The sequence below is a fragment of the Cyprinodon tularosa genome, unplaced genomic scaffold, assembly GCF_016077235.1.
Source record: "Cyprinodon tularosa strain WSP-4 unplaced genomic scaffold, ASM1607723v1 ctg922, whole genome shotgun sequence".
Taxonomy (NCBI): Eukaryota; Metazoa; Chordata; class Actinopteri; order Cyprinodontiformes; family Cyprinodontidae; genus Cyprinodon; species Cyprinodon tularosa.
This window is the reverse complement of record NW_024039699.1, coordinates 383481-446811: the sequence shown is the minus strand read 5'-3', so window position 1 is coordinate 446811 and position 63331 is coordinate 383481. Positions and strand designations below refer to the sequence as shown.

General features: G+C 48.8%; 2 protein-coding genes across 3 annotated transcripts in view; both read right to left on the bottom strand.

Annotated features, from left to right (window-relative positions):
* Positions 1-7022: 7022 nt before the first annotated feature.
* Positions 7023-39161, bottom strand: LOC119776311 (leucine-rich repeat-containing protein 24-like). 2 transcript variants are annotated; one of them, XM_038274632.1, is made up of 8 exons: positions 38855-39159; positions 31773-31946; positions 31607-31693; positions 29971-30162; positions 29113-29281; positions 28159-28421; positions 13324-13875; positions 7023-7572 (listed from the first exon to the last, which is right to left on the bottom strand). In XM_038274632.1, the coding sequence occupies exons 2-8, from the start codon at positions 31932-31934 to the stop codon at positions 7198-7200; spliced, it is 1800 nt and encodes a 599-aa protein (XP_038130560.1). In that variant the 5' UTR covers positions 31935-31946; positions 38855-39159; the 3' UTR covers positions 7023-7197. The 2 variants fall into 2 exon arrangements, with proteins under 2 accessions (XP_038130560.1, XP_038130561.1); XM_038274633.1 differs by having other exon boundaries at positions 7405-7572; positions 13332-13875; positions 38855-39161.
* Positions 39162-50587: 11426 nt separating this feature from the next.
* lonp1 (lon peptidase 1, mitochondrial) overlaps positions 50588-63331 on the bottom strand; it is a 33556-nt gene continuing 20812 nt past the window's right edge. The window contains exons 18-20 of the mRNA XM_038274623.1: positions 52248-52393; positions 51721-51885; positions 50588-51019 (exon numbers count right to left, since the gene is read on the bottom strand). Of these exons, the coding sequence (XP_038130551.1) occupies positions 50870-51019; positions 51721-51885; positions 52248-52393 (461 nt within the window). The 3' untranslated portion in view covers positions 50588-50869. The remainder of the gene's footprint in view (positions 51020-51720; positions 51886-52247; positions 52394-63331) is intronic.

Here is a 63331-nt window from a genome sequence, read left to right as displayed (position 1 = left end):
TAGAAAATATCTTATTTAATCAGATATTATTTCAGCTGTTATATACTGTTTATGACACACAGTCCTACTAACTGTGCGTTAGAACAATAGATGAAAGAGTGATTCGAGCACTAATCATGGTCAAACAGTTATTTCTGCACATTAATGGAATAAATTCACCACAACTTCTGTTCAAATATAAGATTTTATTACCAAAATTCATTCAGCTCCAAGTCAAACGTATTTCAGTTTAACACTCTCAACTAAGACTAGTAAAACTCAACTAAACTAAACTATTATGGACAGAGAGGAAGGGGAAACAAGGTTTAGATCAATGATGATCATTTCATCTCAGCAGAATACTTAGAACCTCTAAAGAGCCAAATTTGTGGGCACTAAGGTTTTTAGTGTGTATTTAAATAATTTTACAATTAATTTTTAATCATTTTACATACATTTTACTTCTTAACCATAATGTTTTTATGTAATTGGTATTGTAATTTAATCTTGTGATTTTATACTTGTGTTTATTTTTAAGGTTGGCTTTTTAATATCTGGCTGGGGGACTACCGATGAAAATTACACTCCTTAGCTAACTCGGGTATATTTACATTGTTTTAATGTTTATTAATGTACACTGTCCCCTTTCAAATAAACAATAAATGAAAAAAAAGATAAAACTGGTTTTAGTCAAGCTCACCAGGCAGCAGTGTTCTCCAGTGTTGGACATGTTACTTTAAAAAAGTAACTAGTTATAGTTACTAGTTAGAGCTGTGGGACTGCTGCAGGGATGGCAGCCTGGTACTGGGTGTGGAGAGGACGGGGGAGATCATCTTTGGCTTCGGTATGGGTCGGCCTGGTGGTCAGCAGCACCAAAACAAATTCAATTCTATTCAGTTTATTTCTATAGCTCCAATTCACATCATGTCATCTCAGGTCACTTTCCAGTTCACCAGATCATCCAGTCAGATTGATTCAAAGTTTTCTATCTAAGGAAAACCAGCTGATTGCATCGACTCATTGACTCTTCAGCAATCCCTCACACTAAGCATGCTTGTAGCGACAGTGGAGAGGAAAAACTCCCTTTGAACAGGAAGAAACCTCCAGCAGAACCAGGCTCAGTGTGAGCGGCCATCTGCTGAGGCCCACTGGGGTTCAAGGAGACAGAAGCAGACATAGAAAAAGAAGCATAGATACAAAAGGCAACTGTCAACCAGCTCCACAGGCGGCCCCGTCCAGGAAACACACAGCCAGGCAGACGAGCTCCGAGCCAGCTCCCATGTCAGAGGATGAAGAGAGCACATCCAGTTAGTCACAGTCAGAGAAACAGGACTACACTGGAAAACAGGCCAAGCTCCAACATCTAGAAACAAAGGTGTTGATGGCAGCAGCACAGCTGATATTTCTCTCCAGGATGGAGTCACAGCCAAACAGGAACAGACCAGATGAAGCTACTATGAGAAAAAGCAGAGAGAGCAGAACGTTAGAGATTGAACTAACAGATTCTGCAGAGTGGGAGAATAGAGATAGAATGAAGCAGAATGATGAAAAAGGGGTCCCTATGTCCTCCAGCAGTCTAAGCCTATAGCAGCAGAACTATAGAGATAGCTCAGGATAACACCTGAATTACACCTCCAGAATTCCTGGGGGGGCACATCACAGACACCCTCACCTGGACTGGAAACACCACCTCACTGGTCCAAAGGGCCCAGAAGCGCTTGGACTTCCTGCCCCCCCCATCCTCCCCACCTTCTCCAGAAGCTCCATAGAGAGCGTTCTGAGCAGCTGTCTCACTGTGTGGTGTGGAGGCTGCAGCGCCTCAAACTGGAAGAAGGTGAGAACAGCAGAGAGGATCATGGGGGCTCCTCTTCCCTCCATTAAAGACATTTCATCCCAGCGCTGCGTGTCCCGTGACATCATCAATGACCCCTCACCCCCCCACCATGGACTGTTCTCCCTGCTGCCCTCTGGGAAGAGGCTTCCCAGCATTCAATGCAGGACCAGCAGGTTCTGCAGCAGCTTCTTCCCCACCGCCATCACACTGATCAACTGATGGATAAACTCTGCATCACACTGATGAACTGATGAATAAAATGGGTTTTAGAACTGTAAATATACAGTAATTTGTATGTTTTTATGTTTTTATTACTGTTGTTTAAGGCTGCACTTTAAAAAAATGAAATTGTCAAGAGCTGTTTTAAATGAAATGTCATTTTGTATACACTTGTGTATACAAAATGACAAAATCTGTCTAAGTCTACCCAAGAATATACCACAAAATACTTCCACACAAATGACATGAACCCACTAGGGGTGTGTAGGTTATCTTTTTCCTCCACCATATCTGTATCGCCTACTGTTTATGCAGGTGTGTGTGTGCAACAAAGATGGTAGTGGTAGCGAGGTAGGAGAGCAAAATAGGTTTAGCGCCACCGCAGCATGGGAGTCAGAATTACGTCCAGGAGCGAATGGATAAAATGGAAAAAAACATGAATCGATAGTCTTGCACCTGATATTACAACTCTTCTAGATGACGTGACCCAAGAGAAGAACAAAAGCCTAATTTACAGAAGCAGACTGCCTCACTATCTGTTTGCAGATGTTTCTCTCCAAGACCTTTTAAATTATCTCAAAAATCCAAAACGTAGCAGAAAGCAGAGATAAAGTCTTTCAACCCTACAGCTCTAATCATGGTAGCTGAAACCGTCCAATCACAGACCAGATTCAGGGCCACATCAGATGATTGTAAAGTGAGCTTCTCTGGAGTGACAGCGGTGACAGCCAATCACACAAGAGAAGACAGAGGGCCAATCAGGAGCTTGCTCTAAACCAGGGGAAGCGGGCTTCATCTGCGGTTTTTCCTCTTGGTCCTAGTGCTCGACCATCGTGTACTGTAGCGTAACATTGGATGGTAAAAAGTGCAGGGGACATGTCTCCCATGCTCACCCCCCAGATCACGTCTGTGGTTCCAGGTACGGTAAACAGACAGGCAGAGATCCAGCAGGAGTCTGAGGAAAGGTCAGGCAAACAGATCAGACGGGAACAGGCAGGCTCAGAGATGGAGAGGCAGAACGGGTCAGGATGAGGCAGAACACAAGTACGACTGAGTAAGTCTCACAAAACAGCTTAAAGTGATCTGGCACTGATGACTGGTCTGAAGGCTGGTTAAATATAGACTAATGAAGGTGGATCAGATAAGCGGGTAATGAGAACTGGGCGGAGCTAAGCAGGTGTGCGAAATGAGTGATCAGACCAGACAGTGACCCCCACAGCCTCCGTAACCGTTCCGCTCCATTCCAGACCGCCTGCGCAAAGCGAAGCGTTCAGCCTCCGCAGTTCCTCCGCTCTTTCTCCGCTCTGACTTCCTTAGAGCTCAAGGAGAGCATGCTCTATATTATAGAATAATACTTTGACCCAGGGAAGAAGCTGCTTCCTGGTCTGTTGAAATACCAATAGTTTGCATCCAATAGTTTAATGAAGAGCTCTTAGTTTCTGGGATAATATAAGAATTATTAAAACTCAGGCTCTGGCACAGTCATGTCAATCAATGAGAACTGTCTATACATTTGAACTGATGTGATCTGGCGAACATGAAGTAGTGCATAACTGTGAAGTAAGAAGAAGAGGAGACAAAAATGGAACTGTTTTTTTATTATTATTTGGATAGGGAAACATGGTGGGGGCTGCATTGGCCTGTGGGAACTTTTCTTTGCTTTGAACTGAGGAGAGAAACTGTTCACTAAAGCTGAAGCTCCACATCCAGCAGGACCAGATGGAGCCAAGGCTACAGTGGCGTGCTCTAGTTTTTAATCTAATTGGCCTAGTCAAAGCCCGGAGCAGCTGAGCTCAAAGTTATTCATAGATATTGAAGATTAAGTTTAGAAATAATCTCTCAGTTTCATCTGCCTGTTTCCTTACGGAAGTTTGAAGTTTAGCTGGTGGGAATTTGATGTTAAATAGTGAGAGAATTGTTGGAGGCAACATTAGGGTGATGACACAGAGGGCTTCCAGCCTGACAGATAATCAACATTAATTGTTAAATGCTGGGGGGGACATGTTCAGCACACATAATTATTTTATGACATCTCTCTTTTTAATATAGATTTCTCAATAATTAGCTACAGTAGTGGGTCTGCCAATCCTGGCAGAGCATCTGCCCCCCAGCTCTGAGGCGGCAGTATGGCTCCACCACAACGGGTTGAACCATTTCATCCCATGAAGACGTCGTCAAACGTGTTTTCCAGACTCGGGGAGAGGAAACGCCCTCATTTCATCGCTGTAACCGCAGATCTATACACTATCTATGGAGCTGTCCACCATAGCGATGCAGCTTTGCATGAACAAATTATTAAGCTGTGAATATTCAACAGCAGCAGAAACCGGTGAAACACTATAAATCATAAAACCGGCTTTGATAGGAGAAAGGGGAAAAGATCAAGGTCTCAAAGCAGATCAGAGTCTTCTTAACAGGAAGGGAAGGTTTTCCATTTCCAAGGTGTTAGAAGAGAATAATCTTTGTTTAATAATCTTTTAAAGCTAACCCATTAGGCTAATGAGGTGTACATATTTAAGGCTTTAAAACCTAATGACTTTCTTTCTATTAATGCAAAAATTGTTAAATGACACATTTGCTCAGTAAGGTTGTCCTAAAACGCAGCAGACGGACGCAGCATTCAGGTGAGACAGACAGTGGGAAGTTTCAAAACATTTAATGGCAAAAGTTAAATATAACAGAACAGAAGGCGGGCTGCTGTGGATCAGCGGACCTGCAGCGGCTGCAGGGGGAAGGCGGGGCATCACCCATCACTGGCACTCTGGGTGTGGGAGAAACACAGGTAAGTGACCCCAGTAATCTGACAGAAGATGATTATCTGTGTGAGTCACTTACCTGGTCTAACAGTTCAGTCCTTCCTCCCAGACGATGGACCACCGATGAGATGCGGCGCACAGCCGTCCAGAGTGTCCCTGATGCAGCAAACCCAGAGAGAAGGCAGGAGACCGATCCAGGTCAGGGAAACCGTTCAGAACGGGACCGTTCTTAGATCCAGCAGTCAGAAGCCCGACCAGTGGTTCTGATCCAAACAGGAACAGACAGATCCAGGGTTACAGGAATCCTCAGAGCATTCAGGCAGGTTCAGAGTTCCATGAGTCCAGCAGCGAGTTCAGACAAACAAGCTCAGATGGAGACAGGTGAGCTCAGTGGAAAAGAGACAAGACATGGTACCAGGATAACTGCAGAACTTTAAACTGTCTCCATCCAGGAGCCACAGGAGTTAAAACTGGCTTTCCCTGCACGCCGAGCCAAAACCGAGAGGGCTCCACGGATAAGAGCCAGGACACGACCAGGAGACAAACACTAACTCCCTCTCTACACCCGTCCATCCGTCCGTCACCTCCACCTCGCCCTTAAATGCCACGTGGGCGTCATTTGATGTAGTGTTAAAAAAATAAAAAAAAACATAAAAGAAAACCTGTAAATAAGCAGCAGGTAAAACAATGTCTGCAGCTGTAAAATGCAGCGCCCCAAAGTCTGGGTTTGAAAAAGGAAGGACAGAGAGGAGAGAGAGAGAAGGTGTCCGATACAGGGAGCAGTTTATAAAGAAAGCTTCGTTACCTGAATAGTTTGAATTAACGATAGATTATTAATCTGTTGAATAAAATAAGATCTGCTGGATAAACTACTGAGTTAATCCTCCATGTCGGAGGGGAATCACATCATTAATGATGCAGACGGGCTGAAACCCAGCATGACTGCAACTTTTTATTATTATTTTGTTGTGTTTCATTTTTATTTCATGATTTTTTTCTACATAATGCTAACAATAAAATCAAATGGCCTCCGGTTGTTTCTGCTGTATCCTGGACAGCTGCAGGATACAGCTGCAGGTGGATTATAATCTGTGCCAAGATTAAAACAGTTAAATTAGATTTTTATATTCAGATTAAATGACAACCATTAAAATACATCTAAACATCTGGATCGTTCTCATGAGCAGCCTGAAGCAGAAACAAATATTTGCATGTTTTGTTGTCATTAAATGTATAGATTAATGAACAGTGACCTATCAGGGCATAAAAATATCTGTCCTTTAATAACGTTATTATTATTCATGTGTTCATAGATACAGCTGTTCTTTTTAAACAAGCTGTTATTGTTTTGATGTAAAGCAGCAGGTGAATGAAGCGACCAGGTGAATCAGCTAGCGGGGCTGCAGTCCTGGCAAAGGGAGGAAATTGGAAGTTTATACCTTGTAAAAAAGGGAAAATGTGTTTGGCGACGTTAGAATCATTTAATCATTAGAATAACTTTAAATTAGGTTTATTTTTATTTATAAAGACATTCAGGGTACTTTATGACATTTAAAACTAAATGTTTTTTCTTATTGATAATGTAAAAATAAATGAATTTGCTGTCAGTCGCCTTGTTCTTTACCCAGACCGATGATCTGAGGTCTTTATCAGATTCACGGCGCGGAGAAGCTGGAGGAGCAGGAATTGACCTGATGGCTGATCTAGCTCTGATTTCCTGGTACATCTATGGTCTGACTGTTGGCCTCAGGAACATCCGCTTTCCTTCAGTGTTTCTCAGAAAACCAGATGGGAACTCGGGACAATCTGCCAGACCTAAAGTCTGTCTGATGCCAGCTGTGGTGGTCTGTGTGTTTCTGCGCCTCATGGTGTTGCCCCTGGCAACATGATGCTGGTCAAAGGTCAGATGATGTTTAATGGTTCACTGATCTGAAGATAAAGAGATCCTTAAAGAGACGTAGTCAACTTTAGAGATTTTATTTTGAAAACCATTTATAACCCAACACACAAATGACACATTTTGAAGAAAGTTTTGAATCATAAAACCAGTAAATCCATTTCTTCACGCGTTCAGTCTGCCTCTGGTGCAGAAACCTTTTAAAACAGATGGAAGGAGAACTAAAGAAGTTTGTTTGTTCCTGAACGTCACATGGAGCTAAAACAATGGCGGCAACAGATTTAAAACCTTTCTGTCTTTTCTGTCCCAAAGCTGAACAAAGCTGCTGTGCAGCCGCCTGGACTCTGCTGCTGGAGCCTAGAAACCCTGTACAGGTATTAACATGGTAGAACCACCAGCTCGCCCTCTGAGCTCCTGGCTGATGGTCTTTGATGAACTCTGCGGTTTTGATCCGTTCAGGTGGACCAGCCTCAGTCCTGGTGAGTCCATGGAGTCTACGTCTCTGCAGCCGTTCAGCAGTGGATCTCATAAGCTATCTGCGATTCCATGAACGCTCCTGTGTGGTTGAGAAACCTTCCTTCAGCCTCGGATGTGACGATGGGCTCGGCTTCGCCTCCCTCCCCGGCCATTCTCCTCATGGTTCCCAGGTCGGCCTCCTGCTGCTCCTGTTTGATCTGCGGGGCGGGGGGGCTGACAGGCCCGGTCTGGCTGGAGGCGTCGGACGGAGAGCGGCTGGTGGAGGCGGCTGTAGGAGGAGCGGGTGGAAGCACGGGCTTGGCTCGGTTCAGGACGAACATCTCGTGGCCTCGCTCGTCGCGGTACTCCTCCAGCTGGGCGAAGGTGGTGGGGCCGTCAGAGTAGTCATTCACGTACAGGATGCTCTCCTCCTGCAGGTTAGAATTCATCTCCATCACTTCGGAATAAACACATGATGCAAATCTTCACACTTTTCAAACATTCCTGTTACATTTTTCACTTTAATTTACAAAAGCATCAGTTTGCACCAGATTTTAGATGATATAAGACATGTAAAAACAGGCATTTTGATCTGATGATCTGCTGCAAAAATGCATCTAGTTTTAGGCCCCGTCCACACGAAGACGAACCCTGGCCTAAACGCACAAATTTTTCACCAAACCAGCCTCTCATCCATACAAAGCCGGCGTTTCGGGGGTCTGTAAACGATCTTTTTTTATTCAGCCTTCAGAGTGGGAAGATTTCGAAACGCCGTTTTCGCGTTTCCATCTTTACGCTCTAACCGCATTTTTTTTTTACACGCATGCGTCATAGCGTCGCCTCTAAACACGCATGCGTGACCAGTATCACAACAACAATGGCGCCGTTGCTGCTAATGCTACTCACCCTGCTGTCGGGCTTACAACAGAATCTTCTTCTTCTGGAATATCTCCAGGAAGAACAGAGCAATATCGACCACATAGTTCAGCACCTGAATTTGACTGAACCATGAAAATGGACCCGCAGGGCAACCATGTATAAATATTAGTGCGCATGCCAAACATTTCGTCGCCTATTTTTGCTTTGGCACCACAGCGCCACTTACAGGCCTGGCATACATTTTGCAGCGTTTTCATGCATTCGTGTGGTCGATCACATTTATTTTACGTCTCCGTCTTTACGACAAACGTTTTGGAAAATATCAGCGTTTCGTGTTCGTTTTGACTTCGTGTGGACGGGGCCTTATGCTTCTTCTCATGTTCAGATAAATCAGATAAATCTTAAATCATTAGAATATCTTCAAAAAGGTCCATATTTTCATCACTCAATTTATACCGTTTGATTTCCTGTTTGTTTTTGCTTAAATTAACAGATTAAAATATTTAAGCCTTTAGTTTCGGTAAAGTTGATCATTATGGCTTAAAGGGGAAACCTTCAACCAAACTCATCTAATTCACCAGATTGTGTCTCACTATTATCAATATCTATATTAGAAATGTGAAATATTTTAAAGCAAAAGAAAAAATGATGCTTTGTTTTATAATTTTCTGGAAGGGGAGCAGGTTAGTCAGCACTAGCTGTAGCATTAATATACACCGGATATACCAGCGATATATGGCAACCAGCAAATAATCCAGGTCAACTGCTATATAGTCTTCCCTGAGCTCTTTGCTGCGCTGATATTTCTATATCTAACATCACAACGTTGTGCTATAGACACTCTGCTTATATTGTCTGTTGTAGTTTTATCATTAACTTGTTCCCATTAAGGCTGATTGTTTCCTCTGAGCCGCTGTCAGAAACTGTTTGTCAGTCTATAGAGTGTTAGTCGGTCAGTAGATTGTTGCTCGGTCTATAGACTGTTGGTTGGTCTATAGAGTGTTGGTCAGTCTTTAGAGTATCGGTCGGTCTATAGAGTGTTGGTCAGTCTTTAGAGTATCGGTCGGTCTATAGAGTGTTGCTCGGTCTATAGACTGTTGGTTGGTCTATAGACTGTTGGTTGGTCTATAGAGTGTTGGTCAGTCTTTAGAGTATCGGTCGGTCTATAGAGTGTTGGTCAGTCTTTAGAGTATCGGTCGGTCTATAGAGTGTTGCTCGGTCTATAGACTGTTGGTTGGTCTATAGACTGTTGGTCGGTCTATAGAGTGTCAGTCTGTCAGTAGATTGTTGCTTGGTCTATAGAGTGTTGGTCGGTCTATAGAGTGTTGGTCAGTCCATAGAGTATCGGTCGTTCTATAGAGTGTTGGTTGGTCAGTAGATTTTTGGTCGGTCTATAGAGCGTCGGTCAGTCTATAGAGCATTGGTCGGTCTATAGAGTGTTAGTCGGTCAGTAGATTGTTGCTTGGTCTATAGAGTGTTGGTCGGTCTATAGAGTGTCAGTCTGTCAGTAGATTGTTGCTTGGTCTATAGAGTGTTGGTCGGTCTATAGAGTGTTAGTCTGTCAGTAGATTGTTGCTTGGTCTATAGAGTGTTGGTTGGTCTTTAGAGTGTTGGTCAGTCCATAGAGTATCGGTCGTTCTATAGAGTGTTGGTTGGTCAGTAGATTTTTGGTCGGTCTTTAGAGCGTCGGTCAGTCTATAGAGCATTGGTCGGTCTATAGAGTGTTGGTCGGTCAGTAGATTTTTGGTCGGTCTATAGAGCGTTGGTCGGTCTATAGAGCATTGGTCAGTCAGTAGAGCCCTGGTTGGTCAGAGAGTGTTGGTCAGTCTATAGAGCATTGGTCGGTCTATAGAGCGTTGGTCGGTCTATAGAGCGTCGGTCGGTCTATAGAGCGCCGGTCGGTCTATAGAGCGTTGGTCAGTCAGTAGAGCCCTGGTTGTTCAGAGAGTGTTGGTCAGTCTATAGAGCGTTGATCGGTCTATAGAGCATTGGTCGGTCTATAGAGCGTTGGTCGGTCTATAGAGCATTGGTCAGTCTATAGAGCATTGGTCGGTCTATAGAGTGGTTGGTCAGTCAGTAGAGCCCTGGTTGGTCAGAGAATCTTGGTAGGTCCATAGAGCGTTGGTCGGTCTATAGAGCGTCGGTCGGTCTATAGAGCGTCGGTCGGTCTATAGAGCGTTGGTCAGTCAGTAGAGCCCTGGTTGTTCAGAGAGTGTTGGTCAGTCTATAGAGCGTTGATCGGTCTATAGAGCATTGGTCGGTCTATAGAGCGTTGGTCAGTCAGTAGAGCCCTGGTTGTTCAGAGAGTGTTGATCGGTCTATAGAGCATTGGTCAATCTATGGAGCTTTGGTCGGTCTATAGAGCGTTGGTCAGTCAGTAGAGCCCTGGTTGTTCAGAGAGTGTTGATCGGTCTATAGAGCGTTGGTCAATCTATGGAGCTTTGGTCGGTCTATAGAGCGTTGGTCAGTCAGTAGAGCCCTGGTTGTTCAGAGAGTGTTGGTCAGTCTATAGAGCGTTGATCGGTCTATAGAGCATTGGTCGGTCTATAGAGCGTTGGTCAGTCAGTAGAGCCCTGGTTGTTAAGAGAGTGTTGATCGGTCTATAGAGCGTTGGTCAATCTATGGTACTTTGGTCGGTCTATAGAGCGTTGGTCGGTCTATAGAGCGTTGGTCAGTCGGTAGAGCCCTGGTTGGTCAGAGAGTGTTGGTCAGTCTATAGAGCGTTGATCGGTCTATAGAGCGTTGGTCAGTCAGTAGAGCCCTGGTTGTTAAGAGAGTGTTGATCGGTCTATAGAGCGTTGGTCAATCTATGGAGCTTTGGTCGGTCTATAGAGCAGTTGGTCGGTCTATGGAGCGTTGGTTGGTCTATAGAGCGTTGGTCGGTCTATAGAGCATTGGTCAGTCTATAGAGCGTTGATCGGTCTATAGAGCATTGGTCGGTCTATAGAGCGTTGGTCGGTCTATAGAGCATTGGTCAGTCTATAGAGCATTGGTCGGTCTATAGAGTGGTTGGTCAGTCAGTAGAGCCCTGGTTGGTCAGAGAATCTTGGTCGGTCCATAGAGCGTTGGTCGGTCTATAGAGCGTCGGTCGGTCTATAGAGTGTCGGTCGGTCTATAGAGTGTCTGGTCAGTCAGTAGAGCCCTGGTTGTTCAGAGAGTGTTGGTCAGTCTATAGAGCGTTGATCGGTCTATAGAGCATTGGTCGGTCTATAGAGCGTTGGTCAGTCAGTAGAGCCCTGGTTGTTCAGAGAGTGTTGATCGGTCTATAGAGCGTTGGTCAATCTATGGAGCTTTGGTCGGTCTATAGAGCGTTGGTCAGTCAGTAGAGCCCTGGTTGTTCAGAGAGTGTTGGTCAGTCTATAGAGCGTTGATCGGTCTATAGAGCATTGGTCGGTCTATAGAGCGTTGGTCAGTCAGTAGAGCCCTGGTTGTTAAGAGAGTGTTGATCGGTCTATAGAGCGTTGGTCAATCTATGGTACTTTGGTCGGTCTATAGAGCGTTGGTCGGTCTATAGAGCGTTGGTCAGTCGGTAGAGCCCTGGTTGGTCAGAGAGTGTTGGTCAGTCTATAGAGCGTTGATCGGTCTATAGAGCGTTGGTCAGTCAGTAGAGCCCTGGTTGTTAAGAGAGTGTTGATCGGTCTATAGAGCGTTGGTCAATCTATGGAGCTTTGGTCGGTCTATAGAGCAGTTGGTCGGTCTATGGAGCGTTGGTTGGTCTATAGAGCGTTGGTCGGTCTATAGAGCGTTGGTCAGTCTATAGAGCGTTGGTCAGTCAGTAGAGCCCTGGTTGGTCAGAGAGTGTTGGTGGCTCATAAGAGCTCAGCTTCTAGGTGGTGAAATTAAAAACAGCGGTGAGCTCACCAGACTCAAAGTCTTTAACTTTAAATAATCTCCAGACTGGATGTTCTGTGAGGCAGCAGGCAGAATCAGAACCTCTAACTGCTTCTTCTCTCCTTCCTGTTGATGGAGTCACACGGTGAACGAGCTCCAAAGCAGAAGCTGTGAGATTTAGACGCTTCAGGGTCGTTTCAGCTTCCTCTTCCATTAAACCAAATAGGGTTGTCACGATACTAAACTTTTCAACTCGATACCGATACTAAAGAAAATATTCGATACTCGATACCATTTTCGATACAAAAAGGATAAAATTTCAACAGAAATATTTTGATTAATAATTAAAATACAATAAATAAATAAATACAATAAACAATAAGAACAACATTTTGAGGTTGTTTTCTGTGCACAGTATTTAGCAAGCTTGATAAAAAACTTACAAAATTAAAATTAAGTTTTCCTTACTTGGCTATGCTTTGCACTCATAACAGTGACACTAGCCAAACCGGTTAAGAAACAAAAATAATTCTCAGCAGCTGCAACTGTTACAAAAAAAGTCTGAAACTGAAAAGTGCGCAGAATTATTCAATCACACAGTGTTCAGAAAGTGCATTTTCCTCTATTCTGCACTTTAGATGAATGACTGTTTAGGTGCAACTGGTACTCGATACTTTTGAAAATGAGTATTGTATCCAGATACAACATTTCAGTATCAATACTTTTTTGAGTATCGATACTTTTGACAACCCTAAAACCAAATATGGCTGTTTTATGGCTGTGATCTATCTATCTGTATATCTATATCCAATATATACAGTATCTATGGCGAGCACTGACCAACCCTGTGATGTCACCATTTGAGGTACGCCCTTACCAAAGAAATGATAAAACAAAGCTTCATTTTTTCCTTTGCTTTTATATTTTTTTACTCTTCTATGATAGTTATTGAAAATAGTGAGACGCAATCTGGTGAATTAAGTTAGTTTGGTTGAATGTTTCATTTCCCTTTAATGACAATAGAAATCTCAGTTTCTCAGATATGTCCTCTATCCCAGCCTTTGATCTCTCTCATCCTTTAACTAAACCTTTAGATCATCAGGTTCACAAACCTTCACTAAATCATTTGGAACATTCCACCAGAAATATGAGATATATCCTAAATTTAGTTTCCATATACAGTCATCTCAAACTATTTATACTGTGGAATTTTAAAACTACGCCTCTTAAAAAAGTTACTTTAAATGGTAATTAGTTTAAACAGGAAACAGTGATTCTGTTAAATACAGAAACCTTTTCCTTCAAAGTTAAATTAACTTGAAGTTCAATTTCTGATGAGGAGGTCTGTACTAGGAGAGGTCTGGATTGGACTATACTATCTATCTATGTGTACACCAGTAGATCCTTGGACCTGCTGAGAAGGACATGAATGGAACAAAATGTGCTGTTTAATTTAGTCAGATAATTTGCACCTTTTCACCTCCATCAGCATCTTTGTCTCGCTGGTGACGGCTGTAGATCATGGCAACCAGGAGCAGAGCGGTCAAAGCCAGCAGGGAGATTCCCACAGCAATGGCAGTCTGCGTGGCAGCTCCCAGAGCGCTGAAGGCCATGCTGCCCAGAGCGTACAGAGGCTCCCGGCTGACATCGGATCCCAAGACTGGACCGTGGCTTCTCAGCCAGGGCCAAGCTGGGGAAAATGGAGAGGACACCTGAGACCACGAGGCCCAAATGGAGGAAGAGGAGGAAGAGTTGATGGCGAGCTGAAAAGTCACCCTGGCAACGCCTCCTGCGTTCCAGGCCTCGCATTCGTAAAAGCCTACATGTGCCACGGTCACATTACTGAGGAAAAGCATGCCGCTGCCGGTGTCGGGGTCAAAGTACTCGCCGGCCGCTTTCTGCAGGCTGACTCTGCTGTCAGATGTCTCCTCTGCTCCTGCGCCTCCAGCACCAGTACCCAGCTCCTGGACCAGAGCCCTGGGAGCGTCCACTACTTGACTCTGGGTCGCTTTCTTCCAGGTCACCTGCAGACATGGAGGCCTTTATGGAAGGAGCTCTTTCTGAGCAAACACATCAACAACATTTAAAAAACAACCTATTTAGCCTGAATGTTACGTTAGATGCACAATAAACTGGGATGAAGGATTCAGATCATTAAAATATAAAAAAAAAAGATAATTAAAAAATACAAATATGTATGAAATATTTAATAGCCATCCATAAGGGGAGCCATTTTGGGAAGTGGATCAACAAAAGAAAAGAATGAGAAACAGTTTATTAGTAACCGCAGCAACAGAAGACAGCGATCATTTCAAAGCCTATTAATAAACCTCAGACCTCACACAGCTTCAGACAGGGACTGGAGGACAGGGGACACATCCAACTGTCTCACTGAGGCTGGGGGCAGTCTGGACTCTAATGAGGACAGGTGGACACCATGTGGTCTGGGCTCTAATGAGGAGGACAGGTGGACACCATGTGGTCTGGACTCTAATGAGGACAGGTGGACACCATGTGGTCTGGGCTCTAATGAGGAGGACAGGTGGACACCATGTGGTCTGGACTCTAATGAGGATAGGTGGACACCATGTGGTCTGGGCTCTAATGAGGACAGGTGGACACCATGTGGTCTGGGCTCTAATGAGGAGGACAGGTGGACACCATGTGGTCTGGGCTCTAATGAGGACAGGTGGACACCATGTGGTCTGGACTCTAATGAGGACAGGTGGACACCATGTGGTCTGGACTCTAATGAGGACAGGTGGACACCATGTGGTCTGGGCTCTAATGAGGAGGACAGGTTGACACCATGTGGTCTGGGCTCTAATGAGGACAGGTGGACACCATGTGGTCTGGGCTCTAATGAGGACAGGTTGACACCATGTGGTCTGGGCTCTAATGAGGAGGACAGGTGGATACCATGTGGTCTGGACTCTAATGAGGACAGGTGGACACCATGTGGTCTGGACTCTAATGAGGAGGACAGGTTGACACCATGTGGTCTGGACTCTAATGAGGATAGGTGGACACCATGTGGTCTGGGCTCTAATGAGGACAGGTGGACACCATGTGGTCTGGACTCTAATGAGGAGGACAGGTTGACACCATGTGGTCTGGACTCTAATGAGGATAGGTGGACACCATGTGGTCTGGGCTCTAATGAGGACAGGTGGACACCATGTGGTCTGGGCTCTAATGAGGACAGGTGGACACCATGTGGTCTGGACTCTAATGAGGACAGGTGGACACCATGTGGTCTGGACTCTAATGAGGACAGGTGGACACCATGTGGTCTGGGCTCTAATGAGGAGGACAGGTTGACACCATGTGGTCTGGGCTCTAATGAGGACAGGTGGACACCATGTGGTCTGGGCTCTAATGAGGACAGGTTGACACCATGTGGTCTGGGCTCTAATGAGGAGGACAGGTGGATACCATGTGGTCTGGACTCTAATGAGGACAGGTTGACACCATGTGGTCTGGGCTCTAATGAGGAGGACAGGTGGATACCATGTGGTCTGGACTCTAATGAGGACAGGTGGACACCATGTGGTCTGGGCTCTAATGAGGACAGGTGGACACCATGTGGTCTGGGCTCTAATGAGGACAGGTTGACACCATGTGGTCTGGGCTCTAATGAGGATAGGTGGACACCATGTGGTCTGGACTCTAATGAGGACAGGTGGACACCATGTGGTCTGGGCTCTAATGAGGATAGGTGGACACCATGTGGTCTGGACTCTAATGAGGACAGGTGGACACCATGTGGTCTGGGCTCTAATGAGGACAGGTGGACACCATGTGGTCTGGACTCTAATGAGGACAGGTGGACACCATGTGGTCTGGACTCTAATGAGGACAGGTGGACACCATGTGGTCTGGGCTCTAATGAGGAGGACAGGTGGACACCATGTGGTCTGGGCTCTAATGAGGACAGGTGGATACCATGTGGTCTGGGCTCTAATGAGGACAGGTGGACACCATGTGGTCTGGGCTCTAATGAGGACAGGTTGACACCATGTGGTCTGGGCTCTAATGAGGATAGGTGGACACCATGTGGTCTGGACTCTAATGAGGACAGGTGGACACCATGTGGTCTGGGCTCTAATGAGGATAGGTGGACACCATGTGGTCTGGACTCTAATGAGGACAGGTGGACACCATGTGGTCTGGGCTCTAATGAGGACAGGTGGACACCATGTGGTCTGGGCTCTAATGAGGACAGGTGGACACCATGTGGTCTGGGCTCTAATGAGGATAGGTGGACACCATGTGGTCTGGACTCTAATGAGGACAGGTGGACACCATGTGGTCTGGGCTCTAATGAGGAGCACAGGTTGACACCATGTGGTCTGGGCTCTAATGAGGATAGGTGGACACCATGTGGTCTGGACTCTAATGAGGACAGGTGGACACCATGTGGTCTGGGCTCTAATGAGGAGGACAGGTTGACACCATGTGGTCTGGGCTCTAATGAGGACAGGTGGACACCATGTGGTCTGGGCTCTAATGAGGACAGGTGGACACCATGTGGTCTGGGCTCTAATGAGGACAGGTGGACACCATGTGGTCTGGGATCTAATGAGGATAGGTGGACACCATGTGGTCTGGACTCTAATGAGGACAGGTGGACACCATGTGGTCTGGGCTCTAATGAGGACAGGTGGACACCATGTGGTCTGGGCTCTAATGAGGACAGGTGGACACCATGTGGTCTGGGCTCTAATGAGGAGGACAGGTGGACACCATGTGGTCTGGGCTCTAATGAGGACAGGTGGATACCATGTGGTCTGGGCTCTAATGAGGACAGGTGGACACCAAGTGGTCTGGGCTCTAATGAGGACAGGTTGACACCATGTGGTCTGGGCTCTAATGAGGATAGGTGGACACCATGTGGTCTGGGCTCTAATGAGGACAGGTGGACACCATGTGGTCTGGGCTCTAATGAGGACAGGTTGACACCATGTGGTCTGGGCTCTAATGAGGACAGGTGGACACCATGTGGTCTGGACTCTAATGATGATAGGTAGACACCATGTGGTCTGGGCTCTAATGAGGACAGGTGGACACCATGTGGTCTGGGCTCTAATGAGGACAGGTGGACACCATGTGGTCTGGACTCTAATGAGGACAGGTTGACACCATGTGGTCTGGGCTCTAATGAGGACAGGTGGACACCATGTGGTCTGGGCTCTAATGAGGACAGGTGGACACCATGTGGTCTGGGCTCTAATGAGGACAGGTGGATACCATGTGGTCTGGGCTCTAATGAGGACAGGTGGATACCAAGTGGTCTGGGCTCTAATGAGGACAGGTTGACACCATGTGGTCTGGGCTCTAATGAGGATAGGTGGACACCATGTGGTCTGGGCTCTAATGAGGATAGGGGGACACCATGTGGTCTGGGCTCTAATGAGGACAGGTGGACACTATGTGGTCTGGGCTCTAATGAGGACAGGTTGACACCATGTGGTCTGGGCTCTAATGAGGACAGGTGGACACCATGTGGTCTGGACTCTAATGAGGATAGGTGGACACCATGTGGTCTGGGCTCTAATGAGGACAGGTGGACACCATGTGGTCTGGGCTCTAATGAGGACAGGTGGACACCATGTGGCCTGGGCTCTAATGAGGACAGGTGGACACCATGTGGTCTGGGCTCTAATGAGGAGGACAGGTGGACACCATGTGGTCTGGGCTCTAATGAGGACAGGTGGATACCATGTGGTCTGGGCTCTAATGAGGACAGGTGGACACCAAGTGGTCTGGGCTCTAATGAGGACAGGTTGACACCATGTGGTCTGGGCTCTAATGAGGATAGGGGGACACCATGTGGTCTGGGCTCTAATGAGGACAGGTGGACACTATGTGGTCTGGGCTCTAATGAGGACAGGTTGACACCATGTGGTCTGGGCTCTAATGAGGACAGGTGGACACCATGTGGTCTGGACTCTAATGAGGATAGGTGGACACCATGTGGTCTGGGCTCTAATGAGGAGGACAGGTTGACACCATGTGGTCTGGGCTCTAATGAGGATAGGTGGACACCATGTGGTCTGGACTCTAATGAGGACAGGTGGACACCATGTGGTCTGGGCTCTAATGAGGAGGACAGGTTGACACCATGTGGTCTGGGCTCTAATGAGGACAGGTGGACACCATGTGGTCTGGGCTCTAATGAGGACAGGTGGACACCATGTGGTCTGGGCTCTAATGAGGACAGGTGGACACCATGTGGTCTGGGCTCTAATGAGGATAGGTGGACACCATGTGGTCTGGACTCTAATGAGGACAGGTGGACACCATGTGGTCTGGGCTCTAATGAGGACAGGTGGACACCATGTGGTCTGGGCTCTAATGAGGACAGGTGGACACCATGTGGTCTGGGCTCTAATGAGGAGGACAGGTGGACACCATGTGGTCTGGGCTCTAATGAGGACAGGTGGATACCATGTGGTCTGGGCTCTAATGAGGACAGGTGGACACCAAGTGGTCTGGGCTCTAATGAGGACAGGTTGACACCATGTGGTCTGGGCTCTAATGAGGATAGGTGGACACCATGTGGTCTGGGCTCTAATGAGGACAGGTGGACACCATGTGGTCTGGGCTCTAATGAGGACAGGTTGACACCATGTGGTCTGGGCTCTAATGAGGACAGGTGGACACCATGTGGTCTGGACTCTAATGATGATAGGTAGACACCATGTGGTCTGGGCTCTAATGAGGACAGGTGGACACCATGTGGTCTGGGCTCTAATGAGGACAGGTGGACACCATGTGGTCTGGACTCTAATGAGGACAGGTTGACACCATGTGGTCTGGGCTCTAATGAGGACAGGTGGACACCATGTGGTCTGGGCTCTAATGAGGACAGGTGGACACCATGTGGTCTGGGCTCTAATGAGGACAGGTGGATACCATGTGGTCTGGGCTCTAATGAGGACAGGTGGATACCAAGTGGTCTGGGCTCTAATGAGGACAGGTTGACACCATGTGGTCTGGGCTCTAATGAGGATAGGGGGACACCATGTGGTCTGGGCTCTAATGAGGACAGGTGGACACTATGTGGTCTGGGCTCTAATGAGGACAGGTTGACACCATGTGGTCTGGGCTCTAATGAGGACAGGTGGACACCATGTGGTCTGGACTCTAATGAGGATAGGTGGACACCATGTGGTCTGGGCTCTAATGAGGACAGGTGGACACCATGTGGTCTGGGCTCTAATGAGGACAGGTGGACACCATGTGGCCTGGGCTCTAATGAGGACAGGTGGACACCATGTGGTCTGGGCTCTAATGAGGAGGACAGGTGGACACCATGTGGTCTGGGCTCTAATGAGGACAGGTGGATACCATGTGGTCTGGGCTCTAATGAGGACAGGTGGACACCAAGTGGTCTGGGCTCTAATGAGGACAGGTTGACACCATGTGGTCTGGGCTCTAATGAGGATAGGGGGACACCATGTGGTCTGGGCTCTAATGAGGACAGGTGGACACTATGTGGTCTGGGCTCTAATGAGGACAGGTTGACACCATGTGGTCTGGGCTCTAATGAGGACAGGTGGACACCATGTGGTCTGGACTCTAATGAGGATAGGTGGACACCATGTGGTCTGGGCTCTAATGAGGACAGGTGGACACCATGTGGTCTGGGCTCTAATGAGGACAGGTGGACACCATGTGGCCTGGGCTCTAATGAGGACAGGTGGACACCATGTGGCCTGGGCTCTAATGAGGATAGGTGGACACCATGTGGTCTGGGCTCTAATGAGGACAGGTTGACACCATGTGGTCTGGGCTCTAATGAGGACAGGTGGACACCATGTGGTCTGGACTATAATGAGGATAGGTGGACACCATGTGGTCTGGGCTCTAATGAGGACAGGTGGACACCATGTGGTCTGGGCTCTAATGAGGACAGGTGGACACCATGTGGTCTGGGCTCTAATGAGGATAGGTGGACACCATGTGGTCTGGGCTCTAATGAGGATAGGTGGACACCATGTGGTCTGGGCTCTGATGAGGACAGGTGGACACCATGTGGTCATGGTCTTTCAGGAACTAGATCCAGGAATGTCTTTGGCGTTTCTACTCAAACCCAGCAAACCCAGTAAGACTGTTCAGTATTTGCCTGGAGATTAAGCTGATGCGCCATCAGTAGTGAACATGAACCACCTGATGCACCATCAGTAGTGAACATGAACCACTTGATGCACCATCAGTAGTAAACATGAACCGCCTGATGCGCCATCAGTAGTGAACATGAATGGCTGATGCGACAGCAGTAGTGAACATTTACCATCTGATGCGCCATCAGTAGTGAACATGAACCCCCTGATGCAACATCACTAGTGAAAATGAACCCCCTGATGCACCATCAGTAGTGAACATGAACCGCCTGATGCAACATCACTAGTGAAAATGAACCCCCTGATGCAACATCACTAGTGAAAATGAACCCCCTGATGCACCATCAGTAGTTAACATGAACCCCCTGATGCAACATCACTAGTGAACATGAACTGCCTGATGTGCCATCAGTAGTGAACATGGACCGACTGATGCATCATCAGTAGTGAACATGAACCACCTGATGCACCATCAGTAGTGAACATGAATGGCTGATGCGACAGAAGTAGTGAACATGAACCGCCTGATGCACCATCAGTAGTGAACATGAATGGCTGATGCGACATCAGTAGTGAACATGAACCGCCTGATGCGCCATCAGTAGTGAACATGAATGGCTGATGCGACAGCAGTAGTGAACATGAACTGCCTGATGCACCATCAGTAGTGAACATGAATGGCTGATGCGACAGCAGTAGTGAACATGAACCGCCTGATGCAACATCACTAGTGAACATGAACCCCCTGATGCAACATCACTAGTGAACATGAACCCCCTGATGCATCATCAGTAGTGAACATGAACTGCCTGATGCACCATCAGTAGTGAACATGAATGGCTGATGCGACAGCAGTAGTGAACATGAACTGCCTGATGCACCATCAGTAGTGAACATGAATGGCTGATGCGACATCAGTAGTGAACATGAACCGCCTGATGCGCCATCAGTAGTGAACATGAACCGCCTGATGCAACATCACTAGTGAACATTAACCCCCTGATGCACCATCAGTAGTGAACATGAATGGCTGATGCGACAGCAGTAGTGAATATGAACCGCCTGATGCACCATCAGTAGTTAACATGAACGGCCTGATGCACCATCAGTAGTTAACATGAACGGCCTGATGCACCTTCAGTAGTGAACATGAACCGCCTGATGCACCATCAGTAGTGAACATGAACCCCCTGATGCACCATCAGTAGTGAACATGAACCGACTGATGCGTCATCAGTAGTGAACATGAATGGCCTGATGCGCCATCAGTAGTGAACATGAACCGCCTGATGCACCATCAGTAGTTAACATGAACGGCTTGATGCACCATCAGTAGTTAACATGAACGGCCTGATGCACCATCAGTAGTGAACATGAACCGCCTGATGCACCATCAGTAGTGAACATGAACCCCCTGATGCAACATCACTAGTGAACATGAACCGCCTGATGTGCCATCAGTAGTGAACATGAACCGACTGATGCGTCATCAGTAGTGAACATGAATGGCTTGATGCAACATCACTAGTGAACATGAACCCCCTGATGCACCATCAGTAGTTAACATGAACGGCCTGATGCCCCATCAGTAGTGAACATGAACCCCCTGATGCACCATCAGTAGTGAACATGAATGGCTGATGCGACAGCAGTAGTGAACATGAACTGCCTGATGCACCATCAGTAGTGAACATGAATGGCTGATGCGACATCAGTAGTGAACATGTACCGCCTGATGCACCATCAGTAGTGAACATGAACCCCCTGATGCACCATCAGTAGTGAACATGAATGGCTAATGCGATAGCAGTAGTGAACATGAACCGCCTGATGCACCATCAGTAGTGAACATGAATGGCTGATGCGACAGCAGTAGTGAACATGAACCGCCTGATGCAACATCACTAGTGAACATGAACCCCCTGATGCGACATCACTAGTGAACATGAACAGACTGATGCGTCATCAGTAGTGAACATGAACCGCCTGATGCACCATCAGTAGTTAACATGAACGGCCTGATGAACCATCAGTAGTGAACATGAACCGCCTGATGCACCATCAGTAGTGAACATGAACCCCCTGATGCACCATCAGTAGTGAACATGAACCCCCTCATGCAACATCACTAGTGAACATGAACCGCCTGATGTGCCATCAGTAGTGAACATGAACCGACTGATGCGTCATCAGTAGTGAACATGAATGGCCTGATGCGCCATCAGTAGTGAACATGAACCGCCTGATGCACCATCAGTAGTTAACATGAACGGCCTGATGCACCATCAGTAGTGAACATGAACCGCCTGATGCACCATCAGTAGTGAACATGAACCCCCTGATGCAACATCACTAGTGAACATGAACCGCCTGATGTGCCATCAGTAGTGAACATGAACCCCCTGATGCACCATCAGTAGTGAACATGAATAGCTGATGCGACAGCAGTAGTGAACATGAATGGCTCATGCAACGTCAATAGTTAACATGAATGGGTCATGCAACATCAATAGTGAACATGAATGGCTGATGCGACATCAGTAGTGAATATGAACCACCTGATGCACCAACAGTAGTGAACATGAACCCCCTGATGCGACATCACTAGTGAACATGAACTGCCTGATGCGCCTTCAGTAGTGAACATGAACCGCATGATGCACCATCAGTAGTGAACATGAACCCCCTGATGCGACATCACTAGTGAACATGAACCCCCTGATGCAACATCACTAGTGAACATGAACCCCCTGATGCGACATCACTAGTGAACATGAACCCCCTGATGCGACATCACTAGTGAACATGAACCGACTGATGCGTCATCAGTAGTGAACATGAACGGCCTGATGCACCATCAGTAGTTAACATGAACGGCCTGATGCACCATCAGTAGTGAACATGAACCGCCTGATGCACCATCAGTAGTGAACATGAACCCCCTCATGCAACATCACTAGTGAACATGAACCGCCTGATGTGCCATCAGTAGTGAACATGAACCGACTGATGCGTCATCAGTAGTGAACATGAATGGCCTGATGCGCCATCAGTAGTGAACATGAACCGCCTGATGCACCATCAGTAGTTAACATGAACGGCCTGATGCACCATCAGTAGTTAACATGAACGGCCTGATGCACCATCAGTAGTGAACATGAACCGCCTGATGCACCATCAGTAGTGACCATGAACCGCCTGATGCACCATCAGTAGTGAACATGAACCCCCTGATGCACCATCAGTAGTGAACATGAATGGCTGATCATAAAACGTCAATAGTTAACATGAATGGGTCATGCAACATCAATAGTGAACATGAATGGGTCATGCAACCTCAATAGTGAACATGAATGGCTGATGCGACATTAGTAGTGAATATGAACCACCTGATGCACCATCAGTAGTGAACATGAACCCCCTGATGCGACATCACTAGTGAACATGAACTGCCTGATGCGCCTTCAGTAGTGAACATGAACCGCATGATGCACCATCAGTAGTGAACATGAACCCCCTGATGCGACATCACTAGTGAACATGAACCGCCTGATGCACCATCAGTAGTGAACATGAACCCCCTGATGCGACATCACTAGTGAACATGAACCGCCTGATGCGCCATCAGTACTGAAGATGAACCGACTGATGCAACATCAGTAGTGAACATGAACCCCCTGACGCAACATCACTAGTGAACATGAACCGCCTGACGCAACATCACTAGTGAACATGAACCGCCTGATGTGCCATCAGTAGTGAACATGAACCGACTGATGCGCCATCAGTAGTGAACATGAACCGCCTGATGCACCATCAGTAGTTAACATCAACGGCCTGATGCACCATCAGTAGTGAACATGAACCCCCTGATGCACCATCAGTAGTGAACATGAACCACTTGATGCACCATCAGTAGTGAACATGAACAGACTGATGCGTCATCAGTAGTGAACATGAACTGCCTGATGCACCATCAGTAGTGAACATGAACGGCCTGATGCACCATCAGTAGTGAACATGAACCCCCTGATGCACCATCAGTAGTGAACATGAACCGCCTGATGCACCATCAGTAGTGAACATGAACCCCCTGATGCGACATCACTAGTGAACATGAACCGCCTGATGCGCCATCAGTAGTGAACATGAACCACTTGATGCACCATCAGTAGTGAACATGAACAGACTGATGCGTCATCAGTAGTGAACATGAACTGCCTGATGCACCATCAGTAGTGAACATGAACGGCCTGATGCACCATCAGTAGTGAACATGAACCCCCTGATGCACCATCAGTAGTGAACATGAACCGCCTGATGCACCATCAGTAGTGAACATGAACCCCCTGATGCGACATCACTAGTGAACATGAACCGCCTGATGCACCATCAGTAGTGAACATGAACCCCCTGATGCGACATCACTAGTGAACATGAACCCCCTGATGCGACATCACTAGTGAACATGAACCGACTGATGCGTCATCAGTAGTGAACAAGAACGGCCTGATGCACCATCAGTAGTTAACATGAACGGCCTGATGCACCATCAGTAGTGAACATGAACCGCCTGATGCACCATCAGTAGTGAACATGAACCCCCTCATGCAACATCACTAGTGAACATGAACCGCCTGATGTGCCATCAGTAGTGAACATGAACAGACTGATGCGTCATCAGTAGTGAACATGAATGGCCTGATGCGCCATCAGTAGTGAACATGAACCGCCTGATGCACCATCAGTAGTTAACATGAACGGCCTGATGCACCATCAGTAGTTAACATGAACGGCCTGATGCACCATCAGTAGTGAACATGAACCGCCTGATGCACCATCAGTAGTGAACATGAACCCCCTGATGCACCATCAGTAGTGAACATGAATGGCTGATGCGACAGCAGTAGTGAACATGAATGGCTCATGCAACGTCAATAGTTAACATGAATGGGTCATGCAACATCAATAGTGAACATGAATGGGTCATGCAACCTCAATAGTGAACATGAATGGCTGATGCGACATTAGTAGTGAATATGAACCACCTGATGCACCATCAGTAGTGAACATGAACCCCCTGATGCGACATCACTAGTGAACATGAACTGCCTGATGCGCCTTCAGTAGTGAACATGAACCGCATGATGCACCATCAGTAGTGAACATGAACCCCCTGATGCGACATCACTAGTGAACATGAACCGCCTGATGCACCATCAGTAGTGAACATGAACCCCCTGATGCGACATCACTAGTGAACATGAACCGCCTGATGCGCCATCAGTACTGAAGATGAACCGACTGATGCAACATCAGTAGTGAACATGAACCCCCTGACGCAACATCACTAGTGAACATGAACCGCCTGACGCAACATCACTAGTGAACATGAACCGCCTGATGTGCCATCAGTAGTGAACATGAACCGCCTGATGCACCATCAGTAGTTAACATCAACGGCCTGATGCACCATCAGTAGTGAACATGAACCCCCTGATGCACCATAAGTAGTGAACATGAACCACTTGATGCACCATCAGTAGTGAACATGAACAGACTGATGCGTCATCAGTAGTGAACATGAACTGCCTGATGCACCATCAGTAGTGAACATGAACGGCCTGATGCACCATCAGTAGTGAACATGAACCCCCTGATGCACCATTAGTAGTGAACATGAACCCCCTGATGCAACATCACTAGTGAACATGAACCGCCTGATGTGCCATCAGTAGTGAACATGAACCGACTGATGCGTCATCAGTAGTGAACATGAATGGCCTGATGCGCCATCAGTAGTGAACATGAACCGCCTGATGCACCATCAGTAGTGAACATGAATGGCTGATGTGACAGCAATGGTGAACATTTACCACCTGATGCGCCATCAGTAGTGAACATGAACCGCCTGATGCGCCATCAGTAGTGAACATGAACCACCTGATGCACCATCAGTAGTGAACATGAACCCCCTGATGCACCATCAGTAGTGAACATGAACCACTTGATGCACCATCAGTAGTGAACATGAACAGACTGATGCGTCATCAGTAGTGAACATGAACTGCCTGATGCACCATCAGTAGTGAACATGAACGGCCTGATGCACCATCAGTAGTGAACATGAACCCCCTGATGCACCATCAGTAGTGAACATGAACCGCCTGATGCACCATCAGTAGTGAACATGAACCCCCTGATGCGACATCACTAGTGAACATGAACCGCCTGATGCGCCATCAGTAGTGAACATGAACCACTTGATGCACCATCAGTAGTGAACATGAACAGACTGATGCGTCATCAGTAGTGAACATGAACTGCCTGATGCACCATCAGTAGTGAACATGAACGGCCTGATGCACCATCAGTAGTGAACATGAACCCCCTGATGCACCATCAGTAGTGAACATGAACCGCCTGATGCACCATCAGTAGTGAACATGAACCCCCTGATGCGACATCACTAGTGAACATGAACCGCCTGATGCACCATCAGTAGTGAACATGAACCCCCTGATGCGACATCACTAGTGAACATGAACCCCCTGATGCGACATCACTAGTGAACATGAACCGACTGATGCGTCATCAGTAGTGAACAAGAACGGCCTGATGCACCATCAGTAGTTAACATGAACGGCCTGATGCACCATCAGTAGTGAACATGAACCGCCTGATGCACCATCAGTAGTGAACATGAACCCCCTCATGCAACATCACTAGTGAACATGAACCGCCTGATGTGCCATCAGTAGTGAACATGAACAGACTGATGCGTCATCAGTAGTGAACATGAATGGCCTGATGCGCCATCAGTAGTGAACATGAACCGCCTGATGCACCATCAGTAGTTAACATGAACGGCCTGATGCACCATCAGTAGTTAACATGAACGGCCTGATGCACCATCAGTAGTGAACATGAACCGCCTGATGCACCATCAGTAGTGAACATGAACCCCCTGATGCACCATCAGTAGTGAACATGAATGGCTGATGCGACAGCAGTAGTGAACATGAATGGCTCATGCAACGTCAATAGTTAACATGAATGGGTCATGCAACATCAATAGTGAACATGAATGGGTCATGCAACCTCAATAGTGAACATGAATGGCTGATGCGACATTAGTAGTGAATATGAACCACCTGATGCACCATCAGTAGTGAACATGAACCCCCTGATGCGACATCACTAGTGAACATGAACTGCCTGATGCGCCTTCAGTAGTGAACATGAACCGCATGATGCACCATCAGTAGTGAACATGAACCCCCTGATGCGACATCACTAGTGAACATGAACCGCCTGATGCACCATCAGTAGTGAACATGAACCCCCTGATGCGACATCACTAGTGAACATGAACCGCCTGATGCGCCATCAGTACTGAAGATGAACCGACTGATGCAACATCAGTAGTGAACATGAACCCCCTGACGCAACATCACTAGTGAACATGAACCGCCTGACGCAACATCACTAGTGAACATGAACCGCCTGATGTGCCATCAGTAGTGAACATGAACCGCCTGATGCACCATCAGTAGTTAACATCAACGGCCTGATGCACCATCAGTAGTGAACATGAACCCCCTGATGCACCATAAGTAGTGAACATGAACCACTTGATGCACCATCAGTAGTGAACATGAACAGACTGATGCGTCATCAGTAGTGAACATGAACTGCCTGATGCACCATCAGTAGTGAACATGAACGGCCTGATGCACCATCAGTAGTGAACATGAACCCCCTGATGCACCATTAGTAGTGAACATGAACCCCCTGATGCAACATCACTAGTGAACATGAACCGCCTGATGTGCCATCAGTAGTGAACATGAACCGACTGATGCGTCATCAGTAGTGAACATGAATGGCCTGATGCGCCATCAGTAGTGAACATGAACCGCCTGATGCACCATCAGTAGTGAACATGAATGGCTGATGTGACAGCAATGGTGAACATTTACCACCTGATGCGCCATCAGTAGTGAACATGAACCGCCTGATGCGCCATCAGTAGTGAACATGAACCACCTGATGCGCCATCCATAGAAGTTAAAAACCTCCTTTATTTTCTGCCGTCTTTCCTTCTAATCGAGGTTTTTATTCACTAAAATGTCGGATCAAAGCGTAAACAGGACGTCTGCAGACCTTCAGCCGTACCTGCGGCCGCGGATAGCCGGAGGCGTGGCAGGACACTCTGAGACTCTCCCCCAGATGCACGGCCAACCTTCTGGGTTCCAGCTGAACTACAGGAGGGATGCACACCAGGCTGTTGGGCGGGACCTCCACCAGGCTGAGTCGGGAAAGACGTGGCGGCTCGTGACAGAGCAGGCGGCGCTCTGCGGAGCTGAGCAGGCGCTGACCGTCCTCGTCCATCCAGCTCCTCAGCCAGTGGAGCGCGCAGTCACAGCGCCAGGGGTTATCTGCAGGACAGGAAATACGATTAACGGCAGACTGATGTTAAACCAAAACACATCTGATGTCAGGAAGAGATGGAATGACCCGGAAAAACTCCTGATCCTAACAATGAAAGCAGCTGAAACTGCTGCTAATTAAACTGGGTAAAAAAAACGAGTTCCTGGAATAAATGAGCTTAATGAAACACAGCAGATAATAAAAGAAACATTTTGGGATGAAAAGTGAGAGACTGTTTCCCAGAGTTTCAACGTTTCGGAAAAATAGGACGGAAACTTTTATTCTTTAAGCAGGTTCAGATATTAGAGGCATAACAGGAAGCAGCAGGAGGACGACGGTTCCTTCTAACGACCGATCAGCTAAACAGACTTTTTCACTAGATTTAAATGGTTTCAGTCAGTAAACCGGCTACAGCCAGTTTTCCTGGAAACACAGAAGCTTTTAGACAGAAGCTCTATGGTTCAACAGGAACCTGTTTGGATCCGTTAGCTACGAACATCTGAGCTGTTCTCACACCAACATCCTGCATGTTGTTCTGGATGATGGTGTAAGGACGACCCAGTGGATTCACCAGTAGGACCAGGAACCCAGACTGGTTTCAGACAGAGACAGTAACACCACCCTGAGCTCAGAGGAAGGTCTGGGAAAAGACCACCTATGGGTGAACCTTCCTCTGTGAGCGATGAGGTGGAATCTCACCTGTGATGCGCAGCACCTGCAGGCTGACCAGCGGCTGCAGAGATGTGGGACCGATGGTGTGGAGATTATTGCTGCTCAGGTCAAGCAGAGCCAGAGAGGTCAGTCCGACCAGAGCCTGGTCTGATACCACTTCTATGCTGTTGTGCTGCAGGTGGAGCTCCTGCAGACGCTGCAGACCAAAGCAGACTGAGTATGAGCAAGACGAGGTCTACATATCAGGAGTCAAAAGCCTTTTAAAAACACCTAAAAGAATCTTCAAATGAAGTCTAAAATGAGCAGGCAGCCAATGGAGGGCAGCCAGGATGGGAGTCATCTGCTCCACCTGGTGATCTCCAGTTAAAAGGCCTGCAGCTGCATTTGGCACCAACAGGAGACGTGCGAGGGAAGACCGGCTCACCACTAAATAAAGTGCATGAGAGTAATCGGCTGAGATGGAACAAAGGCAGGGATACGCTTTCAGAGTGCAGGACAGGTGGGGGGGGCAGCCCAATGGTGCAGGTTTTACGGGTTCTACGGGCGGAGCTTCCTCACTATGAAGCCAGAACTGCTGGAAGCTGAGCTGGTAGGTGGTCTGCAGACGTCTGCAGTTTGGTACCTGGGCTCCGCTGGATGTGCTGCAGGCCGGCTAAAGCTAAAGCTCCTGCAATCCAGCCAAGATCTAGGCTTTTTCTACTCTGTGCGGCAGGAGGAATGAATCACAGACAAAATGAAAGGGACTAAAACACGCTGCCTGCTCCCTGGAGGAGACGGTTTCCTGCTGCAATCTGTTCCTTCAGGGTCTGATAAACAATGAGATTATAAAGCAACCGGCGGCAGCGGCGAAGCGCTCTGAGTGAAGCCTGTTCTGATGGACTTTACTTGTAACCGCTGGAAGGTGAAGTCCAGCAGGCGTGTGATGTCATTTCCTGCCAGGTAGAGTATGCGCAGCTGGTCCAGACCCTGGAGCATGCTGGGTGTCAGCAGGTGGATCCGGTTCCCATTCAGAGCCAGCTCCAGCAGCTGGTTCTGGTTCTGGAAGGACCCGGGTTCCACGCCGGAGATGCTGTTATTCTGGAAGAGAAGCAGAGCAGACAGTCAGGGAGGAAGGGGTTAAAAAAATGGAGGGAAAGGACCAGCGGGTGACCGGGTTGGTTGCTTCTGACTCCACCCGTTGGTCCATAAACTGGAAGATGAGTTTCTATCCAATGGTTTGACGTTTTTCTGGGAAGATTTCAAAGATTTATTATTCAAAGCCTTAAAATATTTAAAATGATCCTTTAAAGCCAACGATGAAACAAGGAGTCGTTCCATTATTAAGACTAAAGAGATATAATCTGAGGCGATAGCTTCACTGGATGTACAAAATATTCTGGACGTTACGGTTTAGGGTTAATATGGACTGAAAACAGTCCTATTCTCCCACTCTGCAGAATCTGTTAGTTCAATCTCTAACGTTCTGCTCTCTCTGCTTTTTCTCATAGTAGCTTCATCTGGTCTGTTCCTGTTTGGCTGTGACTCCATCCTGGAGAGAAATATCAGCTGTGCTGCTGCCATCAACACCTTTGTTTCTAGATGTTGGAGCTTGGCCTGTTTTCCAGTGTAGTCCTGTTTCTCTGACTGTGACTAACTGGATGTGCTCTCTTCATCCTCTGACATGGGAGCCGGCTCGGAGCTCGTCTGCCAATAAAGAACCTTAGATGGGGTTCCAGTGAAAGAAGATGTCACCATCTCTGCGCTGATGATTGGTCTGATTACTCATTTCATTCAACTGTCTAGCTGTTCATCTGATCCAACCACTGCTGTCTCTATTTAACCAGCCTTCAACCAGCCATCAGGGCCAGATTATTCGAGCCTTTGGTGAGAGTTCTCTAGCTTACCTGACTGTTTTTGAACCCATTTTTGGCACCAGATGTAGGAGTCTGCCTCCTAACCAGGGGGTTGTGGGTTCTAATCCCCACTCTGGGTTTCAATGCTGTGACTTGAACTGAATGTGAGAAGAAGTGATGGTGTTCAGAGGTGGCGTCTGCTTCAGGCTGACGTGGCCACCATGATGGAATAAAGGGTTTCTCCTTCAAAGCTCGCTGTGATGTTAACATTTTATTTTTGCAGAAACATTTGAGACAAAATAGAAAGTAAAATGAGGCTGAGATGAGGTGTCATGAGGTATGGAGCAAACTTTGAGATAGATATTCACTCTGGTTTAACCCCCCCCCTTTGGGGATGGTTAGGGAGCAGTGGGCTGCCATTGTGCGGCACCCGGGGAGCAGTGTGGGGTTAACGGTCTTCCTCAGGGACCCAGAGTGGGGCTCGAACTCAGAACCATAGGATTCCAAGCTCTATGCCCTAACCACTAGGCCACCACTCCTCATGGCTCCCCCCAATGCTGAGAAAAATAACAGGCAGGTATGATGGTGCACCAACTGCTATCACTAGTGGAAACAATTAGTGAAAACAGCAGCAGGAGGAGATGTTTGGCGGATAATCAGAGATGAACCTGAATGTAGGAACCAGTTACCTGCAGGTAGAGATACTGGAGCTGCTTCAGCAGGCTGAGGTCCACTCGATGAATCTGACTGATCACGTTGTCCTGGAGGAAGATGGTCTGTGTGCGGAAAGAGAAACAGTCCATAAAACCGGACAATGTTTGCAACTCAGAGGAAACAGGCATGGAGGGAGGCTACCTGGGTGGATGGAGGGATGAGTCTGGGGATGTTCCTCAGGTCGGTGGAGCCGCACTCCACGGCAAGGCTGTAGCAACGGCAGCCGGCGGGACAGGGAGGAGACAGAGCAGATGGGGGGGGCAGGAGCAGCAGGGCCAGGACGAGCAAACACCCCACGGCCATGACATCAAGAGACTGAGGAGAAGGAGGAGCTTCATCAGCCAGATGTCCTCAGAAAACGTCTCTCAATATTTACATCAGCAAGAATCTATCTAGGCGCCGATGACTGGCTTAATTACTAACCCCATTCACCTGTCTAACTCCGCCTTGTATCTAATCACTGCTCATCTGATCCACCTCCTCATGCCTCTATTTAAGGTGCCTGCATCCAGTTATCAGGGACAATTTTTCTCGCTTCTGTCCTGCCAGTGGTGAGAGGGTTTTTAGCGCATCCTAGTGTTTCTGATTTCCTGATCCTGACCTGTTCTGCCTCTCAACCACTGAGCCTGCCTGTTCCCATCTGAATTATCTTCAGGCTCCTGCACCTCTGAGCTTTCCTCTTCTGATCTGTTTGCCAGACCTGGCTTCTGACTCCTGTTTGTTGGACTGAGGTTTTAAACCAGGGTAGTGACTCACGGGTTCATTATCATCCTCCATCAGATTATGGTGGTCACTAACCTGTGTTTCCTTTTACAGTTTCCTGTGATAGACGCCTAGCCGCTGCTACTCCAATCATTCGGATTTTAAATAAACGCTTTTGAATGATCCCACTGTCTGTCTTGAACAGCGGGTCCTCTGTTCTGAGTCATGACAGCATCAGACTAACCTTCATCACTTCATCATCGCCGTGCCTTTGGTGGAATGTTAGAAAAGTTTGAACTCCCACAGAAAGCTTCTATCAGGCAGCCCGCTTTAACAGTGCTGAGAGCCACGGTTTCACCATTGGATCATGAGTGATTATCAGAACCCTGATAATCACTCATCAGATCTAAGTCTATGGTCTTCTAATGTCTGACCAATGAGGTCATTGAAAGCGGCTGAAGGAGGATCCTCCATTACTGCTATCAGAGAGCAGGCAAACTGCGTCAGCGAGGAGGGAAGGCCGCAGCCTCCTTTACTTAGAAAAACTTTAGTTGAACTTTCTCAGGGTTTATCAGGGGTCCTCCAGCAGTGCCTGAGCAGCCAGGCGATTGGGTAACTGTACGCAGAAAGCGTAAATGGTAAATGGTAAATGGCATGTACTTATATAGCACCTTTATTCAAGTTAGGAGACTTGACCAAAGCGCTTTACACTACATTCATTCACCCATTCACGCACACACTCACACACTGATGGTGGCAAGCTACATTGTAGCCACAGCTGCCCTGGGGCTCACTGACAGAAGCGAGGCTGCCGTACACTGGCGCCACCGGGCCCTCTGACCACCATCAGTAGACAATGCAGGTGAAGTGTCTTGCCCAAGGACACAACGACAATGAAAGTCGGAGTCGGGGCTTGAACCGTCAACCCTTCGATTACAGGGCAAACTCCTCCATCCAACGCCACTGTCGTGGCGTAGTCGTGGATCTCTGCCCACTGGTCACCACCAACCCGTTCACGTTTCTAACCGGTTTTCCCCACTCAGTGACACACCCACTGAGAAGCCCACTCTGGTGATTGGCAGCTCCATAGTCAGAAACGTGGCATTAGAGACACCAGGGACCATAGTCACATGTTTGCCGGGGGCCAGAACGGGCGACATCAAATCCTACCTGAAACTACTGGCTAAGGATAAGGTTAAATACAGTAAGATTGTTATTCACGCTGGTGGTAATGACACCCGGTTACGCCGATCGGAGGTCACTAAAATTAGTGTTGCTTCGGTGTGTAAGTTTGCCAAAAAAATGTGGGACTCGGTAATTTTCTCTGGTCCCCTCCCTGATCTGACCAGTGATGACATGTTTAGCCGCATGTCGTCATTCAACCGCTGGTTGTCTAGGTGGTGTCCTGAAAACAACGTGGGCTACATTAATAATTGGCAATCCTTTTGGGGAAAGCCTGGTCTGATTCGGAGAGACGGCATCCATCCCACTTTGGATGGTGCAGCTCTTCTTTCTAGGAATCTGGACACATTTATTAGTCCTCCAAAACCCTGACCCCCCAGGGTGCAGACCAGGAAGCAGAGTCCTAGTTTAAAGGGCGGATTAGACTTCTGCAACCACACCAATCAAATGTCGCTTGCGTCTGGTCGCGAACCAGTTTTGCTGGTATGCTTCTGCAAGGTCAGTCTGGAATTTCTAGGGACGCACAGCAGTTTCCTGCCAAAGCACTAGGGGGAGCTTCAGCAAATGGTCACAAGAACCTCTTCGGCGGTGCCGGCAGGAGTGTTTATTCTCCATAACAACATATCTGAGAGATCGTACAACTGGTTGTACCTCTGAACCTCCTCGATCAACCTTTCATCGTAGTTGTCCATTGTTGTTATTACTCCTCGGTTTTTAAAAATGGCACCAAGTCGAGAAGGATGCCACACAGACAGCCGGAAAGATATAGCAAACACCAATTACAGCTGCTTTATGTCTACGCCTTCCGCTTGAGGTCTGTGCGAGTTTGCGACCGTCTGACGTGTAGTCAGGATTTTTTTGAGGTGTGTGACGACGGGTGCAGAACCTCTGTGCAGGGGGCGTGGTCGCACACAGAGACAGATTGGACGGTTGCAGAGGCTATGCATCAGAAGCCTAAATTAGCCTTAACAGACATCACTGCAGCTTCTCTGCTGTTACCCACTCATTACTCCATCCAGACAGCGTCTTCCCCACGACCAAGATCTAATCAATTAGAAAACATTCCCAACGGAGTAAATCATGATAATCTAATTAAAACAAAACTCCAGTTGGGGAAAAAGTTAAAATCATTAAATGTGGTTTATTTACAGAAACTTTATTATGATTATTTGAGCATAAATGAGGCAACTCCTTCTAGTTATTTAAATTTTCAGAGACCCAGAATTTCTGGGTGAGGAGGAGGAGGAGCAGACTGGATCAGTGCTAGGACCAATTCTCTTTACTTTATACATGCTCCCAATTGGTAGAGTTATTAGACAGCATGGGATTAATTTCCACTGTTATGCTGATGATACCCAGCTATATCTGTCTATAAATCCAGATGAAGCTAACCCATTACATAGATTACAGGCATGTCTGAAGACAGAAAAACCTGGATGACTCTTAACTTTCTGCTTCTGAATGCAGACAAAACAGAAGTTATAGTCTTTGGACCAGAGTCTCTGAAAAAGAAGCTGATTAGCCAGTCACTTCATTTGGATGGGATTAAACTGATTTCAGATAATAAAGTAAAAAATCTTGGTGTTGTTTTTGATCAGGACCTGTCATTTAAATCCCAGATCAAAGAGGTTTCTAGAATTTCCTTCTTTCATCTGAGGAACATTGCAAAAATTAGAAATATCCTGTCCAGGGGTGATGCTGAGAAACTAGTCCATGCATTTGTTACTTCAAGGCTGGACTATTGTAATTCTTTACTATCAGGAAGTCCACAAACTGTAGTTAAAAGCCTTCAGCTGATCCAAAATGCTGCAGCCAGAGTTCTGATGAAAATGAAAAAGAGAGATCATATCTCGCCTATCCTGGCTTCTCTTCATTGGCTTCCTGTTAAATCCAGAATAGAATTTAAAATCCTCCTTCTCACATATAAAGCCTTAAATGGCCAAGCTCCATCTGATATCAGAGATCTGATTGTTCCTTATGTTCCTAACAGAGCACTTCGCTCTCAATCTGCAGGTTTACTAGTGGTTCCTAGAATTTCTAAAAGTAGAATGGGAGGCAGATCTTTTAGTTATCAGGCTCCTCTCCTGTGGAACCAACTACCAGTTTTAGTCCATGAGGCAGACACCCTGTCTACTTTTAAGGCTAGGCTTAAAACTTTCCTTTTTGATAAAGCTTCTAGTTAGAGTGGCTCAGGTTATCCTGAGCTATCTCTATAGTTCTGCTGCTATAGGCTTAGACTGCTGGAGGACATAGGGACCCCTTTTATAACTCGTGTTGTGAAATGGGGCTATATAAATAAACTGAATTGAACTATATTAATCAATAGGAGATAGATAAGCTTCACTCGTTGGGAATCCTGAGTCTGACTTAAGCTGAAAGTCACTGGATGTTTTTGGTCCTTTTTACTGTCAAAATATATTACAAACACCGTAGATGATCAAAAGTAAACACTTTGCATGGTTCCATACTGCTATCATTCAATTAGATCTATTAATAACGCATTAATTGATATCAATAATTGATTGATATCATCTCTGGGCACTTTACAGAAACAGATCAATCAGATCATACAGTAAACGTAGAATTACTCTGACAGCAGATTTTTGTTTGGATGGCTTTTGAAGTCTTTCTTTCATTATGTTCTCCTGCAGCCGCCCAGCTGCCACCAACCAACCAACCAACCAACCAACCAAACCAACCAACCACCAACCAAACAACCAACCAACCACCAACCAACCAACCACCAACCAAACAACCAACCAACCAACCACCAACCAAACAACCAACCAACCAAACAACCAACCAACCACCAACCAAACAACCAACCAACCAACCACCAACCAAACAACCAACCAACCAAACAACCAACCACCAACCAAACAACCAACCAACCACCAACCAAACAACCAACCAACCACCAACCAAACAACCAACCAACCAAACAACCAACCAACCAACCACCAACCAAACAACCAACCAACCAACCACCAACCAAACAACCAACCAACCAAACAACCAAACAACCAACCAACCACCAACCAAACAACCAACCAACCACCAACCAAACAACCAACCAACCAACCAAACAACCAACCAACCAACCAACCAACCACCAACCAAACAACCAAACAACCAACCAACCACCAACCAAACAACCAACCAACCACCAACCAAACAACCAACCAACCAAACAACCAACCAACCAACCAACCAACCACCAACCAAACAACCAAACAACCAACCAACCACCAACCAAACAACCAACCAACCAACCAACCAACCACCAACCAAACAACCAACCAAACAACCAACCAACCAACCACCAACCAACCACCAACCAAACAACCAACCAAACAACCAACCAACCAACCAACCACCAACCAACCAAACAACCAACCAACCACCAACCAACCAACCACCAACCAAACAACCAACCACCAACCAAACAACCAACCAACCACCAACCAAACAACCAACCAACCAAACAACCAACCAACCAACCAACCACCAACCAAACAACCAACCAACCACCAACCAAACAACCAACCAACCACCAACCAACCAACCACCAACCAAACAACCAACCAACCACCAACCAACCAACCACCAACCAAACAACCAACCAACCAAACAACCAACCAACCACCAACCAAACAACCAACCAACCACCAACCAAACAACCAACCAACCACCAACCAACCAACCACCAACCAAACAACCAACCAACCAAACAACCAACCAACCAACCAACCAACCACCAACCAAACAACCAACCAACCACCAACCAAACAACCAACCAACCACCAACCAACCAACCACCAACCAAACAACCAACCAACCAACCAAACAACCAACCAACCACCAACCAAACAACCAACCAACCACCAACCAAACAACCAACCAACCAACCAACCACCAACCAAACAACCAACCAACCACCAACCAACCAACCACCAACCAAACAACCAACCAACCAAACAACCAACCAACCAACCAACCAACCAACCACCAACCAAACAACCAACCACCAACCAACCAACCACCAACCACCAACCAACCAACCACCAACCAAACAACCAACCAACCACCAACCAAACAACCAACCAACCACCAACCAACCAACCACCAACCACCAACCAACCAACCACCAACCAACCAACCACCAACCACCAACCAACCAACCACCAACCAAACAACCAACCAACCAAACAACCAACCAACCACCAACCAAACAACCAACCAACCACCAACCAACCAACCACCAACCACCAACCAAACAACCACCAACCACCAACCAACCAACCACCAACCACCAACCACCAACCAACCAACCACCAACCACCAACCAACCAACCACCAACCAACCAACCACCAACCAAACAACCAACCAACCAACCACCAACCAAACAACCACCAACCACCAACCAACCAACCACCAACCAAACAACCAACCAACCAACCAACCACCAACCAAACAACCAACCAACCACCAACCAACCACCAACCACCAACCAACCAACCACCAACCACCAACCAACCAACCACCAACCACCAACCACCAACCAACCAACCACCAACCAAACAACCAACCAACCAACCAACCACCAACCAAACAACCAACCAACCACCAACCAACCACCAACCACCAACCAACCAACCAACCAACCAACAACCACCAACCAACCAACCACCAACCACCAACCAACCAACCACCAACCAACCAACCACCAACCAAACAACCAACCAACCAACCAACCACCAACCAAACAACCAACCAACCACCAACCAATCATCCAACCAATGACCTGCAGCTTCCTCTCCTGCAGAGGGAGGAAACTCAGCAGTTTGTTTTTTCTACTGACTGAGAGCCAATCACAGCCCCAGGAATCAATTAGGAGTTAATTGGGGCAACATCTCCAGTTTCTGCTCATTTTTCCCTTCATTCTGGTTTTCTGAGACATCTGGGACTTTCTTCCTCTTTAAGGAATGAAATAATAAAATGTGAGATATTTTGCTCTATGTGGAATAGATCTATAATAAAGGAGCTAATGTCTCTAATGGGAGAAACAAACATGTAGAGCTGCTATAGCTCTGCTGCCTGTCAGCAGAAACAAGCTGTTTGTTTGGGCCTTTCCTTTGTTTCTGCTGGATCTGGATCTAGATCTAGATCCGGATCCGGATCCGGATCCGGATCCGGGACCCGGACCTTCTCACACCTCTGGCTCCTCATCATCAGGGACTGGGTTCCATTGGAACCGATATGCGAGCAGAACCCCAGAACCAGAGCGATCGGTTCCGGGCGGCAGCAAAACAGCGCGATGGAGCCGAGGCTCCGTTACCTGGTGGGGCCGACAGGACAGGACGGTGCGCCTGGTTCCGATCCGAGCCGAAGCTGCGCGGCCACAGGGAGGCCGGAGGAGGCTGGAGGAGGCCGGAGGAGGAGGCTGATGTTAGCAGGATCAGGTGGACCTCCTACATCCCATCATCAGCTGCTTCTCCTCCTGCATCCGGACTGACTCCTCCCCCTGCAGGAGCTGCAGGAGCTGCTCCTCATCATGGCTGCAGCCAAAGAGAAATTCACTCTAACCTTCTTCAATTTGCTGCTTCTTGTTAAAGGAACAGCTAATCCCTCACTGGTGACGTAACATTACGCAAAGCAATGGGGCACGCGCGTTCTTTAAAGATCAAAGATTCTGTGTGATTTAGAAATTCAGGCTTTCATCGGTTTCTCTCTGAAATTAGAAGAGTTCCTGGTTTTACACACAGGGGACAAAATGAGATAATAATCGATTAATTATTGGTTAGTTATTGGTTGGTTAATTATAGTCTTTATCACTGGAGGCCAGGTGAGGAAGGCTGATTGCTGAGGATGATGAAGCTCATCAGCAGGTCTGTCTGATTACAGCGAAAAACTAATAATTCAAATAGTTCCTGATGAAGAACAGAAAGAATCAGAACTTCTTTGGTCTCCATCTTTCTGCAGCAAATCTGTTCTTATGGACCTGAGACCTGGATCATCCAGCCCAGATTATGACATAGTCTAGTCACTAGTCACTAGGAGGATAGTCACTAGTCACTAGGAGGATAGTCACTAGGAGAATAGTCACTAGTCACTAGGAGGATAGTCACTAGGAGAATAGTCACTAGTCACTAGGAGGATAGTCACTAGGAGAATAGTCACTAGTCACTAGGAGGATAGTCACTAGGAGAATAGTCACTAGTCACTAGGAGGATAGTCACTAGTCACTAGGAGGATAGTCACTAGTCACTAGGAGGATAGTCACTAGGAGAATAGTCACTAGTCACTAGGAGGATAGTCACTAGGAGAATAGTCACTAGTCACTAGGAGGATAGTCACTAGGAGAATAGTCACTAGTCACTAGGAGGATAGTCACTAGGAGAATAGTCACTAGTCACTAGGAGGATAGTCACTAGTCACTAGGAGGATAGTCACTAGTCACTAGGAGGATAGTCACTAGGAGAATAGTCACTAGTCACTAGGAGTCACTAGTTACACTCAGTAAGTTTGACCACAAAATTCCTTTTATCAATAATTTCACTGCATCATACTTTTAGTAAAGTTATTTTATATCTGTCTATCCACCAGACAGTCAGCAGGACCTCATCCTGCAGCCAGATCCTGAAATTAAGGAAAGTCTCACCTTCAATTCTATTCAGTTTATTTCTATAGCTCCAATTCACATCATGTCATCTCAGGTCACTTTCCAGTTCACCAGATCATCCAGTCAGATTGATTCAAAGTTTTCTATCTAAGGAAAACCAGCTGATTGCATCGACTCATTGACTCTTCAGCAATCCCTCACACTAAGCATGCTTGTAGCGACAGTGGAGAGGAAAAACTCCCTTTGAACAGGAAGAAAGAAAAAAAAGTCCTGAATTTAGGGCTGAAAGCGGCAAGATGACTTCTGCACTTTGTTTTTTTCCACAGACTAATACTTTGGGGTTTTTCCCACTTTTCTGTTTTTGTTTCGTTGCCTTTTGGCATTTTCTTTGTGTGTGTTTGTAAGAGCGTGTGTGTGTCTCCTTCACCAGAGTTTGTTGAACTATTATCAGTTTTTTTTTATTGGTCCATGAGTAAAACATGAATATGATTTCCTGGAATGTTAAAGGTGAATCAAATAAAACTAAAAGATATAAAATTCTGACAAACCTGAAAACTCTTGCTTGTGATATAGCTTCACTACAGGAAACCCACTCAGATAAGAAAGAGTCAGTAAAACTAAAACAAAGATGGGGGGGTCCGGCTTCTCTGCCCCTGGAAATGGGAGGGGTTAGCATATTAATCTCTACCGTAACAAAGCAGATAGTTGACAAAGAAGGTAGATATTTAATGATATCAGGATTTTTACTAAATGAAAAATGTAAAATTGTCAATGTTTTTGCACCAAACATGGAACAAACCACTTTCCTATCTAATTTACATTAATTACTTGCAGAGTTTGCAGATTCTCCCATTCTGACGGCTGCTGACCCTAAATGTCGTCAGCGATGTGACGTTAGACGGATGGACTGGTCTCCTCCCGTCTGATAGAGGACTGGCAAACGCACTAAGATTTATCTAGGTTAGGTTTATGTGATATATGGCGTATGTTTAACCCCGATAGCATCAGTATACATATTATTCACATGTCCATCACTCTTATTCTAGAATAGATTATTTTCTTTTGCCACATAGGATGATCTGTAACCTACTGGAATGCAGAATACATCATATTATTATTTCAGATCATGCTCCTTTGTTCTAATATCTTCAACTACGTTGCAGGATATTAATGACAGACAATAAAGATTTAATCATTTATTTCTGAAAGATCATTCTTTTGTATCAATGATAGAAAATAACAGCAATAGTATTCTGAAATCCATCTCAACTCTGTAGACTCTGTCCAGACCGTATGGGCAGCATGCAGAGCTTCCTGTAGAGGATGGATTATTCAACTGCCAAGAAAGAAGAGAAGCAGAAGACTGATCTAACAGAAAAACTCCAGTTATTAGAGATTGAACACATGGCTGATCCTAAAAATGAAAATGTTAAAAAAGACATGCTGGCATGTAAAACAGAAGTACAAACAATTCTCCATGAGGAAAATTCATTTGCAAAAACTATTTTATGAAGCAGGAGACCAGGCAGGAAAATTGCTCACACTGAAACTGAAACAGCAGCAAAACCGTCAATCAATCTGATCAATTTATGATGAGAGGAGCGTGTTAATAAATGACCCTAAACTAATGAATGAAACATTTGTAAATTACTAAAGGAACCTTTAGAACTCAGAGAGCTTGAGGTGAATAATATGGAAAAAAATCTTTGAAAATGTTACATTAGCGTCTAAGGAAAAAAAGTTAGTGACTCTTTAGAAGGCCTGGAATTTATACAGGAAATTAAAAATGCAATAAAATCACTAACAGAAAAACATCAGGAAATGATGGATACGCAACAGAATTCTTTAAATGCTTTCAAGATGAGCTCGCCGCATTTCTGAACAGACTGTTTAATGAGATCATAGAAAAGCAATCTATGCGGCAGGCCTCCGTATCTCAGGTAATGAGTGATCATAGACCACTGAGCATTCTAAACAATGATTACAAGTTATTTACAAAAATACTTTCTAAACGAATGGATGATCCCTAAATGAATACAGATAGATCAAACTGGATTTGTTAACACAGCAATTGCATCCAGCCATTGCTGTGTCGCTGGATGCTGAAAAAGCCTTTGACAGAATAGAATGGGAATATTTGTTTTTTGTTCTTTCTAAATATGCTTTTAGTTCAGATTTAGTTAAATGGCTTAAAGCATTAAACCATCAACCAGTAATAAGAATCAAAAGTAACGGCATGCTATCTGAACCCATGCACTTCTATCGGTCCACAGGTGTCCGGCGGTCCACAGGTGTCCGCCGTCGCCTCTCCTTCTTATCCTCGCATTGGAACCCCTGGCAGGCGCGACTCGGATACAAAAGGATATTAAAGGAATTAATGTCGCCAATTATGAATTTAAATTGAACCTATTTGCTGATGATATTTTAATAACTATAACAAATTTAGAAAAATCCATCCCAAAACTATTTCAACTAATTGAAGCCTTTGGCTTATATCAGGATTTAAGGTAAACTATATAAAAAGTGAAGCTATCCCACTTAACTATACTTTCACACCTTAGAACTGCTGTTTCTCACTGGAAGCCTGAAGGGATGACATAACCTGGAATTAAAATAAAGTTTCCTCTAGAAACTACGATTAGCTTGAATATAAATGATGTTAGTAAAAAAATAAGACCTTAAATGATGGACAATATTAGCCTTTTCGCTATGGAGCAGAGACTTTAAAAACATTTCTCTTATCAAAACTGACCTTTATAATCTCATCAATTCCTCTTAAATGTCCTATAAAATGGTTAAAATATATAAATAAACTATTCACAGACTTTTTGTGGAGAAATAAGAAACCTAGAATCAGGTATAAGAAATTAATTCCAAGCTGAAATAAAGGTGGAATTGGCTTACCAGATGTTTATTTATATTATATTATGTTTAATTCAATACATCCTTTAAAATGGGAATATAGCAACTTTAGAGAGACTGGCAGTTTGGAATGACTCCAAGAAAAAATAGTAAAAGAATATAACTCAGACTTTGGTTCAGCCCTGAGGCTACTAATGGTTTAATATCATCTAAATGCTGCATAAATACTTTAACTTCATGGATAATCCTACCTTCCTGTCTCCTACGGTTTAACACGCTTTTTATGGCAGGTAAAAAAATTCTAAAGAACCAAGTGTGGCAACAAAACAATATTCTAAATATATCACAATTAATTATATAAAAGAATAATTCCTATTAGTGATTTTAAAAACAGAGTATAGCCTCAGTGACACAGAATGTTTTAATTACTTACAGATTAAATCCATTCTGAAATCCTCACTATCTCAAGAAAACAGCCTGGGAGACAAAAAGGACTTTAAGGATAAATTAAAACATGCTGCTTTGAACAGAAGCACCGTGTCAAAAATATACAGATTATTGTGCAATACTAAAGCAGACCATAAATATGTAACCAAAAACCAATGTGTAAAAGACATTGCTGTGCCCATTTCTGACTCCCAGTGCAAAGCAGCACTGCAAAAATGTCCAAATATAAAATCATACAGCTTAAAATAACAAATGGAGCATAAATTACACCTGCTACCGTGTGCTGGCCTGGCTGTGGGTCCGAGGGCAGACTGCCAGGCGCGGGGGGCGCGCGCCCCTGACTGCTGCATGTGCTTTAGACGTGTCCTCCTGTCCGAACATTCTGGAGGAACATAACTGACACATTGTCTCATCTACTAGATATAGAAATATCACTTCTCCCTCTGGATTGTCTGCTTGGAATAAAGACTAAAGACTCTGCATCACAGAATGTGGACTATATCATATCACTGGGCCTTTAGCAGCCAAACGTATAATACTGCTGAACTGGAAGGAAAGGAACTAGAATCGTTTTGACCAGAATTGGAACAAAAACTTTTTGGAATTGGTTGCTATGCAACAGGCCGCCATGATCCTTGATAATCAACCAGATTCCAGAGCGTCTGGACCTTCGCCAACACTGGAAATGTATCTAAAAAAACGTACACAATAACCACCTGGTACTGTCCTGATAAGTGACCCCCCCCCCTTGGATAAATGTGGATGTGTGTAGCTATATGTGTAAACAAGTGTATATTTATAATTTAAAAATTAAAAAAAAGAGCCAACGGTGGGGGGGGGGGTGGATCCTTGTCAGTTTTCCTGGCTGGACATTAAACGTGTTCCATGCATATCAGATGAACCCACTGTGGATTAGGAGCTTTTTCTTTAGATGATTAATTTGAAAAACAAAGGAATCGCTCCTAAAATTATTGGGTTAGAAAGAATGTCTGTCAAACCTGTTTGGACTTAACTTTCCATCAAAAGTCAAAACTTAGTGTTAAAAGTAGATTTGATGAGATTATAAAATGAAATAAAAAATGGATTCCATGGCGGGATTGAAGAGCAGTGAGACGCCGTAGAAGTGGAACCTTCAGGAATGTAATCCTCGCCTTTTGCAAACCCAAATGGAAAAGATCATAACTAAGCAACTGTACATGTTAGATACATCATTTGAAAGCTAACACCTTCAGGTTTCTGAAAATATAAATCAAAATAGTGACTAAAGCACGGCCTAAACTGCATCAGGTCAAACATGACTCAGCGGTTTTCTTCTCGAAGATAACAGGTCTTTTTTATGAACAGCAGCAACAAAGACATTTTTGAAAATAGACGTGTCTAATTTAATTATTTCTGCATCATGTCAGCCATGACTGCAGAAATGTTCATAGCTCTAGGTATAGAAGTTCTAGAGATATGGGACGTTTAACTTCTGGTGTCATCAGCGTCTATGAAGCTCCACTAATGTGCAAAATTATTCCAAATGATGTTTTTTCCACAATAAATTTACCCCAAAAATCCCACTAAAGAATTTTGAGGGCAAGAAATCTTTGAAGCAAATATTTTTTTAATTTTCTAACTGTCCATCTAATTATCTAAGAGTGTGCAAAGATCCAGGATCTGCCTCTGTGCCGTTTCCACTCAACATCAGAGCCACATTATTCTACCTGGCCAGGTTTAGCCTCCTTTAAAACGTCATTTCATTGGTTAAAGATTCAAACATTGCATGTGGACCTAACCAATAGCAGCTGGACTTTATGAGCCATAATATGACGGGAATCATGTATAAAGAAGGCCGCTGAGAGGGAGCGCTTGTTTCGCTTTAAGGGCTGTCCCGGCATCAAACCTCAAAACAAAACCAACAGCAACAATTTAGCTTTGTAGACTGGAAGGTGAGGAAAACAAACGTACCCAAATATCTCCGTAAGGTATGATAATTAGCAAGACGGTTAGCATTAGCTATAAGGATCGAACTTTTGACTTTATGTGGTGATTTTCTCATCATGGAATGTTTTTATTACCAATAAACTGGATTAGTTTTTATCTGTGGACCTTTATGGATAAATGGAATATAAACCATCAAAGATGGGATTTATGATGCAGCCTCAGGTTCGCCTCAAAGGAAGGAAGGAAGTTGGAGCTTTACTTAAAAACAGTTCTGATTTAGCATGCTGCTATGTCTGGGTTGATCGTGCGTTGGCGCTCACTGCGTCCATAAATGATCTCGGTGGCTGATTGTGGAGAACCGGAGCGTTTTAACGATGTCTAACATGTTTAGATCTGTAAGAGTTTCACCAGTTTTATTTTCCAGTTTACTGCTGTGTTTGATGTAAATCTAGAAACGGAGCGCCAGCGACCCAGTGGAGGGGGGGGGGCATGCGGCAAAGGACCACAGGTCTGATTCAGGTCAGCCGCATGGAGACCTGAGGCCTCCGTACATGGGCGGCGCCCCCTAACCTCTGCGACGCCAAAGCACGCCTCCTGGTGGAAGTTTTAACAAAACAACCCAAGGAAATAAAATAGTTAGAAAAAAAAAACACCTTTATTATTCATGTTTATCAATGGAGGCTGAAACTGGAAGCAGACTCTATGACCCTACCCACTATGTGGTTTGGGACGGCCCTTAATGTGGCGGGTCCTCCGCGGGATCACAGGGTTAATGTTTAGGGTCCGATTCGGCCATCCAGTCCATTCTATCAGCTGCTTTTCCTTAGAAAACGGAACCAATCTGACTGGATTTTCTATGATATTGTTTTTATGACGTGAGTCTACACTATAAATAAGCAGATGTTTAATACTTTTATTATGGGGAAAAAACATTTTTACCCATTTTATCCATCAAATGTAAAGAAAATTTTGCAATCCTTTCAGAAAGCGAAATATTCATCCATCCATCCATCTTCTTCCTCCTATCCGGGGTCGGGTCACGGGGGTAGCAGCTTCAGTAGGGAGGCCCAGACGTCCCTCTCTCCAGCCACTTAGTCCAGCTCCTCCAGGGGAACCCCAAGGTGCTCCCAGGCCAGCAGAGAAACATACAGGTGCTGGTCATAAAATTAGAATATCATGAAAAAGTAGATTGATTTCAGTAATTCCATTTAAAAAGTGAAACTTGTATATTATATTCATACATTACATACAAACTCATATATTTCAGATGTTTATTTTGTTTAATTTTGATGATTACAAATGACAACAAATGAAAATCTCAAATTCATCATATCAGAAAATTAGAATATTACTGAAGACCAATAAAAACAAAGGATTTATAGAAATGTTGGCCAACTGAAAAGTATGAACATGAAAAGTATGAGCATGTACAGCACTCAGTATTTAGTTGGGCCTCCTTTGGCCTGTATTACTGCAGCAATGCGGCGTGGCATGGAGTCGATCAGTCTGTGGCACTGCTCAGGTGTTATGATAGCCCAGGTTGCTCTAATAGTGGCTTTTAGCTCTTCTGAATTGTTGGGTCTGGTGTATTGCATCTTCTTCTTCACAATACCCCATAGATTTTCTATGGGGTTAAGGTCAGGAGAGTTTGCTGGCCAATTAAGAACAGGGATACCATGGTCCTTCAACCAGGTACTGGTAGCTTTGGCACTGTGTGCAGGTGCCAAGTCCTGTTGGAAAATGAAATCTGCATCTCCAAAAAGTTGGTCAGCTGCAGGAAGCATGAAGTGCTCTAAAACTTCCTGGTATGTGGCTGCGTTGACCCTGGACCTCAGAAAACACAATGGACCAACACCAGCAGATGACATGGCACCCCAAACCATCACTGACTGTGGAAACTTTACACTGGACTTCAAGCAACGTGGATGAAGTGCCTCTCTTCTTTTCCTCCAGACTCTGGGACCTTGATTTCCAAAGGAAATGCAAAATTTACTTTCATCAGAGAACATGACTTTGGACCACTCACCAGCAGTCCAGTCCTGTTTCTCTTTAGCCCAGGCAAGACGCTTCTGACGCTGTCTGTGGTTCAAGAGTGGCTTGACACAAGGAATGCGACAGCAGAAACCCATGTCTTTCATACGTCTGTGTGTGGTGGTTCTTGAAGCACTCACTCCAGCTGCAGTCCACTCTTTGTGAATCTCCCCCACATTTTTGAAGGGGTTTTGTTTCACAATCCTCTCCAGGGTGCGGTTATCTCTCTTGCTTGTACACTTTTTTCGACCACATCTTTTCCTTCCCTTCGCCTCTCTATTAATGTGCTTGGACACTGAGCTCTGTGAACAGCCAGCCTCTTTAGCGATGACCTTTTGTGTCTTGCCCTCCTTGTGCAAGGTGTCGATGGTCGTCTTTTGGACAACTGTCAAGTCAGCAGTCTTCCCCATGATTGTGTAGCCTATAGAACTAGACTGAAAGACCATTTAAAGGCTTTTGCAGGTGGTTTGAGTTAATTAGCTGATTAGAGTGTGGCACCAGGGGCCATCAATTTTGAACCTTTTCACAATATTCTAATTTTCTGATATGATGAATTTGAGATTTTCATTTGTTGTCATTTGTAATCATCAAAATTAAACAAAATAAACATCTGAAATATATGAGTTTGTATGTAATGTATGAATATAATATACAAGTTTCACTTTTTAAATGGAATTACTGAAATCAATCTACTTTTTCATGATATTCTAATTTTATGACCAGCACCTGTAGTCCCTCCAGCGTGTCCTCCTGGTCCTCCTCCCAGTGGGACGTGCCTGGAACTCCTCACCAGGGAGGCGTCCTGGAGGCATCCTAACCAGATGCCCGAGCCACCTCAGCTGGCTCCTCTCCATGTGGAGGAGCAGCGGCTCTACTCTGAGTCCTCCCCGGATGACTGAGCTCCTCACCCTATCTCTAAGGGAGAGCCCAGACACTCTATGGAGAAAACTCATTTCAGCCGCTTGGATCCGGATCTCGATCTTTCGGTCATGACCTAAAGCTCATGACCATAGATGACGGTAGGAATGTAGATCGACCGGTAAATCCAGAGCTTTGCTTTTTGGCTCAGCTCTCTCTGAACCACCACAGACCGGTACAGCGCATGCTTCACAGCAGACGCCGCATCAATCCGCCCATCGATCTCCTGCTCCATCTTCCCCTCATTCGTGAACAAGATCCCAACATCCTCCACTAGGGGCAGCACATCCTCCCCAACCCAGAGAAGGCACTCTAATCTTTTCCGGCTCCAGACCAGGGTCTGGGATTTGGAGGCACTGATCCTCATCCTGGCTGCTTCACACTGGGCTGTGAGCCCATAGGAAGGGGGACCCATGTTTCCTCATCGGGCTATAACATGGGTCCCCCTTCCTATCCAGACCTTGCTCCAGAGTGGGGCCCCGGTGACCCGCGTCTGGGCAAGGGAACACTATGTCCATTTCTTGTATTCATCATAAGGGTGTTTGGGCTGCTCTTTGTCTGGCCCCTCACCTAGGACCTGTCTGCCTTGGGTGACCCTACCAGGGGGCATCAAGCCCCCAGAAAGCATAGTTCCTGAGGTCATTGGGACACTGCAACCCCTCCACCATGATAAGGTGGCAGCCCAGGGAGAGGGAAAGCAAAATATATTTTACAGATTTAGTACAGATTTTGATCTTTTTTCTCAAAAAGCATCACATAAGACCAGAGGTCAGGGATTAGCAGACCACGGTCCGGATCCGGACCCAAGCAGACTTAAAACATTTATAAATTACCGCATGTTGTCTGACGACAGTCTAACTTCCCTTGCTCCTCTTTTCCTGTTCATACGGTAAAGCCCTGGGGAGCGTCCGGCTCCAGGCTGCACGTGATCCAAATGAGCCAATGAGCTGTCAGTCTGGGTTGCTGCTGCTGCTACTTTTAGACACAGCAGGCAAACCTGTGGCAAGCCGGGCGATGGGAAAGAAGGAGAAGACCATGAGAAAAAGAGAGCAGAGAAAGTGTGGACTGCTGGAAGAACTGCGGTGAACTGGTGAAAGAAAAGTGAAATGGCGTGCTCAAAGATGACCCTGCACATTTAGAGGATGTTTGGCTCAACCTGCTGCTGTGAAGCAGGATTCTCCACCATGAACAGAATCAACAATAAATCTGGATCCAGGCTCAAAATGAGCTCCTTGATATGTGCTTGAGAATGGCTTAGTCTCTGGTTAAACCCAGGTTTAAAGCCTTGCAGGGCAGCCTAAAGCCCACTGCCAACATTAACACAGAAAAAAGAAAGAAAATAACAACCATCAGTTCAGGGGTTTGAGAAAATATGGGAATCAGGAAATTATCTATAAACCAAACTGAACGATTGTTGTTCTCTACGTCAAAAAACACTTTTGTTTTTTTGATAAATTCAATGTATAACATGGATTCATAAAAACCTCGTTTATTTCAGGTTAAATTCTGTTTAAAGTAACAGAAAAATGTCTCCAGACCTTTACTGGTTGATGATTTTCTTTATTCAGACTGCACTGATTTTTAATTGGTTACCGCTGCATTAGACCAACCAGACTGGTCCAGGATCTCCATATATGGGCAGGAATTCCTCTTCCTCCCACGTTTAAACTGTTAGAAACCCAACAGTAGATAAACCAGCAGAAGGACTGAAGGATGAAGCCAAACAGGCTCAGCAATGACCAAGAGGTTTGGATTATTTCAGCAGGAAGTTGGACCTGCCTGGTCTAACGGTTTGTTTCCAGGAGGGTATAACCCCTAGTGGCCGCTCCACACCATTACAGCTCAGCACAAGGCTTCCAGGTGATGCGGTTATTAATGCACGCTGGCGGCGCTGTAAGGGTTAAATATTGAACAGGTTAATAGCTAACTGCTAAGGCTACGTTGCTTTAAAGTCCCTTACTAGCACATCTGTGATGAAATGATGCCTTCACCTCTCATTGGTCAGGAGTTCCAGCTCCGCCCATTTCCTCATCAGGCCACTGCTTTACTAAAACCAACATTTGATCACTGTGCAGATGATCATCGCATTCTTCCTCACATGGAGGGCGGAGCGCAGGATGGGGGAGGAGACGCCTCACCCTCTGGTTCCCAGTATCAGCCTGATTAGACTAACAACCATAGGAAGAAACCGAGACGTGTGATTGGACTGGGCTCCAGAAGGCGGGGCTTATCACACCCAGATAAACAAGGTCTGGACTCAGTGACTCGTTTCCATCAGTTCTTTCTTTTCCTTTATTTAAATATAAACGGCTTCATCTGCGCCTCTCCAACCCTCTAAGGTGTGGATGGAGAGCTATTCCTCAGACTCCTGCTCAGCAGCACCAGGCCAGCAGGCAGTCTCTGAACTGTCCCAGAACTCTGTCGGTTCTGATCCAGTGACCCTGCCCTAACATCGGTCCTCCTCCTGCTGCCCTGACCAACGTCTGTGATCATGGCAGCTGTGGGATCCTAGGAAAGATGCTCTTTGACAGCAGTGAAACAGGAGTCCTAGTTCTGTGGGAAGACGATGGGGTAGATCTGGTTGTAGTGGTCTACAAAGTGGACCTCCAGTCCTTCCGTGATATAGTCTGGAAGGTCAGAGAAGTCCTTCCTGTTCTCTGCTGGAAGGATGATGCAGGTGACTCCGGCACGGCGGGCCTGAGGAAAAAAAGGACCACGGTCAGTCTTTATATGGACAGTAATGAGACCATCTTCACCAGAGGCTCTGCAGCTAACGCTCAGCTAACGCTCAGCTAGCACTCAGCTAAGGCTCAGCTAGTGCTAAGCTAACACTCAGCTAGAACTTAGCTAACGCTTAGCTAATGCTCAGCTAGCACTCAGCTAACGCTCAGCTAGCGCTCAGCTAAGGCTCAGCTAGTGCTAAGCTAACACTCAGCTAGCGCTAAGCTAACACTCAGCTAGCACTAAGCTAACACTCACCTAACGCTCAGCTAACACTCAGCTAAGGCTCAGCTAGTGCTAAGCGAACAGTCAGCTAGCGCTCAGCTAAGGCTCAGCTAGCGCTCAGCTAAGGCTCAGCTAGTGCTAAGCTAACAGTCAGCTAGCGCAAAGCTAACACTCAGCTAGCACTAAGCTAACACTCAGCTAGCACTAAGCTAACACTCAGCTAACGCTCAGCTAGCGCTAAGCTACCACTCACCTAATGCTCAGCTAGCGCTAAGCTAACACTCAGCTAAGTCGAGGCTAATTCTAAGCTAACACTCAGCTAACACTGCAGACGCATTAAAGCAAAACGCTTCTGGTCTCTTCTGTGCGCTGATCTGCCGCATAGGGATCTACCATGTTTGAAGCGCCGTTGTAGTTCTAATAATCTAACGGCGCGTGTTTGGGATTCTTACTGCAATGGTTTTCTCCTTGATTCCTCCAACCGGCAGGATTTTTCCAGTCAGTGACACCTCCCCAGTCATGGCCACATTCTGACGCACAGACCGGTTGGTTGCCAGGGACAGCAGCGCTGTGACAATGGTGCAGCCGGCGCTGGGTCCATCCTTAGGAGTAGCTCCCTGGAAGAGATTCAGGGAAATTCAGAAGAGTGAGGGGGGGGGGGGGGGGGGGCATGTAATGATGGAGCCCCGGTACAGCCCATGATACGGACCATCAGGATCCTCATCAGATCCTCTTTCAGTTTTACAGACCAATCTGACCAGTTATATCTGAGCCCTTCCTAAACCTTCTGCAGCCACTAAGAGCAGCTAGCAGCTAGCTCGAGGAGCTACAGATGCCCACCCCTACCCCACAAAGGAGTCAGCTGAGCTGATGGGCCACCAGTGGGAGGAGTCAGGTAAGGGAGAGGAGTCAGGTTAGGCTCCGCATTGAGGAATCAAAGATGTTTCCATCCTAGAATGGTAGGACGGATTCCTTTTACCTCTGGAACATGCAGGTGCAGGTGGGAGCTGGTCAGGAAGGTATTCTCTGGCTCCTTGGCCATGAGGAAGGCTCTGGCAAAGGTTGAAGCAATCTTTGCGCTTTCTTTCATCACTTCCCCGAGCTGACCTGTAGAGGAGATGGACCGTTAGACACCAGAGGAGGAGCCTGGAGGCCCCGTCGTTTAGAGCCAGACAGAACCAACAGACCAGGAAAGCCTGCTCTGATTCTGAGACACTGGATGGTGCAGCTCTTCCTTCTAGGACATAGGTCTTCAACAGGGGCTCCGTGACCCCTCAGGGGTCCGTGGAGGTACTGCATGGGGGTCATGAAAGTTCTGGTTGATTAGACTTTTTATAATTTCCCCCCTGCAATTTTTTCCACTGATTGAAATCTTTAAATCCACATGAACATGAATCCAACAGACTGTAGTAAACAGATAAATGGAGGCAGAAGATGTCTTTCAGTCATCAATGCTCACATTCAGCGACACACAGGAGCTCTTTCAAGCTGGACACCGTTTCATTCACAACACCTGTCCCATCAACCAGGAATCAGAAATACTTTAATAATCCCAGGGAGGGATTACTTTAGTTACATTACTCCATCTGTAATAGAGCGACTATAGGACCAGTTTGATAGAACACTATATATATAATTAGGGGGTCTTTGGCCTGGAAAACATTGAAGACTGGACTAGGAATCAAACCCTGACCCCCCAGGGTGCAGACCAGGAAGCAGAGTCCTAGTTTAACAGACCTCTCTGCAGCTTCTCTACTGTTACTCCATCCAGACAGTGTCTTGCCCACGACCAAAATCTAATAAATTAGCAAAGATTCCCAAAGGAGTAAACCATGAAAATCTAATCAAAATACCTCCAGTTGGAGAAAAAAGTTAAAACGATCAAACATTTAACATAAGATCTCTTTCCTCAAAATGCCAGTTAAAGGTATTGTGGAGGATTTTTGCGAATGTTTTAAAAGACCCTCAAATGCACATGAACAACCCTGTTCCCGCTCAGAGAGGGAACGCATATCAGACCCGTCCAAGAGCGGTTTAAAAGTTGCTGTTGTCATACCAGCTTGCTGTGTCGACCGCCCGCTCTAACCCCTAAATACCTCCATCACTATAGAGCGGGCACTCTATAGTGAACTTTATAGTGAACTCAGTTAACTGACCGTTCAGACAGATGATCACTGCTTTTTGCTGCGTTGGTCACGTAGCTCCTCCTCCACCACACTGTTCCTGCACCATCTTTGTTATTAGTCGCCGCTGTGACAGCAAATCCCATAATGCTTTGCGAGGAGAACTCTCCTTGGAAAGCATTCTGGGATATATCTGCCTCTTGAGGACTTTCCTTTCTTCTCATCCACTTCGTAGACACTTTTTCTCTTACGACCATCGGCCATTTTCAAAGAACGGGGGTGAGAAAGATGAGCTTCAATGACCGTCTGAAACCGTGGCTCACCACAGATATATGCCTGAAAGTGTGCATGCACAGAAAAAGGTTGCTAATGGGGCGAGCATGTAGGACGGCCTAACGTAAACATATCACCAGAATGATTGACAGTTAGGAGGACCACTGACTGAGATGATCCACTCGGAAATAAAAGATCCTACTCTATAGCTTTAATGACTTTAACTGTGATGTTTGTGACGTAGTGGGAGATTTTAACATCCATGCTGACATTGAAGGCGATAGCTTAAGAGCAGCCTTTAATGCTATCCGACCACTTTCTAATAACCTTCAGGATTACTTTAACAGAGTTCTCCTCCCCCAAAAGAAGGTTACATTTTAGTAGATCTTTATCAGATAGAGCAGTTATAGATTTTAAAGAATCTGCTTCACTTTCTCTCTCCTCTGTGTCGCTGAGCAGTGCTGCAGAGTGCAAAAGCTTAGCTTATTCCCCTTCACAGGTTGATGATTTTGTTGATGGGGTTGCTAGTTCTCTGCGTATTGCCTTAGACAACGCAGCTCCTTTGAAAATGAAAACCGTTAAAAATAGAAAGCTGCTCCTTGGTTTAATGCAGAGCTGCGTACTTTGAAGCAAAATAATCAACTCAGCGACATCTGTGCTGCTTTTCTTTTAATGTTATCAAAGTTCTTTGTTTTCACGTAATTTCAGTCTGGATGGGATCCGTCTAAATACTGGAAGGTTGGGAGCATCACTAACATGGATGATAATTAATATAGAGAATTATTTATATAAAATCAAACTTCATTTCCCAGGCAATTTATAGCACAAAAACACTTTCGGGGGAAAAGTTAAAGTTTTCCTATTTTTCTTTTTTGAATTTGAAAGGGAGGCCTAAACAGGGTAAAAAAGGTCAGCTTCATTTGCCCAGTTGAGGTGCTGTCTCTAAAAGGGGAAAAGCCTTCTGCCGGGAACTAATCTAAAATCTTTCATTAGTTTAACATAAAAGAGCCTCAGGATGCAAAAAAAATTTCCAGGTTTTTTTTTTAATTAAAAAATCGGGGATAGAAAGGCAAGCTCCACCTCCCAGGAGCGTGAGAAACAACACTGCCCTGAAACCCCTCAAAGGGAAAAACCGTCTTTTTTAAAGGCCCGCCCCTCCCAAAAGGTGGGCGGAGCGATGTCCTAAAAGGGAAAAGGGGGAGCCTCCTACAGACCAAACCCCAAAATCAAACAGTCAGATCCTAAAGAAACAGATCCCCGTGCTGAAAAAGAAACCGCAAAAAAAAACCCCGTTTTTAACCCAGAGCTGTCCCAGGGCCGGGGCCCCATGCCCACCCCGGGGGGTGACGTCGAAACTTTGGGGTCCACGGGAAAAACTGGGTTTACCCCCAACAAAATCCAAAAGGGTTTGCCCTGGGGGCCACCGCCATGGGATCCTCCCGTTTCCGCTCCCCGATGTAAAAACGCCATTTTAAAACGGAAGACCTGAGGGGGACAAAGGAGACAGGGGAGGGGGTGGGGGAGGTGGAACTGGGGGACTGGGGTGGGGGGACGGGAGGTCAGGGGAAAGGCCCGGGGAGGGAGGCGGGGAAAGGAGGTCAGCAGAGGTCAGCGGGGGTCAGGGGGGGAGGTCAGCAGGGGTCACGGGGGGTCAGCGAGGGAGGTCAGCAGGGGTTCAGCGAGGGAGGTCAGCAGAGGTAAACGAGGGGATCAGGGGAAGGTTTAACAAGGGAGGTCAGGGAGGGAGGTCACGGGGCAGGGAGGGGGGCAGCGGAGGTCGGGGAAAGGGGGGTCGGGGGAAAAGGGGGTCAGCGGGGCACGGAGGTCAGGGGGGGAGGTAAAAAGCAAAAGGTCAGGGGGGTTTCACCCAAAGGGAGGTCAGCAGAGTAAACGAGGGAGGTCACAGAGGCAGCGGGGAGGTCAGCGGGCCCCACGGGGGAGGTAAAGGGGGGGAGGTCACCCGGAGGTCAGGGAGGGAGGTCAGCGGAGGTCAGGGAGGGAGGTCAGGGAAGGAGGTCAGCAGAGGTCACGGAGGCCCAAGGAGGGAGGTTTAAACAGAGGTCAGCGGGGCCCAGCGGGGGAGGCCCAGCAGGGGGTTCCCAGGGAGGGGGGGGGGGTCAGCAAAAAGGGTCAGCGAGGGAGGTCAGCAGGGGTCAGCGAGGGAGGTCAGGGAGGGAAAAAGGCCGGAGGTAAAGGAGGGAGGTCAGGGGATTTAAAGGGGAGGGAGGTCAGGAGGCCCGGGAGGGAGGTCAAAAGGGTCGGGGAGGGGGGTCAGTGGGGGTCAGGGAGGGAGTAAAAGGAAAGGGAGGTCAGGGAGGGATTCAGGGGGGAGGTCACGGGGGTCAGGGGGGGGGAGTCGGGAAGGGGGGTAAACAGAGGTCAGCGGGGGTCCGGGAGGGAGGGTCACCCAAGGGGGGTCAGCGGGGGTAAAGCGAGGGAGGTCAGCAGAGGTAAAGCGGGGGAGGTCAGCAGGGGGTCACGAGGGGGGCAACGGGGGCCAGCGAGGGAGGTCAGGGGGGAAAAGGTCAGCGGGAGGGCCCAGGGGGGGAAAAGGTCAGCGGAGGCCCAGGGGGGAGGTCAGGGAAGGATTTCAGCAGAGGTCACGGGGGTTTCAGGGGGGGGTCAGCAGGGGTTTCAGGGGAGGTCAGCGAGGGGTCACAAGGTAAACCCGAGGGGGGGTTCAGCAAAGGCCCACGAGGGGGGTAAAGCAAAGGAAAGCGGGGGAAAACCCAGGGAGGGGGGGTTTCACGGAGGTAAAGGGAGGGGGGTCAGCGGAGGTAAAGGGAGGGAGGTCAGGGGAAGGTCAGGGGGGGGAAGGTCAGCAAGGTCGGGGAGGGAGGCAGTGGGGGGAAAAAGGGAGGAGGTCAGGGAGGGGGGCCCAAGGGGGGGATTTCAGGGAGGGAGGTCAGGGGAAGGGTCGGGGAGGGAGGTCGGGGAAAGGAGGTCAGCAGAGGCCCAGCGGGGGTGGGGGAAAAGGGGGGGTCAGCAACCAACAGGGAGGGAGGTCAGGGAGGTCACGAGGGGGTCAGCAGGGGGTCGGGGGCGGGGGAAAGGTCAGGGAGGGAGGCCCAGCGGGGGGTCAGGGGGGGGACAGCGGGGGTTCAGGGAGGGGGGTTTTCCGGGCGGGGGTCAGGGAGGGGGGTCACAGGGGTTCAGGGAGGGAGGTCATGGGGGGTCAGGGAGGGGGGTCAGGGAAGGGAGGTCAGGGGAGTTCAAGGGGGGGTTTCAGGCCGGAGGTCGGGGGAGGAGGTCAGGGAGGGGGTTCACAGAAGGGTCAGGGGAGGTGGGGGAGGGAGGTCCCCCAGGGGCAGCGGGGGTTTCAGCAGGGAGGTCAGCAGAGGTCAGCAAAGGGAGGCCCAGCAAGGTCAGCGGGGGGTCAGCGGAGGCCCAGCGGGGGAAAGGTCAGGGGGGGAGGTCAGGGGAGGTCGGGGAGGGGGGTTTAAACGGGGGTCAGGGGAGGGAGGTCGGGGAAAGGAGGTCAAAAAGAGGTCACGAGGCCCAGGGAGGGGGGGTAAAGCAAAGGTCAGCGGAGGTCGGGCGGGGGAGGCCCAAAAGAGGTCAGCGAGGGGGGGTCACAAGGTCGCGAGGGGGCAGCGGAGGTCAGGAGGGGTCGGGGAGGGGGGCCAGAACGGAGGTCAGGGAGGGAGGTCAGGGGAGGTAAAGGGAGGGAGGCCCACCGGGGGTCGGGAGGGGGGGTCAGAGAGGCCCGGGAAAGTAGGTCAGGGAGGGAGGGCCCGGGGGAGGTAAAGGGAGGGGGGGCCCCCAGCGGAGTTCAGGGGGGGGGAAGGTAAACGAAGGTCAGGAGGGGGAGGCCCGCAGAGGTAAAGGGAGGGGAGGTCAGTGGGGGGTCGGGGAGAAGGCCAAAAGAGGTCAGGGGGGAGGTCAGGGGGAGGTCAGGGAGGGAGGCCCGGGGGGGGGTCAGGGAGGGAGGTCAGCAGAGGTCAGGGAAAGGAAAATCAGCGGAGGCGGGGAGGGAGGTCAGCAACCCAGGGGGGGAGGTCATGGAGGTCGGGGGAGGAGGGTCAGGGAGGTCAGGAGGGGGTCAGGGGAAAGGTCGGGGGAGGGAAGGTCAGGGGAAGGCCGGGAGGGGGGGCAGCAAGGTAAAGGGAGGGGGTCAGTGGGAGGTCAGGAGGAGGTCACGGAGGTCAGGGGAGGGAGGTCACGGAGGTAAAGGGGGGGAGGTCATGGAGGTCAGGGGGGGGAGGTCAGACAGAGGTCGGGGAGGGGGGGGTCAGTGGAGGTCAGGGAGGGGGGTCAGCAGAGGTCGGGAGGGAGGTAAAGCGAGGTCAGGGAGGGGGGTCAGCAGAGGCCCAGGAGGGGTCAGCAGAGGTCGGGGAAGGGAGGTCATGGAGGTCGGGGAGGGGGGTCAGCAGAGGTCAGGGAGGGGGGGACCAGGAGGTAAGGGGGGGAAAGGCCCAGCAGAGGCCCGGGAAGGGAAAGGCCCAGTGGTTTTTCAGGGAGGGGGGGGCAGGGAGGGAGGTCACCCGGAGTTAAAAGGAGGGAGGGTCAGCCGGATTAAAAGGGAGGGGGGTCACGGAGGCCAGGGAGGGAGGTCAGCGGAGGCCCAGGGAGGGAGGTAAAGGGGAGGTCAGGGAGGGAGGTAAAGGGGGAAGGTCAGGAAAAAAGGTCAGCGGAGGTCAGGGGGGGGGGGTCAGGGAGGGAGGTCATGGGGGAAGGTCAGGAGGGGGGTCAGCAAAATTTCAGGGAGGGAGGTCATTTTGGGGTCAGGGAGGGAGGTCAGTGGGGGCCGGGAGGAGGTCAGGGGAAAGGTCAGGGAGGGGGTCAGCAAGGTCGGGAGGGAGGCAGTGGGGGCAGGGAGGGAGGTAAAGGGGAGGTCAGGGAGGGGAGGTGGGGGAAAGGGAGGCCAGCAAAGGCCCAGGGAGGGGGGTCAGCAGAGGTCGGGGAGGGAGGAAAAATGGAGGTCAGGGAGGGAGGTCAGTGGGGGCGGGAAAGAGGTCAGTGGGGGGCAGGGAGGAGGTCAGGGGGGTCCAGGGAGGGAGGTCACAGAGGTCGGGAGGAGGCCCAGTGGGGTCGGGGAGGGAGGTAAAGGAGGCAGGGAGGGGGGTCAGCGGGGTCAGGGAGGGAGGCCCAGCGGAGGCCCCGGGGAAAGGTCAGCGAGGAGGTCACCCAGAGGTCGCAAAGGGAGGCCCAGCAAAAAGGTAAACGAGGGGGGTCGGGTGGAGGCCCAGGGGGGGGGGGGTCAGCGGAGGTCAAAAGGGAGGTCAGCGGGGGTCAGGGAGGGGGGTTCAGTGGAGGGTCAGGGGGGGAAAGGCCAGCAAAAGGGGTCAGGGGGGAGGAAAAGGGGGAGGTAAAGGGAGGGAGGTCAGGGGGGTCAGGGGGGGAAAACCCAGCGGGGGTCGGGGAGGGAGGTCAGGGGAAGGTCAGGGAGGGGGGCCCAGAAAGGGGGTCAGGGGAAAGGGAAAGGTCAGTAAAAGGCGGGGGAGGGAGGCCCCAACAGGGGGTTCAGGGGGGGGAGGTCAGCGGAAGGTAAAAGGGGGGGAGGTCAGCAGGGGTCAGAGGGGGGTCAGCAAGGTCAGGGGGGGAAACCCAATTGGGGGTCGGGGAAAGGGGGGGCCCAGCAGAGGTCAGGGAGGGAGGTCAGGGGAGGTCAGGGAGGGGGGTTTCAGAAAGGGGTCAGGAGGGAGGTCGGGGATTTCCAGGGAGGGAGGGTTCAGGGAGGGGGGTCAGGGGAAATTTTCCAAAGGGGGGAAAGGTCAGCGGAGGCGGGGAAAGGAGGTCAGGGGAAGGTCAGGGAGGGAGGTCAGCGGAGGTCAGGGGGGGAGGTAAACCGGAGGTCGGGGAAGGGAGGCAGGGGAAGGTCAGGGGGGGGGGCATCGGAGGTTCAGGGGGGGAGGTCAGGGGGGGAGGTCAGCGGGAGGTCGGGGAAGGGGAGGTCAGCAGAGGTCAGGGAGGGAGGTCAGTGGAAAAAAGGGAGGGAGGTCAGTGGAGGTCAGGAGGGAGGTCGAGGGGAAAGGTCGGGGAGGGAGTCACCCAGAGGTTCAGGAGGGGAGGTCATTTGGGGGTCAGGGAGGGAGGTCAGCCGGGCCCGGGAGGGGGGGCCCGGGGGGGAGGTCAACGGGGTTTAAAGGGGAGGGGAGGTCAGCAGGGGGTCAGGGAGGGGGTCAGGGAAGGCCCGGGGGAGGGGGGTCAGGGGAGGCCCGGGAGGGGGGTTTTCAGTGGGGGTCAGGGAGGGAGGTCAGTGGAGGTCAGGGAGGGAGGTCAGCAGAGGTCAGGAGGGAGGTCAGTGGAGGTCAGGGAGGGAGGTCAGCGGAGGTCAGGGAGGGAGGTCAGCGGAGGTCAGGGAGGGAGGTCAGCGGAGGTCAGGGAGGGAGGTCAGCAGAGGTCAGCGGAGGTCAGCGAGGGAGGTCAGCAGAGGTCAGCGAGGGAGGTCAGCAGAGGTCAGCGAGGGAGGTCAGCAGAGGTCAGCGAGGGAGGTCAGCGGAGGTCAGCGAGGGAGGTCAGCGGAGGTCAGGGAGGGAGGTCAGCGGAGGTCAGGGAGGGAGGTCAGCGGAGGTCAGGGAGGGAGGTCAGCGGAGGTCAGGGAGGGAGGTCAGCAGAGGTCAGCGAGGGAGGTCAGCGGAGGTCAGCGAGGGAGGTCAGCGGAGGTCAGGGAGGGAGGTCAGCGGAGGTCAGCGGAGGTCAGCGAGGGAGGTCAGCAGAGGTCAGCGAGGGGGCCGAAAAGAGGCCAGCGGGGAAAGGCCCAGGGGAAAAAGGGGTTTCACCCAAAGGAGGTCAGCGGAGGCAAAAAGGAGGTAAAGGGGAAAGGTAAAGGGAGGGAGGTCAGCGGAGGTCAGGGAGGGAGGTCACGGAGGTGGGGAAAGGGAGGTCAGCAGGGGTCAGCGAGGGGAGGTCAGCGGGGGGTAAAACAGGAGGTCAGGGAGGGAGGCCCACGGGGGTTTCAGGGGGGAGGCCCACGGGGGCCCCAGGGAAAAGGTCGCGGAGGTCAGGAGGGGGGGTTTCAGCAGAGGTCGGGAGGGGAGGTCGGGCGAGGGAGTTCAGGGAGGGAGGTCAGCGGAGGTCAGGGAGGGAGGTCGGGGAAAGGGATCAGCGGAGGCCCCAAGGGAGGGGGTCAGCAGGGTCAGGGAGGGAGGCCCATTTGGAAAGGTCAGGGGGGGGAGGTCATGGAGGCGGGGAGGGAGGTCATGGAGGCCCAGAGGGGGGAGGTCAGCAGAGGTCAGGAGGGAGGTCAGTGGAGGTCAGGGAGGGAGGTCAGGGAGGGAGGTCAGCGGAGTTCAGGGAGGGAGGTCAGCGGAGGTCAGGGAGGGAGGTCAGCGGAGTTCAGGGAGGGAGGTCAGCGGAGGTCAGGGAGGGAGGTCAGCGGAGGTCAGGGAGGGAGGTCAGCGGAGGTCAGGGAGGGAGGTCAGCGGAGGTCAGGGAGGGAGGTCAGCAGAGGTCAGCGGAGGTCAGCGAGGGAGGTCAGCAGAGGTCAGAGAGGGAGGTCAGCAGAGGTCAGCGAGGGAGGTCAGCGGAGGTCAGCGAGGGAGGTCAGCGGAGGTCAGGGAGGGAGGTCAGCGGAGGTCAGGGAGGGAGGTCAGCGGAGGTCAGGGAGGGAGGTCAGCGGAGGTCAGGGAGGGAGGTCAGCAGAGGTCAGGGAGGGAGGTCAGTGGAGGTCAGGGAGGGAGGTCAGGGAGGGAGGTCAGCGGAGTTCAGGGAGGGGTCAGGGAAGGTCGGGGGGGAAGGTAAAGGCAGGGGTCGGGGAGGGAGGTCGCAGGGGTCAGGGAGGGAGGTCAGAGGGGGTCAGGGGAAGGGGAGGTCGGGCGGGGGTCCAGGGAAGGGAGGTCAGGGGGGGTTTTTAAAAAAGGGGGGAGGAGGTAAAGCAGGGGTCAGGGAGGGAGGTCACCCGGAGGTCAGGGGAGGGGGGTCAGCGGGGGTCGGGGAGGGGGGTCAGGGGAGGTAAAGGGGGAGGTCAGGGGAGGTCAGGGAAGGATTAGGGGGGGGTTTCAGCAGAGGTCAGGGGGAGGTCACAGAGGCCCGGGAAGGGGGGGTCAGGGAGTTCAGGGAGGGGGTCAGGGGAGGTAAAGGGGGGAGGTCGGGGAAAGGTCAGGGAGGGGGGCAGGGGAAAGGTCAGGGAGGGAGGAAAACGATTTTTCAGGGGGGGGGGTCAGCGGAGTTAAAGGGGGGGAGGTCAGCGGATTTTCGGGGGAGGAGGTAAACGGAGGTCAGGGGGGGAGGCACGGAGGTCAGGGGGGGGTTCGCGGAGGTCAGGAGGGAGGTAAAAGGGCAAGGTCAGGGAGGGAGGTCAGTGGAGGTCAGGGGGGGATTTCAGGGGGGGGGAGGTCAGGGGAAGTTCAGGGAGGAGGTCGCGGAGCCCAGGGAGGGGGGTCAGGGAAGGAGGTCAGCAGAGGTCAGCGGGGTCAGGGGGGGAGGCAGCGGGGTAAAAGCGAGGGGGGTTTCAGCAAAAGGTCAGCGGGGGGAAGGGGTCAGGGGGGGAGGTCAGCGGGGGGTCAGGGAGGGGGGTCAGCGGAGGTCAGGGGGGGAAAGGTCAGGGGAGGCGGGGAGGGAGGTCACAGGGGTCAGGGAGGGGGGTTCAGTGGGGGGCCCAGGGAGGGGTAAAGGGGGAGGGAGGTCAGCGGATTTAAAGGGGGGGAAAGGTCACCCAAAGGTCGGGGAGGGGGGAAAAGGGAATAAAAGGTCGGCAGGGGGTTTCAGCGGGGGTCAGGGAGGGGGGGTCAGCAGGGGGCCCACGGGGGTCAGCGAGGGGAGGTCAGCAGAGGCAGCGGGGGAGGTCAGCAGAGGTAAAAGCGAGGGAGGTCAGGGGAGGTCAGCGAGGGAGGTCGGGAGGGGGGTCAGTGAGGTCAGGGAGGGGGTCACAAGGCCCAAAAGGGAGGTCAGCGGAGGAAAAGGAAAGGGAGGTAGTAAAGGTCGGGGAAAAGGGAGGGTCACAGAGGCCCAGGAAAAGGGGGGTCAGGGAGGTCAGGGAGGGAGGTAAGAAAAAGGTCAGGGGGGGGGAAAGGTCAGCAGAGGTAGGGGGGGAAAGGTCAGCGGAGGGTCAGGAGGGAGGCCCAGCAGAGGTCAGGGAGGGGAGCCCAGCGGGGGCCCGGAGGGAGGTAAAGCAGAGGTCAGGGAGGGAGGCCCTTGGAGGTAAAAGGGAAGGGAGGCAGCAGAGGTCGAGGAAGGGAGGTCAGCGGAGGTCAGGGGGGGAAATTTCACAGAGGTCAGGGGGGAAGGTTTCACAGAGGATAAGGGAAAGGGAGGTCAGCCCAAACCAGGGGGGGGAGGTCAGCAGGGTCAGGGAGGGGGTAAATGGAGGTCGGGGAAAGGGGGGTCAGCAAGGCCCAGGGGGGGAAATTTCAGGGGGAAAGGCAGGGAGGGGGGGTCAGGGGAAAAGGCCCAGGGAGGGGGGGTCACGGGGGGTCGGGAGGGGGGTTTCAGGGGGAGGTGGGGGAGGGAGGCCCAGCAGGGGCCCACGGGGGAGGTCAGGGGAGGTCGGGAGGGAGGTCAAAAAAAATTAAAGCGAGGGAGGTCAGCGGAGGCCCAGCAAAGGAGGTCGGGAAAGGGAGGTCAGGGGAGGTCAGGGAGGGAGGTCAGGGGAGGTCGGGGAGGGGGGTCAGCGGGGGTTCGGGGAGGGGGCCCCACCCAGGGGTTCAGGGAGGGGGGCCCAGCGGGGGAGGTCGGGGAAAAGGGAAAGGTCAGGGAGGGAGGCCCGCGGGGGTTTCAGGGAGGGGAG

Coding starts and splice junctions, on each gene's coding strand:
- LOC119776311 (XM_038274632.1), bottom strand. CDS start 31,934: ATGGCCGTGGGGTGTTTGCTCGTCCTGGCCCTGCTGCTCCTGCCCCCC. Junction 29,282..29,970: donor TCACCTTCCAGCGGTTACAA/GTAAAGTCCATC, acceptor TTTGGTCTGCAG/CGTCTGCAGGAGCTCCACCT. Junction 7,573..13,323: donor ATGCTGATGGAGGTGAAAAG/GTGCAAATTATC, acceptor TCTAACCTGCAG/GAGGAGAGCATCCTGTACGT.